General features: G+C 44.6%; 1 protein-coding gene across 1 annotated transcript; it reads left to right on the forward strand.

Moving 5' to 3' along the window:
• Positions 1-29345: 29345 nt before the first annotated feature.
• On the forward strand, positions 29346-30322 carry LOC123441957 (protein MIZU-KUSSEI 1-like). The gene has a single exon (XM_045118114.1). The coding sequence runs from the start codon at positions 29346-29348 to the stop codon at positions 30228-30230; it is 885 nt and encodes a 294-aa protein (XP_044974049.1). The 3' UTR covers positions 30231-30322.
• The last annotated feature ends 41767 nt before the right edge of the window (positions 30323-72089 follow it).

The following is a 72089-nucleotide window of genomic DNA, read 5'->3' on the forward strand; positions in this document are numbered from 1 at the left end:
ATTGACCCGTGCCTCTTCAAATTCATTGACGCGACTTCTGGCGACCGCCCGACGACCTCCCCTCTACCTCCTTGCCTCCCATGCCCCCTGAAAGACAACTTCTTCCTAAAATGGTTTTTGTAATTTATAACAACATATGTGTCATTGATTTTATGATTGTATCTAGTATATTTTAGGAAACGTTCAATGATGCATTAGCTAACGATTGTGAGGAGAACCTGTAGATGCAAGGAACATCTATTGGCAACAAGCTTGAAGACTCTATATTTTATATTTTGTAAGAAATCACAATTGAGTTCATAGAAAAGTCAATACTTTTAAAAGGGGATGAAGTGACTATGATGATCTCGTTCCCCAAGTGCTTAGAGATAGCCACTAAAAATACTTCTGAAATTATCCCGCAAATATTTTGTTCAAATCCTAAATGTCCAAAATTCGGTGCCACCAACTATCCATTCGGCTGACCTTCTCGATGATAGCTGGAAAGTCTCCATGCACATGCCTCTGAGGACCAACACCACGGAGCCACGGTTGTCATCACTGAACCCTTGAATAGATCTGAAGCATCAAGTCTTGTCATCGCACATCCACAAGGAGAAAGCCCTAACTTCACCGCTCCAAGGAGACGAAAGTAATTTGTGCTGGAGCTCGGTCTACTACATACACGCGGACAAACTTGAGCAGGATTAGATGATAGCAGAGTGCCTTATTTTGAAGTAAAAATATACACATGTTATGCTCTGCAAACTATATGAGTTATTTTCATGGAAGCACTTACATACCTTGTATTTTTTTGTTACCATAAATATTTCGATGTTGTTTATGGCAGGGATACTATGAGAGATGATTATGAGAAGGTGCAAGGACAAGGTGACTATGAAGAAAAAAAAAAGAATGTGGCCCTAAAATGAAGCTAGAGAATGCCAAGCTTAACACTCAAACTACATAGAAAATGATGAAGAAGCAAAACCGTATGGCGGACAACTCTAAGAACACCACCGAATTTTTTTTTCACCCGCAAATAAACCTTACCATCGAATAACATGAGGTAAGGATTGTTAAAGAAAAACATAAAAATGTAGTTCTGTTTTTGTGCATTACATTCCATACTATTCAGAATATTTCCATCTTTATTTGTTTCTAAAATTTCTTAGTCACAAGCAGTGGTGAGAGATCGATAGAAGAGTTTAGAAGGGGGGGAGGGTGAATAGACTACTTGCATAATTAAAATCCTAGCATTTTTCCAAGTTAATGGTTGGCAGATTTTAGCGATTCTAACAAGTCTAGTGCACCCTACACATACTAGTCAACAAGTATGGCAGCGGAAAGTAAAGACTTTGCACATGTAGTAAGGAGTAGAGTTTAGGAAGATCAAACGCGAATAAGTTGACACGACGATTTTTGGCATGGTTCAGATAGGTGGCGCTATCGCACGTCCATGTTAGTGGAGACTTCAACCCACGGAGGGTAACGGTCGCGAGAGTCCACGGAGGGCTCCATCCACAAAGGGTCCACGAAGAAGCGGCCTTGTCTATTCCACCACGGCTTCCGTCCACACAGGACTAGCCTCACTCACGGTAGATCTGCATTAGATGAGATGATCAAAGATTTTGGACTGGTGCAAGCATCTCGGAGTTGGAATATACACTTTGATGAGATGATCAAAGATTTTGGGTTTGCACAAGGTTTATGAGAAACTTGTATTTCCAAAGAAGTGAGTGGGAGCACTATAAAATTTCTGATAAGAATATGTGGTTGACATATTGTGGATCAGAAGTAATGTAGAATTTCTGTAAAGCATGCAAGGTTATTTGAAAGGAGTTTTTCAAAGGAATACCTGGATTGCGCTACTTGAACATTGAGCATCAAAGATCTATGGAGATAGATCGAAAGCGCTTAATGGAAGTTTCAACAAGATGCATGCCTTGACAAGTTTTTGAAGGAGTTCAAAATAGACCAGCAAAGAAGGAGTTCTTGGTTGCGTTGTAAGGTGTGAATTTGAGTAAGACTCAAAACCCGACCCCGACAGAATAAAGAGAATAGACGAAGGTCGTCTTCTATGCCTTGGCCGTAGAATCTGAAGTATGCCATGCTGGGTACCGCACCTGATGTGTACCTTAACTCAAAGTCTGTTGAGAGGTACAGAAAGTGATACATGATTGAATCACTAGCAGCGGTCAAAATTTATCCTTAGTAACTGATGGACTAAGGAATTTTTCTCGATTATGGAGGTGGTTAAAAAGTTCGTCGTAAAGGGTTACGTCGATGCAAGCTTTGACACTAATCCGAATAACTATGAGTAGTGAAACGGATTCATATAGTAGAGTAGATATTTGAAGTATTTCCGAATAGCACATAGTAGCAACATCTATAAGATGACATAAAGATTTGTAAAGAACACACGGATCTGAAAGTTTCAGAACCGTTGACTAAAACCTCTCTCACGAGCAGGACGTGATCAGACGCCATAACTATATGGGTGTTGGATTCGTTGGAATCAGATGGTGATGTGAACTAGATTATTGACTCTAGTGCAAGTGGGAGACTGTTGGAAATATGCCCTAGAGGCAATAATAAATTAGTTATTATTATATTTCTTTGTTCATGATAATCGTTTATTCTCATGCTATAATTGTATTGATTGGAAACACAGTGCATGTGTGGATACATAGACAAAACATTGTCCCTAGTAAGCCTCTAGTTGACTAGCTCGTTGATCAAAGATGGTCAAGGTTTCCTGACCATAGGCAAGTGTTGTCACTTGATAATGGGATCACATCATTAGGAGAATCATGTGATGGACTAGACCCAAACTAATAGACGTAGCATGTTGATCGTGTCATTTTGTTGCTACTGTTTTCTGCGTGTCAAGTATTTGTTCCTATGACCATGAGATCATATAACTCACTGACACCGGAGGAATGCTTTGTGTGTATCAAACGTCGCAACGTAACTGGGTGACCATAAAGATGCTCTACAGGTATCGCCGAAGGTGTTCGTTGAGTTAGTATGGATCGAGACTGGGATTTGTCACTCCGTGTGATGGAGAGGTATCTCGGGGCCCACTCGGTAATACAACATCACACACAAGCCTTGCAAGCAATGTGACTTAGTGTAAGTTGCGGAATCTTGTATTACGGAACGAGTAAAGAGACTTGCCGGTAAACGAGATTGAAATAGGTATGCGGATACTGACGACCGAATCTCGGGCAAGTAACATACCGAAGGACAAAGGGAATGACATACGGGATTATATGAATCCTTGGCACTGAGGTTCAAACGATAAGATCTTTGTAGAATATGTAGGATCCAATATGGGCATCCAGGTCCCGCTATTGGATATTGACCGAGGAGTCACTCGGGTCATGTCTACATAGTTCTCGAGCCCGCAGGGTCTGCACACTTAAGGTTCGACGTTGTTTTATGCGTATTTGAGTTAAATGGTTGGTTACCGAATGTTGTTCGGAGTCTCGGATGAGATCACGGACGTTAGGAGTGTTTCCGGAATGGTCTGGAAACGAAGATTGACATATAGGATGACCTCATTTGGTTACCGGAAGGTTTTCGTGCATTATCGGAAAGGTTTCGGGCTCATCGGTAGTGTACTGGGAGTGCCGGGAGGGGTGCCGGGGACCATCAGGAGGGGTGTCACGCCCCAAGTGGTCTCATGGGCTATGGGAAGAGATAAACCAGCCCCTAGTGGGCTGGAATAAGTTCCCACTAAGGCCCATAAGGTTTGAGAAGGAAAAAACACAAGGTGGAAAGAATTTCCAAGTGGGAAGGTGGAATCCTACTCCAAGTAGGATTGGAGTAGGACTCCTCCACCTCCAGTTTCGGCCAAACCTTTAGGTTTTGAGGCTGCCTCCTCCCCTCCCTCCCTCCTATATGTAGTGGGGTTTTAGGGCTGATTTGAGACAACTTTTGACACGGCAGCCCGACCACATACCTCCACGGTTTTTCCTCTAGATCGCGTTTCTGCGGAGCTCGGGCAGAGCCCTGCTGAGATTAGATCACCACCAACCTACGGAGCGCCGTCACGCTGCAGGAGAACTCATCTACCTCTCCGTCTCTTTTGCTGGATCAAGAAGGCCGAGATCATCGTCGAGCTGTACGTGTGCTGAACGCGGAGGTGCCGTCCGTTCGACACTAGATCGGAGCAGATCGTGGGACGGGTCGCGGGACGGTTCGCGGGGCGGATCGAGGGACGTGAGGACGTTCCACTACATCAACCACGTTTCTTAACGCTTCTGCTGTGCGATCTACAAGGGTACGTAGATCGGAAATCCCCTCTCGTAGATGGACATCACCATGATAGGACTTCGTGCGCGTAGGAAATTTTTTGTTTCCCATGCGACGTTCTCCAACAGTGGCATCATGAGCTAGGTTCATGCGTAGATGTCTTCTTGAGTAGAACACAAAAGTTTTTGTGGGCGGTGATGTGTGTTTTGTTGCCCTCCTTAGTCTTTTCTAGATTTCGCGGTATTGTTGGATCGAAGCGGCTCGGACCGACATTACTCGTACGCTTACGAGAGACAGGTTTCATCGCTACGAGTAACTCCGTTGCTCAAAGATGACCGGTGAGTGTCGGTTTCTCCAACTTTAGTTGAATCGGATTTGACCGAGGAGGTCCTTGGATGAGGTTAAATAGCAATTCATATATCTCCATTGTGGTGTTTGCGTAAGTAAGATGCGATCCTACTAGATACCCATGGTCACCACGTAAAACACGCAACAACAATTAGAGGACGTCTAACTTGTTTTTGCAGGGTATGCTTGTGATGTGATATGGCCAACGATGTGATGTGATATATTGGATGTATGAGATGATCATGTTGTAATAGTTAATATCGACTTGCACGTCGATGGTACGGCAACCGGCAGGAGCCATAGGGTTGTCTTTAAACTAACGTTTGTGCTTGCAGATGCGTTTACTATATTGCTAGGGCGTAGCTTTAGTAGTAATAGCAAGAGTAGCACGACAACCCCGATGGTGACACATTGATGGAGATCATGATGATGGAGATCATGGTGTGACTCCGGTGACAAGAAGATCGTGTCGGTGCTTTGGTGATGGAGATCAAGAAGCGCATGATGATGGCCATATCATGTCACTTATGAATTGCATGTGATGTTAATCCTTTATGCACCTTATCTTGCTTAGAACGACGGTAGCATTATGAGGTGATCTCTCACTAAAATTTCAAGGCGAAATTGTGTTCTCCCCGACTGTGCAACGTTGCGACAGTTCTTCGTTTCGAGACACCACGTGATGATCGGGTGTGATAGACTCAACGTTCACATACAACGGGTGCAAAACAGTTGCACACGCGGAACACTCGGGTTAAGCTTGACGAGCCTATCATGTGCAGACATGGCCTCGGAACACATGAGACCGAAAGGTCGAGCATGAATCGTATAGTTGATATGATTAGCATAGAGATTCTTACCACTAAAACTATTCTCGACTCACGTGATGATCGGACTTGAGATAGTGGATTTGGATCATGAACCACTCAAATGACTAGAGAGATGTACTTTTTGAGTGGGAGTTCTTAAGTAATATGATTAATTGAACTAATTGTCATGACCATAGTCTAATGGTCTTTGCGAATTACGATGTAGCTTGCGCTATAGCTCTACTGTTTAATATGTTCCTAGAGAAAATTTAGTTGAAAGTTGATAGTAGCAAACTTTGCAGGCTAAGTCTGTAAAATCGAGGATTGTCCTCGTTGCTGCGCAGAAGGCTTATGTCCTTAATGCACCACTCGGTGTGCTGCACCTCGAGCGTCGTCTGTAGATGATGTGAACATCCAACATACACGTTTCTGATGACTACACGATAGTTCAGTACAAAATACTTAATGGCTTAGAAGCAAGGCGCCGAAGACGTTTTGAAACATCACGGAACATAAGAGATGTTCTAAAGAGATGAAATTGTGATTTCATGCTTGTGCCCTTGTTAAGAGGTATGGGACCTCCGACAAGATTCTTTGTCCATGAAGTAAAGGAGAAAAGCTCAATCGTTGAGCGTGTGCTCAGATTATCTGAGTACGACAATCGCTTGAATCAAGTGGGAGTTGATCTTCCAGATAAGATAGTGATGGTTCTCCAAAGTCACTTCTGTTGGAATTATGCCCTAGAGGCAATAATAAATGTATAGTTATTATTATAATTCCTGTATCAAGATAATAGTTTATTATCCATGCTATAATTGTATTGAATGAAGACTCATTTACATGTGTGGATACATAGACAAAACACTGTCCCTAGCATGCCTCTAGTTGTCTAGCCAGATGATCGATGATAGTCAGTGTCTTCTGATTATGAACAAGGTGTTGTTGCTTGATAACTGGATCACGTCATTGGGAGAATCACGTGATGGACTAGACCCAAACTAATAGACGTAGCATGTTGATCGTGTCATTTTGTTGCTACTGTTTTCTGCGTGTCAAGTATTTATTCCTATGACCATGAGATCATATAACTCACTGACACCGGAGGAATGCTTTGTGTGTATCAAACGTCGCAACGTAACTGGGTGACTATAAAGATACTCTACAGGTATCTCCGAAGGTGTTAGTTGAGTTAGTATGGATCAAGACTGGGATTTGTCACTCCGTGTGACGGAGAGGTATCTCGGGGCCCACTCGGTAATACAACATTACACATAAGCCTTGCAAGCAATGTAACTTAGTGTAAGTTGCGGGATCTTGTATTACGGAACGAGTAAAGAGACTTGCCCGTAAACGAGATTGAAATAGGTATGCGGATACCGACGATCGAATCTCGGGCAAGTAACATACCGAAGGACAAAGGGAATGACATACGGGATTATACGAATCCTTGGCACTGAGGTTCAAACGATAAAATCTTCGTGGAATATGTAGGATCCAATATGGGCATCCAGGTCCCGCTATTGGATATTGACCGATGAGTCTCTCGGGTCATGTCTACATAGTTCTCGAGCCCGCAGGGTCTGCACACTTAAGGTTCGACGTTGTTTTATGCGTATTTGAGTTATATGGTTGGTTACCGAATGTTGTTCGGAGTCCCGGATGAGATCACGGACGTCACGAGGGTTTCCGGAATGGTCCGGAAACGAAGATTGATATATAGGATGACCTCATTTGATTACCGGAAGGTTTTCGGAGTTACCGGGAATGTACCGGGAATGACGAATGGGTTCCGGGAGTTCACCGGGGGGGGCAACCCACCCCGGGGAAGCCCATAGGCTTTGGGGAGACACACCAGCCCTTAGTGGGCTGGTGGGACAGCCCCAAGGGGGCCTATGCGCCAATAAAAAGAAATCAAAGGAAAGGAAAAAAAAAGAGGGAGGAAGTGGGAAGGGAGGGGGACTCCTCCCACCAAACCAAGTCCAACTCGGTTTGGGGGGGGGAGTCCTCCCCCCCTTGGCTCGGCCGACCCCTTGAGGGTCCCTTGGACCCCAAGGCAAGGTCCCCCTCCCTCCTCCTATATATATGGAGCTTTTAGGGCAGATTTGAGACGACTTTCTCACGGCTGCCCGACCACATACCTCCATAGTTTTTCCTCTAGATCGCGTTTCTGCGGAGCTCGGGCGGAGCCCTGCTGAGACAAGATCACCACCAACCTCCGGAGCGCCATCACGCTGCCGGAGAACTCTTCTACCTCTCCGTCTCTCTTGCTGGATCAAGAAGGCCGAGATCATCGTCGAGCTGTACGTGTGCTGAACGCGGAGGTGCCGTCCGTTCGGTACTAGATCGTGGGACTGATCGCGGGATTGTTCGCGGGGCGGATCGAGGGACGTGAGGACGTTCCACTACATCAACCGCGTTCTCTAACGCTTCTGCTGTACGATCTACAAGGGTACGTAGATCACTCATCCCCTCTCGTAGATGGACATCACCATGATAGGTCTTCGTGCGCGTAGGAAATTTTTTGTTTCCCATGCGACGTTCCCCAACAGTGGTATCAGAGCTAGGTTCATGCGTAGATGTCTTCTCGAGTAGAACACAAAAGTTTTTGTGGGCGGAGATGTGCGTTTTGCTGCCCTCCTTAGTCTTTTCTTGATTCCGCGGTATTGTTGGATTGAAGCGGCTTGGACCGACATTACTCGTACGCTTACGAGAGACTGGTTTCATCGTTACAAGTAACCCCCTTTGCTCAAAGATGACTGGCAAGTGACGGTTTCTCCAACTTTAGTTGAATCGGATTTGACCGAGGAGGTCCTTGGATGAGGTTAAATAGCAACTCATATATCTCCGTTGTGGTGTTTGCGTAAGTAAGATGCGATCCTACTAGATACCCTTGGTCACCACGTAAAACATGCAACAACAAAATTAGAGGACGTCTAACTTGTTTTTGCAGGGTATGATTGTGATGTGATATGGCCAACGATGTGATGTGATATATTGGATGTATGAGATGATCATGTTGTAATAGAAATATCGACTTGCACGTCGATGGTACGGCAACCGGCAGGAGCCATAGGGTTGTCTTTATACTAACATATGTGCTTGCGGATGCGTTTACTATTTTGCTAGGATGTAGCTTTGGTAGTAATAGCATAAGTAGCACGACAACCCCGATGGCAACACGTTGATGGATGATCATGGTGTGGCGCCGGTGACAAGAAGATCGTGCCGGTGCTTTGGTGATGGAGATCAAGAAGCACGTGATGATGGCCATATCATGTCACTTATGAATTGCATGTGATGTTAATCCTTTTATGCACCTTATTTTGCTTAGAACGACGGTAGCATTATGAGGTGATCTCTCACTAAAATTTCAAGACGAAATTGTGTTCTCCCCGACTGTGCACCGTTGCTACAGTTCGTCGTTTCGAGACACCACGTGATGATCGGGTGTGATAGACTCAACGTTCACATACAACGGGTGCAAAACAGTTGCGCACGCGGAACACTCGGGTTAAGCTTGACGAGCCTAGCATGTGCAGACATGGCCTCGGAACACATGAGACTGAAAGGTCGATCATGAATCATATAGTTGATATGATTAGCATAGGGATGCTTACCACTGAAACTATACTCAACTCACGTGATGATCGGACTTGGGATAGTGTAAGTGGATCATGAACCACTCAAATGACTACAGAGATGTACTTTTTGAGTGGGAGTTTAGCATATAATTTGATTAAGTTGAACTCTAATTATCTTGAACATAGTCTAAGTCCACTTTGAATATATTTGTGTTGTAGATCATGGCTCACGCAAGTGTCATCCTGAATTTTAATACGTTCCTAGAGAAAGCTAAGTTGAAAGATGATGGAAGCAACTTTGTAGACTAGGCTCGTAATCTTAAGCTAATCTTACAAGCTGGGAAGAAGGATTATGTCCTTAATGCTGCGCTAGGAGATGAACCACCCGCTACGGCTGATCGGGATGTTAAGAATGCTTGGTTAGCGCGTAAGGAGGACTACTCAATAGTTCAATGTGCAGTCTTGTATGGCTTAGAACCGGGACTTCAACGTCGCTCTGAGCGTCATGGAACATTTGAGATGTTCCAGGAGTTGAAGTTTATCTTTCAGAAGAATGCTCGGATCGAGAGGTATGAGACCTCCGATAAATTCTATGCTTGCAAGATGGAGGAAAACTCGTCTGTCAGTGAACATGTGCTCAAAATGTCTGGGTACTCAAACCGTCTAGCTGAACTGGGGATTGAACTCCCGCAAGAGGCTATCACTGACAGAATCCTTCAATCACTGCCGCCAAGCTATAAAGGCTTTGTGTTGAACTACAACATGCAAGGGATGAACAAGTCTCCTCGCGAGTTGTTTGCGATGCTGAAAGTCGCAGAGTCTGAACTCCGTAAAGAGCATCAAGTGTTGATGGTAAGCAAGACCACTAGTTTCAAGAGAAACGACAAAGGCAAGAAGGGCAATTCGAAGAAGAGCGGCAAGCCTGTTGCCAATCCGCCGAAGAAACCCAAGGCTGGACCTAAGCCTGAAACAGAGTGCTTCTATTGCAATGGGTATGGGTCACTAGAAGCGCAATTGCCCCAAGTATCTGGCAGATAAGAAGGCGGGCAAAGAAAAATCAGGTATATTTGATATACATGTTATTGATGTGTACTTAACCGGCTCTCGTAGTAGTGCCTGGGTATTCGATACCGGTTCTGTTGCTCACATTTGCAACTCGAAACAGGAACTGCGGAATAGGCGAAGGCTGGCGAAAGACGAAGTGACGATGCGCGTAGGAAATGGTTCCAAGGTTGATGCAATCGCCGTCGGCACAGTGTCACTTCAGCTACCATCGGGATTAGTGATGAACTTAAATCATTGTTACTTAGTGCCTACGTTGAGCATGAACATTATATCTGGATCTTGTTTATTGCGAGACGGTTACTCTTTTAAGTCTGAGAATAATGGTTGTTCTATTTCTATGAGTAAAATCTTTTATGGTCATGCACCGAATGTGAGAGGATTGTTCATATTGAATCTTGATAGCGATACGCATATACATAACATTGAGACCAAAAGAGTTAGAGTAAACAATGATAGCGCCATATTTTTGTGGCACTGCCGTTTAGGTCATATTGGTGTAAAGCGCATGAAGAAACTCCATGCTGATGGACTTTTGGAGTCACTTGACTTTGATTCACTTGACACGTGCGAACCATGCCTTATGGGCAAGATGACTAAGACTCCGTTCTCCAGAACAATGGAGCGTGCAAGTGACTTGTTGGAAATCATACATACAGATGTGTGTGGTCCAATGAGCGTGGAGGCACGCGGCGGATATCGTTATTTCCTCACCTTCACTAACAATTTAAGTAGATATGGTTATGTCTACTTGATGAAGCACAAGTCTGAGATATTTGAAAAGTTCAAACAATTTCAGAGTGAAGTGGAAAATCATCGTAACAATAAGATCAAGTTCCTACGGTCTGATCGTGGGGGTGAATATCTGATTTTCGAGTTTGGTACTCACTTAAGACAATGTGGAATTGTTTCAGAGTTAACACCGCGTGGAACACCACAACGTAATGGTGTGTCCGAACGTCGTAATCGTACTTTGTTAGAGATGGTGCGATCTATGATGTCTCTTACTGATTTGCCGTTATCATTTTGGGGTTATGCATTAGAAACAGCTGCATTCACTTTAAATAGGGCACCATCAAAATCCGTTGAGACGACACCATACGAACTGTGGTATGGCAAAAGGCCAAAGTTGTCGTTTCTTAAAGTTTGGGGATGTGATGCTTATGTCAAAAAGCTTCAGCCTGAAAAGCTGGAACCCAAAGCGGAAAAATGCGTCTTCATAGGTTACCCAAAAGAGACAGTTGGGTACACCTTCTATCTCAAATCCGAGGGCAAAGTGTTTGTTGCTAAGAATGGAACTTTTCTCGAGAAGGAGTTTCTCTCGAGAGAATTGAGTGGGAGGAAGATAGAACTTGACGAGGTTGTTGAACCTCTCATCCCTCTGGATGGTGGCGCATGGCAAGGGGAAACCTGTGTCATTGCGACGCCGGTTGAGGAGGAAGTTAATGATGATGATCATGAAACTCCAGTTCAAGTTTCTGTTGAACCATGCAGGTCGACGAGATCACGCGCTGCTCCAGAGTGGTACGGTAATCCCGTCTTATCAATCATGTTGTTAGACAACAATGAACCTGCAAATTATGAAGAAGCAATGGTGGGCCCAGATTCCAACAAATGGCTAGAGGCCATGAAATCTGAGATAGGATCCATGTATGAGAACAAAGTGTGGACTTTGGAGATACTACCTGAGGGCCGCAAGGCTATTCAGAACAAATGGATTTTTAAGAAGAAGACGGACGCTGACGGTAATGTGACCGTTTATAAAGCTCGACTTGTGGCAAAGGGTTTTTCACAAGTTCCAGGAATTGACTACGATGAGACTTTCTCTCCCGTAGAGATGCTTAAGTCCGTCAGAATCATGTTAGCGATAGCTGCATTTTTTGATTATGAAATCTGGCAGATGGATGTCAAAACGGCGTTCCTTAACGGTTTCCTTAAGGAAGAGTTGTATATGATGCAACCCGAAGGTTTTGTCGATCCTAAAAATGCTGACAAGGTGTGCAAACTCCAGCGATCCATTTATGGACTGGTGCAAGCATCTCGGAGTTGGAACAAACGCTTTGATGAGGTGATCAAGGCATTTGGGTTTATACAAGTGGTTGGAGAATCTTGTACTTACAAGAAAGTGAGTGGGAGCTCTGTGGCGTTTCTAATATTATATGTGGATGACATATTACTGATTGGAAACAACGTAGAGCTTTTGGAGAGCATAAAAGGTTACTTGAATAAAAGTTTCTCTATGAAGGACCTAGGAGAAGCTGCTTACATTCTAGGCATTAAGATCTATAGGGATAGATCAAAACGCCTGATAGGACTTTCACAAAGCACATACCTTGATAAAGGTTTGAAGAGGTTCAAAATGGAACAGTCCAAGAAAGGGTTCTTGCCAGTGTTACAAGGTACGAGATTGAGTAAGACTCAGTGCCCAGCAACTGATGAAGATAGAGAGCATATGCGCTCCGTCCCCTATGCTTCAGCCATAGGTTCTATCATGTATGCAATGCTGTGCACTAGACCGGATGTTAGCCTGGCCATAAGTATGGCAGGTAGGTTCCAGATTAATCCAGGAGTGGATCACTGGACAGCGGTCAAGAATATCCTGAAGTACCTGAAAAGGACTAAGGAGATGTTTCTCGTGTATGGAGGTGACGAAGAGCTCGCCGTAAAAGGTTACGTCGATGCAAGCTTTGACACAGATCCGGACGACTCTAAGTCGCAAACCGGATATGTATTTATTCTTAATGGGGGTGCAGTAAGCTGGTGCAGTTCCAAGCAAAGCGTCGTAGCAGATTCTACATGTGAAGCAGAGTACATGGCTGCCTCGGAGGCGGCTAAGGAGGGTGTCTGGATGAAGCAGTTCATGACGGATCTTGGAGTGGTGCCAAGTGCACTGAATCCAATAACCTTGTTCTGTGACAACACTGGTGCCATTGCCTTAGCAAAGGAACCACGGTTTCACAAGAAGACCAGACACATCAAACGACGCTTCAACCTCATCCGCGACTACGTCGAGGAAGAGGACGTAAATATATGCAAGGTGCACACGAATCTGAATGTAGCAGACCCGCTGACTAAACCTCTTCCACGGCCAAAACATGATCGACACCAGAACTGTATGGGTGTTAGATTTATTACAATGTAATTCACATGGTGATGTGAGGGCTAGATTATTGACTCTAGTGCAAGTGGGAGACTGTTGAAATTATGCCCTAGAGGCAATAATAAATATAGTTATTATTATAATTCCTATATCAAGATAATCGTTTATTATCCATGCTATAATTGTATTGAATGAAGACTCATTTACATGTGTGCATACATAGACAAAACACCGTCCCTAGCATGCCTCTAGTTGGCTAGCCAGTTGATCGATGATAGTCAGTGTCTTCTGATTATGAACAAGGTGTTGTTGCTTGATAACTGGATCACGTCATTGGGAAATCACGTGATGGACTAGACCCAAACTAATAGACGTAGCATGTTGATCGTGTCATTTTGTTGCTACTGTTTTCTGTGTGTCAAGTATTTATTCCTATGACCATGAGATCATATAACTCACTGACACCGGAGGAATGCTTTATGTGTATCAAACATCGCAACGTAACTGGGTGACTATAAAGATACTCTACAGGTATCTCCGAAGGTGTTAGTTGAGTTAGTATGGATCAAGACTGGGATTTGTCACTCCGTGTGACGGAGAGGTATCTCGGGGCCCACTCGGTAATACAACATCACACATAAGCCTTGCAAGCAATGTAACTTAGTGTAAGTTGCGGGATCTTGTATTACGGAACGAGTAAAGAGACTTGCCGGTAAACGAGATTGAAATAGGTATGCGGATACCGACGATCGAATCTCGGGCAAGTAACATACCGAAGGACAAAGGGAATGACATACGGGATTATACGAATCCTTGGCACTGAGGTTCAAACGATAAAATCTTCGTAGAATATGTAGGATCCAATATGGGCATCCAGGTCCCGCTATTGGATATTGACCGATGAGTCTCTTGGGTCATGTCTACATAGTTCTCGAACCCGCAGGGTCTGCACACTTAAGGTTTGACGTTGTTTTATGCGTATTTGAGTTATATGGTTGGTTACCGAATGTTGTTCGGAGTCCCGGATGAGATCACGGACATCACGAGGGTTTCCGGAATGGTCCGGAAACGAAGATTGATATATAGGATGACCTCATTTGATTACCGGAAGGTTTTAGAGTTACCGGGAATGTACCGGGAATGACGAATGGGTTCCGGGAGTTCACCGGGGGGGGGGGGGGGGCAACCCACCCCGGGGAAGCCCATAGGCTTTGGGGAGACACACCAGCCCTTAGTGGGCTGGTGGGACAGCCCCAAGGGGGCCTATGCGCCAAGAAAAAGAAATCAAAGGAAAGGAAAAAGAAGAGAGGGAGGAAGTGGGAAGGGAGGGGGACTCCTCCCACCAAACCAAGTCCAACTCGGTTTGGGGGGGGGGGGGAGTCCTCCCCCCCTTGGCTCGGACGACCCCTTGAGGGTCCCTTGGACCCCAAGGCAAGGTCCCCCTCCCTCCTCCTATATATATGGAGCTTTTAGGGCAGATTTGAGACGACTTTCTCACGGCTGCCCGACCACATACCTCCATAGTTTTTCCTCTAGATAGCGTTTCTGCGGAGCTCGGGCGGAGCCCTGCTGAGACAAGATCACCACCAACCTCCGGAGCGCCGTCACGCTGCCGGAGAACTCTTCTACCTCTCCATCTCTCTTGCTGGATCAAGAAGGCCGAGATCATCGTCGAGCTGTACGTGTGCTGAACGCGGAGGTGCCGTCCGTTCGGTACTAGATCGTGGGACTGATCGCGGGATTGTTCGCGGGGAGGATCGAGGGACGTGAGGACGTTCCACTACATCAACCGCGTTCTCTAACGCTTCTGCTGTACGATCTACAAGGGTACGTAGATCACTCATCCCCTCTCGTAGATGGACATCACCATGATAGGTCTTCGTGCGCGTAGGAAAATTTTTGTTTCCCATGCGACGTTCCCCAACAACTTCCACCAAGCTGTGAGAGCTTCGTGATGAACTATAACATATCAAGGATAGATACAATGATCCTTGAGCGATTCGTGATGTTTGACACTGCGAAAGTAGAAATCTAGAAGGAGCATCAATAGTTGATGGTTAGTAAAACCACTAAGTTTCGATAAAGGCAAGGGCTAGAAGGGATACTTCGTGAAACGACAAAGCAGTTGCTGCACTAATGAAGAGACCCCAGATTAAACCCAAGCCCGGGACTAAGTGCTTCTGTTAAGAGGGGAACGGTCACTGAGGCGGAGCAACTCTAGATACTTGGTAGATAAGAAGGCTGGCAAAAGTCAAAAGAAGTATATTTGATATACATGATGTTGATGTATACTTTACTCGTACTCCTAGTAGCGTGAGGGTATTGGATACCGGTTCGGTTGCTAAGTGATTAGTAACACGAAATGAAAGCTACGGCATAAACGGAGACTAGCTAAAGGCGAGGTGACGATACGTGTTGGAAGTGTTTCCAAGGTTGATATGATCAAACGTCGCACACTCCCTCTACCATCGGGATTTGTGTTAAACCTAAATAATTGTTATTTGGTGCTTGCATTAAGCATGAACATGATTGGATCGTGTTTATTGCAATATGATTATTCATTTAAAGAGAATAATGGTTACTCTATTTGCTTGAATAATCACCTTCAATGGTTTATTGAATCTCGATCGTAGTGTTACACATGTTCATGATATTGGTGCCAAAAGGTACGAGGTAATGATGATAGTACCACTTACTTGTGGCACTGCCTCTTGAGTCATGTTGGTATAAATTGCATGAAGAGGCTCCATGCTGATGGATCTTTATACTCACTTGATTTTGAATCACTAGTGACATGCAAATCATACCACATGAGTAAGGCCTTGTTTTCATTGAGATGAAACAAGATAGTAACTTGTTGGAAGTGATACATTTTGATGTATGCAGTCCAATGGGTGCTGAGGCACGCAGTGGATATCATTATGTTCTTACTTCAATAACGATTTGAGTAGATACAAGAGTATTTACTTAATGAATCACAAGTCTGAAATATTGAAAAGTTCAGTTCTGTTTCAGGAATGAAGTTCGTCGTAACAAGAGGATAAACTGTCTACGATATGATCATAGAAATGAATATCTGAGTTGCGAGTTTTGGTACGCAGTTAAGACAATGTGGAAATTGTTTCACAGTTCATGCCACCTGGAACATCATAGTGTGATGATGTGTTTGTACGTCATAGCCACGCACTATTTGGTATAGTACATGCTATGATGTCCCTTATCGAATTACCACTATCGTTTATGGGTTATGCATTAGAGACAACCGCATTCACTTTAAATAGGGCACCACGTATTTCCGTTGAGATGACACAGTATAGACTGAGGTTTAGAGAAATCTAAACTGTCGTTTCTTGAAAGTTTGGGGCTTCGACACTTATGTGAAAAAGTTTCAATCTGATAAGCTCAAACCCAAAGCGGATAAATGCATCTTCATAGGATATCCAATACAGTTGGGTACATCTCCTATCTCTGATTCGAAAGCAAAGTGTTTGTTTCTAGAAACGGATCCTTTCTCGAGGAAAGGTTTCTCTCGAAAGAATTGAGTGGGAGGGTGGTAGAACTTGATGAGGTTATTGAACCATCACTTCAACCAGTGTGTAGCAGGGCGCAGGAAGTTGTTCATGTGGCGCCTACACCAATTGAAGTGAAAGCTGATGATGGTGATCATCGAGCATTGGATCAAGTTACTACAAACCTCATAGGTTGACAAGGTCGCGTACTACAGAGTGGTACGGTAACCCTTTCTTGGAGGTCATGTTGTTGAGCAACAGTGAACCTACGAGTTATGGAGAAAGCAATGGTGGGCCCGGATTCCGACAAATGGCTGGAGGCCATAAAATCCGAGAGAGGATCCATGTATGAAAACAAAGTGTAGACTTTGGAAGAACTACTTGATGGTCATAGGACTATTGAGTAAAGATGGATCTTTAAAAGGAAGACAGACGATGATGGTGATAAGTCACTATTAAGAAAAGCTCGACTTATCGCAAAGATGTTTCCGACAAGATCAAACAGTTGACTATGATGAGACTTTCTCACTCGTAGCGATGCTGAAAGTTTGTTAGAATTATGTTAGTAGTTGCTACATTATTTATGAAATATTGCACATAGGATGTCAAAACATTGTTTCATCGACAGTTTCCTTGAGCAAACATTGTATGTGATTCAACCAGGAGGTTTTGTCGATCCTAAAGATACTAGCAAGTATGCAAGCTCCAGCGATCCTTCAATGGACTGGTGCAAGCATCTCGGAGTTGGAATATACACTTTGATGAGATGATCAAAGATTTTGGGTTTGTACAAGGTTTATGAGAAACTTGTATTTCCAAAGAAGTGAGTGGGAGCACTATAGAATTTCTGATAAGAATATGTGGTTGACATATTGTGGATCAGAAGTAATGTAGAATTTCTGTTAAGCATACAAGGTTGTTTGAAAGGAGTTTTTCAAAGGAATACCTGGATTGCGCTACTTGAACGTTGAGCATCAAAGATCCATGGAGATAGATCGAAAACGCTTAATGGAAGTTTCAACAAGATGCATGCCTTGACAAGTTTTTGAAGGAGTTCAAAATAGACTAGCAAAGAAGGAGTTCTTGGTTGCGTTGTAAGGTGTGAATTTGAGTAAGACTCAAAACCCGACCCCGACAGAATAAAGAGAATAGACGAAGGTCGTCTTCTATGCCTTGGCCGTAGAATCTGAAGTATGCCATGCTGGGTACCGCGCCTGATGTGTACCTTAACTCAAAGTCTGTTGAGAGGTACAGAGAGTGATCCATGATTGAATCACTAGCAGCGGTCAAAATTTATCCTTAGTAACTGATGGACTAAGGAATTTTTCTCGATTATGGAGGTGGTTAAAAAGTTCGTCGTAAAGGGTTACATCGATGCAAGCTTTGACACTAATCTGAATAACTATGAGTAGTGAAACGGATTCATATAGTAGAGTAGATATTTGGAGTATTTCCAAATAGCACATAGTAGCAACATCTATAAGATGACATAAAGATTTGTAAAGAACACACGGATCTGAAAGTTTCAGAACCATTGACTAAAACCTCTCTCACGAGCAGGACGTGATCAGACCCCATAACTATATGGGTGTTGGATTCGTTGGAATCACATGGTGATGTGAACTAGATTATTGACTCTAGTGCAAGTGGGAGACTGTTGGAAATATGCCCTAGAGGCAATAATAAATTAGTTATTATTATATTTCTTTGTTCATGATAATCGTTTATTATCCATGCTATAATTGTATTGATTGGAAACACAGTGCATGTGTGGATACATAGACAAAACACTATCCCTAGTAAGCCTCTAGTTGACTAGCTCGTTGATCAAAGATGGTCAAGGTTTCCTGACCATAGGCAAGTGTTGTCACTTGATAACGGGATCACATCATTAGGAGAATCATGTGATGGATAGACCCAAACTAATAGACGTAGCATGTTGATCGTGTCATTTTGTTGCTACTGTTTTCTGCGTGTCAAGTATTTGTTCCTATGACCATGAGATCATATAACTCACTGACACCGGAGGAATGCTTTGTGTGTATCAAACGTCGCAACGTAACTGGGTGACTATAAAGATGCTCTACAGGTATCTTCGAAGGTGTTCGTTGAGTTAGTATGGATCGAGACTGGGATTTGTCACTCCGTGTGACGGAGAGGTATCTCGGGGCCCACTCGGTAATACAACATCACACACAAGCCTTGCAAGGGATGTGACTTAGTGTAAGTTGCGGGATCTTGTATTACGGAACGAGTAAAGAGACTTGCCGATAAACGAGATTGAAATAGGTATGCGGATACTGACGATCGAATCTCGGACAAGTAACATACCGAAGGACAAAGGGAATGACATACAGGATTATATGAATCCTTGGCACTGAGGTTCAAACGTTAAGATCTTCGTAGAATATGTAGGATCCAATATGGGCATCCAGGTCCCGCTATTGGATATTGACCGAGGAGTCACTCGGGTCATGTCTACATAGTTCTCGAGCCCGCAGGGTCTGCACACTTAAGGTTCGACGTTGTTTTATGCGTATTTGAGTTATATGGTTGGTTACCGAATGTTGTTCGGAGTCCCGGATGAGATCACGGACGTCATGAGTGTTTCCGGAATGGTCCGGAAACGAAGATTGACATATAGAATGACCTCATTTGGTTACCGGAAGGTTTTCGTGCATTATCGGAATGGTTTCGGGCTCATCGGTAGTGTACTGGGAGTGCCGGGAGGGGTGCCGGGGACCATCAGGAGGGGTGTCACGCCCCAAGGGGTCTCATGGGCTATGGGAAGAGATAAACCAGCCCCTAATGGGCTGGAATAAGTTCCCACTAAGGCCCATAAGGTTTGAGAAGGAAAAAACACAAGGTGGAAAGAGTTTCCAAGTGGGAAGGTGGAATCCTACTCCAAGTAGGATTGGAGTAGGACTCCTCCACCTCCAATTTCGGCCAAACCTTTAGGTTTTGAGGCTGCCTCCTCCCCTCCCTCCCTCCTATATATAGTGGGGTTTTAGGGCTGATTTGAGACAACTTTTGACACGGCAGCCCGACCACATACCTCCACGGTTTTTCCTCTAGATCGCGTTTCTGCGGAGCTCGGGCGGAGCCCTGCTGAGATTAGATCACCACCAACCTACGGAGCGCCGTCACGCTGCCGGAGAACTCATCTACCTCTCTGTCTCTCTTGCTGGATCAAGAAGGCCGAAATCATCGTCGAGCTGTACGTGTGCTGAACGCGGAGGTGCCGTCCGTTCGGCACTAGATCGGAGCAGATCATGGGACAGGTCGCGGGACGGTTCGTGGGACGGTTCGCGGGGCGGATCGAGGGACGTGAGGACGTTCCACTACATCAACCACGTTTCTTAACGCTTCTGCTATGCGATCTACAAGGGTACGTAGATCGGAAATCCCCTCTCGTAGATGGACATCCCCTCTTTGTTTCCCATGCGACGTTCCCCAACATAAACAAAGATATACCTCTACGAAGTGGGACCATACTTAGAAGGCAAATGTACTTTGCGATTTCTCTTGTTCTGGAATTGCATCATAGTTTGATCATTCAGAATACTTTTGAATATCCTTTTCTCACAGTAGCATTCCATTAAATCATTGAGCCAATTATCTAATGTCTTACTCCACAAATATGTTTTGATGACCTTCATTGCTTAAAATATTCGCTCAAGCGATGAAGTTGCCACTTGAAGAATCAATGTCAACTCGATGAGGCGATATACCAGCTGGAAATTTCAATGTTTTGTTCTTTGAACCATCAACCGAGCAAGGGTAGAAACATCCGGACATCCATTAAATTCCACACTTCTCCTAACATTTGTAAGGAATGTTGGAAGCTCATATCTTAGCAACAATCGTTGAGCTTGTGTAAAATCCTCAACATAAATTTCAGCAAGCCGAATAAGTTTGTCAACATTGAATTTTGAGAAGTTGTTAGTTGGATTAAGACAAGACATGCAATCCACTAACTTGGTGTTAACTTCATTGAAACGGTGATTCATGTCAGTGAGAGTAGCATCAATAACAACATCTCCGGATGAAATTCTAGTATATATTGTCCTGATGGTGGTGGTGGTTGGTTTGTTCTCTCATTAGTTAAGGGGGGGGGGTAGTATTCCCATGTGAAGTGGTATTGGTGCTCTCATCAATTGAGAGTTTTTTGCTCTCATCAATTGAGAGATTTGTTCTCTCATTAGTTAGTTTGTATATTAATTAACCCGGACTAGGTAATCCAGTTCACATAAGTTTACAACCCTCTCAGTGCCCGACCGTAACCGTACCGCTGTCTTCATCTCACACCTACCCAACTGAGCTAAGTGGTGGCTAACAAGATTGCAACCTCTTCTAATAGCTTCAACAACTATATCCCTTCCTCCTCTCATATCGGCGGCGATCTCCTGAATGATGGAGGCATGTTGTGATCTGTTTCTTGATGGGTTGGATATCATCTCGGCCGCTTCGGTACTATCCGTCTCAAGGATAAACAGAAGAGTGCTCCAATCCAGGGCAAGCACAATTCCTTCTCTACATGCTTCAAGTTAGGCAACAAGAGCATTATCGCATGTGAATATGTGACGATGGGATGTGAAGATAATGCCGCCGAAGGTGTCTCGGGAAACCATGCACATGTCGTTGTTTGCCGCATGCATTTGAAACGCCCCGTCAATGTTGAGTTTTAGCCAACCCATTGGTGGCTTACTCCAACTTCCATCCCTAGTGAGACCAGGATCTGCATGTGGTGGTCTAGCATGTACACAAGACGTGCTAGCTAGCACACATGACGTACTGCATGCATGATCCACTCTAGAGTTCTTGTCGCTGCTGCTACCCAGTACATAGCGTGTGCTATTGAAGGGCGGACGCCAAATGCTAGTTTCCGATGCAACTTGAAGCACCAGGTCCGCGATTGCCATCTTCTCTTTGCATCAATCATCTGTTGGGAATTGTTGGATGCATAGCAGAGACGTTAAGTAGTGGTGTAAAAATTGACGGGATGCTTCTGTTGGTGGAGGAGTTTTGTCATGGGTGATCTCGTTGCCGACGTACCATGATCGCCACTAAGTCATCAGGAGGTCCATACGGGACGGTTCCGAGAGCGGCTCTAGCACATCAAAGAGCCAGTCCGGTTTAGTATGATGGACATACCGGATGTCTGGGAGACTCTAGTCCTTTGCCATCACTTTCCATAGCTCCACTACACGAGGACACCTACATATCGCGTAGAACCCATCCTCGCATTCCACACCGCATAAGGGGCATATGTTAGTGGTTTCTAAGTGATGGGAAAATTTATTCGCCCATGTAGCTAGGGAGTTTGTCACAAGCCGCCAAGCAAACACACGTACCTTGGGGGGGGGGGGCAGGGAGCGATGTGGTTTACCACTAGCTGCTGCCCGTGTTCCCATTTTTGGTCTCGATTGTTCGATATCCCTCGGTTCGTCCCCAAATGAAAGGAAGGAGTAAGGGAGTACATAATGTTTGCCACATTAGTCCGATAGCCCCTCTTTTAAACATGGACATCCCTCTCTCTCCCTCTCCCCCCCTCCCTCCCTCCCTCTCTCTCTCTCTCCCTCTCCCTCCCCCTCTCCCCCCTATCCCCTCTCCCTCCCTCCCTCTATCCCTCTCTCTCTCTCTCTCTCTCTCTCCCTCTCCCTCCCCCTCTCCCTCCCCCTCTCCCCCTCTCCCTCTCCCCCTCTCCCTCCCCTCTCCCTCCTCTCTCTCTCTCTCTCTCCCTCTCTCCCTCTCTCCCTCTCCCTCCCTCTCCCCCCTCTCCCTCTCCCTCCCTCTCTCTCCCTCCCTCCCTCCCTCTCCCTCTCTCTCCGTCCCTCCCTATCCCTCTCCCTCTCTCTTCCTCTCCATCTCCCCTCCACCCCTCTCTCTCTCTGTGTGTGTGTGTGTGTGTGTGTGTGTGCGTGTGTGTCTGTCTGTCTCTCTCTCTCTCTCTCTCGCTCTCTCCCTCTCCCTCCCTCCCACCCTCCCCCCTCTCCCCTCCGCTCCACTCCACTCCACTCCTCTCCCTCTCCCTCTCAATTTATACTTTTCATCGTTGATCGAGAAGGAGTCCAACGAGCAGCTCCATGGGGTGCTATGAGCCTTGTTGGTCAATGAGTTACACTCGCACGACTCTGACTCCTCCTCTTACATGACGTCCCTGCCGCCCACCCCATTGCCGCCTCAGCACTAGTGTCCACCCTCCCCACCGGTGTGCTAGCACCCACCCTCTCCCCTCGATGACCTGATGATGTTTGAGATCCAACTTCAATTAGTTTTGTAGATTTTATAGTAGTTTTAGTTATAGTTTTATGTATTTGAATTATGTTTGATGTTTTTAGTAACCAAACAAGGCCTAAAGAAAGTTTTGTAGAACCCATGAAGCGACACTTGAGATTTTCGAGGACCTGCAAGCAGTCAGAGGCGCCACAACGTCATATGACATCCATACTAATAGGTAGCCCAAAGCCTCCCTGCAAGTAGCCTCCAACATCGCTACATTGGAGTAACCGCGGAAGGTGACGGGCAAGCACCCAAGAAGATCCCCGTTTGGGACTTGCACTGTGCAAGAGTGGGTGCACCGGATACGTTCGTTTCCTATTGCAGAGCAGCAGTGCGCACTGCTGCTCTGCCATGGGAAATGAGCGCACTGCTGCTGTGCCATGGGAAATGAACGTATCCGGTGCACCCACTCTTACAATGCTTATCAATGCATCAGCCATTCAAAAGTTACTCTGAAAGTGCTTAATAAATCATAAAATAATTTAAAGTGTACATATAACGTATATCTTCCGCATCACATAAAAAACCAACCACAACTTGAGAAACAAAAATAAAAAATCAACACTAATCGCGTTATCAGCCAAATTTATTGAGAATCTGAAATGAGGACTATTCATAATATGATTTGATTTTTTTTTTAAGTTGTAGGTCTGTTTTGAATCATAACTTTTTTAACATACTGGATGTATGTTTTGTGTACATTCTAAATAATCTTTAGTTTTTTCAAATAGTTATAGAGTAGTACATTTTAGCTGACAGGTGAATCGTTGGCACCACAAGTGTGGATGTGCCGGACATTCTCCCAACTACCCCAACCATGCCCCCTTTTTTTTCATTGTGAGTTGTGACTATAAAATGGAGAAATACAGAAGTGGTAACATGAGGTCCAATTGCGCGTATCCTATTTGGCGCGCGGGTCACTGGGTAGTGACCGCACACGCACCCCTCATTTCCCACTGCAAAAATTTGGGCCAGCCCATCTCGCTTGTTTCCGTTTTAGGATTCAAGAACCTTTTCAAATCGGGTTTACTTTTTCTTGTTTGGTATTTCCTTTTTTCCGTTTTCTCTTTAAGTTTTGTTTTTTATTTCCTTTTTATTTTTCTGTTATATTTTTCGTTTTTTATTCAAATGATTTTCTGAAACCTAAGACATTTTCTTTCAGATCTGTGATCATCTTTTCAAATCGTGAACATTTTTAAATTCAAAATTTGTCCATTGAAACAAAAACAAATGTTCACTATACTTTAAAAGGTTCTTGAAATTCTAATTTTACTACATCCAATTAAATAAATCTCCAGCTCAATTTTTCAAAATTTATCTAAAAATTATATTCATCATATTAAAAAATGTTTATAATGCTTTCACAAATTGTTCATCATATTAAAAGATGTTCATCAATTTTAAAAAATATCAACGAATTTTAAATTTGTTCATCCTACTAAAAAAAGTTCACTGAAATTAAATTTTGTTCATCAAATAAAAAAATGTTCATCTAAATTCAAAACAATTCACCAAAAATTCAAATTTATTCATAAAGCTATAAATAATTTATTGAAATTCAAAAACTATCCAATCAAAATTGAAAAAAAATGTTCATTTTTTGAATTGTGCACATTTTTTGGAATTTGTGTACTTTTTTTAAATTCATGATCGGTTACCTCGGTTGTGTGGACCACGAGATCTCCGATCGATGCACGCTAGGACGCGGCGGTTGTCACTCCTCCAAAGGCGCCCAATCCGCGTGCCTTCCGCCTTTCGCTACTAATTCAGCGAGCCCTCTCCCCCAGCTCTGGCCCACTTCATCACGGAAGTCGGTCCTTCGGCGGGTGGGTGCTAGTGACGTGAACGTTCGACCGAGAGAAATCCAAGCTAGCCGTGCCGGCTTCGACGATAGTGATGCCCGCGGGCTCCACTCATCTTCCCGAAGGCGTCGTGAGGTATACTTCCCCTGCCCCCCTGGCCTCCCAGTGAAAAGCCTAACGATATTGGGCGACGGGGACCCCATGGCGTCTTATCCTTCGTAAAGGCACTACTCAGGGAACAAGGGTGTTTGTTAGACTTAGATCAAATGTGTGTAGTGTGTGTCGGCAACAACATCATACCTCCAGCGGTGGTGATGTCCACCCTGGTTCAGGCCCAAGATGTTTGGGTGCTCTTTGTTCGTTAGTAGTGTACCTTGTACGATATCCATGGTTCTTGGATGGGAGGGTCTAACGATGTAACTTCAAAGCGTTGGGAGACCCAAAGCTCCTTTCTTTGATCTTGGTCCCGACCGCTGCTCTTTAGTTCATCCGGGTGGCTCATTTTGTGTGTGATCGGGTCTCTGTTATTCGATGTTGTTCAACTCCACTTGAGAAGTCCACGACAAGAGAGGTGTGCCTCGCCCCGCTCTTATGATTACCATCAGTGTCGTCCATCTAGGTTCTAGGGTCACAATGTCCATTTGTCAATGGTGTGACGCCTTTCGAGCCAGGTCGGGAGGTAAGCCCCTCCTTCGACGATGGATCTAGAGGTAGTGTTTTCTGCCGGGGCCCCTCGTGTTTCGGTGGCGACATGCCTTTCGACGGTGTGTGTTCTTCCTCCATTGCGCCACATTCTCCTTCTCTTAGGCACCGTGTTAGCAAGTGGTCCTCGTCATCCCCAAGCTATGTGCCCATTGTCGATCTTATTTAGTTCGTTGTATGCAAGTCTTATGAGCTGCATCCCGATGCCTTTGTATCTTGCCGTTTTCTGTTTTTTTATTTGATGTGTTTCATGTTTGTCATGTTGAGATGTAATTCTGGCCACTTGATGACTTTGTTGATTCAAAGCCAAGCTCCTCGCGGGCCTTTACTCTAAAAAAAGGCTCGCGTACGCTCGCCGCCTCACCACCCCCTCTCAACCTCCCCCATCGCCGGTTATGGCTACCGCCCTGACCATCCCTCAACCCCCCTCGACTTGCACAACCCCGAGTACCCCCCGCACCCCGACCCCTCCTATTAAGTTTCTTACTTGCCTCCACCCGGAACGTCGTAGCTAGCTACTGCTTGTAGTGTTGTCCTCGACTCTAGCGAGGTCCTGGCTTGGCCTCGTCTTAGCCGGCGCTCGTCGCTAGCGCTCCTCACACAATCCAAGCCTTCTCCCTCGTGCAAAGCAGAAAGTGACTAACACAACAAAAAAATTCACGCCCTTGAGATATAGCAAAACCGAAAGGAAAATGTTTAAAAACAGCGGACTAATTACAGTGCGGCCCAAGCCTCCTCGGACGTGCGAGACGCGTCCCGGTGGAGCAGGCCATCGCTTCACCATCATCATTCTTATCCTCACGCGAGTGCTCACCCACACAAATAGACTAAATGGATCATTGACCCCCATCTCTTCCTGCACCTCCGACCCGTTCTCCCCTCGGTCGATGCTCTTCCCTTGCCCTTGCCCCATCTATTCTTCTCTGATGAAAAGCCATGCACTGCAGTGGTAGCTGGGAGGCGACACCCGTTGCAAGCCGTCGTGGACGCTGGTGCACGGGAATCGCCGGTGCTGCATTTGGGGGTCGTGTGGCAGTACTGCAATGGGTCAAGGTTCGCGCGGTGTTGCTGCAGCGGAGCGTCTGTCGGCGGCTCCCGGTGCTGCGATGCAGCGGTCGCCGACGCCCCAGAGCTGCGATCCAGCACACGGTGCTGCAATGAAGCTTCACCGGCAGCTGCACGTGCTGCGTTGGAGCGGGCGATGTTGCAATGGAGCTTCATCGTGGGCTTTCAGTGCTGCAATGCAACGTTCGACGACACGCCTGGAGCTGCGATGTAACGCTCGGTGATGTAGTGGAGCGCTTTGCCGTTGTCTGGTGTTGCGATGGAGTGCGCTTGCCGGAGTCGGGTGCTGCGGTGTGGTACCGCAGTGTAGCATCGTCGATGCCCGTTGGCGGAGCATTGATGCGTTGCCTGTGAGGGAGGGTGGCTCCTCCAGCGAAGCATGCGGCTACTTTCCACAAAGGGGACGCAGGTGGTTGCTTCGCTGCCGCTGAGATGAGAAGGAGAAGGAGCTGGCAACGCATTGACTCATCCAATAGCTCTCACACAATGGATCCAGCGGCTTGCGACCCAACTGATTTCGAAGAAATCACTTGGATGATGAGAGTGGAATTTTCCTAACTCATTGCCCGCACAACCTATATTTGGACCACTCATCATCTTAGACATCAAATCGATATGTAGCTGGTCCCATGCATGCAGGTCAAATCAATATGTCATATACTTTAATGCCAGGCTACTCCACCATACTAGTATTTGCTAGAAAAAGTTATATGTCGCCCTAACTTCTAAATAAAGTATGCAAATTTAAATTCGTTTATCTATTGGAATTTCTCACGGTTAGCTCTACGAAATAAAGTCCAATATCGATACATTTCTAACAAAGTTTCATACACTTTTCATCAAAGTTCACACAAGCTCTCTATAAAGTTCTTTGGTTTCAAATACATTCTCTATGAAAGTTTTTTAATATTTTTAATAAAGTGCAGACCCGTTATTGAGGAAGTTCTTTATCTCCCGATTCTGCTTATTTAGCAGTTTGCGATGAAAATAAAAAAGTTCTTCACTATGCCCGGCAAAGTTGCTTACAGAAAACACTGCTAATCTTCTAAAACTTCATATTTCAATTACAGTTAACAAAATTTGTTTAAAGGTTATGCATGACTGATCTTGTTCTAAAGATCTTAGCACAAGCAGTTCAAATGCATATAAAGTTTTAAAAACAAAATTTTAATTTTAAAGATGCCAAGCATCTAAACTGTCAAAAAACAACTAAAATTAATGGAGTTTGAGGAGAGAGGAAAGATGATATAGGCATGCATGTGTCAGCGTTAGCAGGAAAAGAGAGAAAGAGAGGTCATGCACATCCAAAAGGACCCGGATCCATATGTTGAAGCAATGGCTATGATAGACGCCGCACACGCAATGAGCTAGGAATAACTATATTATGAGCCGCCAAACCGAAAATGTATACACAATTTTCATGAAACAGAGAAAAAGTTCATAACGGAAGTCCTTCCCAAGAGATTAGCAAATTTTAAAACTACTCCCAGACGGCAGCGGGGCCGGTAGTCAGGCTCGGCCCTGAGGGGGGGCAGAGGGGGCGGCCGCCCCGGCCCCCCAATTCCAGGCCCCCCTCTCAGGTACATACGTACTAGCCCATACTTCGCCTGAAAATAAAAGGCTCATGTTTGTTATAGCAAGGATTCAGGCCTAGAACGTGTATACAAAAAATCTGATCTGACCCGAGTTGCTTGCTGGGCTATCTAAGATGGGATACACGCACGAACTCTGTTTTCTCGGAAAGAAATAGCATGTAGCAAGGCTGAAAAATCAGATCAGATCTATCCCTAACAAAAAAGATCGGATCAGATCTCTCGGAACAAAAAACGCATGCAACACGTAGATGGATGGATTTCATCTTGCGCCGAGTACCCACGCCATCGCCTGATCATCGTCTGAACTCGCCCCGCTTCACAATTATCACAATATCAACGGCATGCGCAAGGGCAGCCAGGAACAAGCGACAAGAGCAGACGAGTGGTGCATAGAGTCGATCAGAAAAACTATCAATTGATTTTAAAATACATGTTCCAGAGCTGAAAGGTAACCATTCCGGTAGTTTCTTGTTAGTTGAAGTTGATGCCGAGACTTGTTTTTGATAATCCAATCATTGGATCGGATTAGTGTTTTGAACACCGTATTATTTGTGCTTAAGAAGACACAAAAACTCAAACTTATAATGTTTATGGATTCCATTCCAATCGAACCCAATTTGCTTAGTTCAGATTAATTGTTGTTGACGTGTCACCAGGAGAGTGTTGCTGGACAAGTGCTTTCAAAGTTTAGTAGATTTTTTGGGAAATTCAGGAGATTTCTATTTCACAAGAACTAATCTATTCTTATGCATAACCATTTTTTGATTACAACATGAAACCTGTAGATAACTTCCTGTTAAACATCCTGATGTTTTGTTTTTTCGATTTTGTAAATTGGATCAATATTTATAGTCTAGAAATTTCTATATGAGTGCTTTGTAGTTCATATTAAAAGGAGAATCCAAGTTGTGCTTGCAAGTTTACCTAAATATACATATATTTTTTGTTGTTCAAGAGCCAAGGCCAAAACATCTTATTTATGTATATATCAAAGGGCCCCTGGTTCTAGTTTTGTCCCGGGCCCCGAAACGTGAGGACCGGCCCTGCCGGTAGTACTCTATATAAACTGAGCATCAAAATATACATGAATGGAGAAGAACCGGGAAAGAAACAGCCCCTGACCAGAAAAAACTGAAGTAAAACCCATCGTGCATGCCTCATCACATCTTGGCGTACGTGCATTCCACCAACCTAAGCCAACGAGACACCATCTCAAAAACCCCGGGCCCTCTCCTCAAAGCTCACACGACTATGCCAGAACATCGCGCTATCTCGGCACCGAACGCGCCCGTCATCAAGCCGGCGCCGGCCATGATACGCTACGCCACGCCGCAGCCCACCCCGCCGATGTCGCCGCTCCACGGTCCGGCGACGCCTCGCACTCCCGGCGCGTACGCCGAGCTTCCGCCGCCCTCGCCACGGCCCGCGATCACGCTCACCGCGCCCCCGTCCAAGAAGAAGCAGCGCCGCACGGCCGCGCGCTCGCTCCGCGCCATCCGCGCCGTGCGCGCGCTGTTCCGGTCCCTCCCGATCCTCGCCCCGGCGTGCCGCTTCCACGGCATCGTCCCACGGCACGGCGGGCCGTCGCGGATGCACGACGGCCACGTCAGCGGCGCGTCGCGCACGACGGGCACGCTGTTCGGGCACCGCAGGGCGCGGGTGACGCTGGCCGTGCAAGAGACGCCCGGGAGCGTGCCCATCCTGCTGCTGGAGCTGGCGATGCAGACAGGCAGGTTCATGCAGGAGATGGGCGCCGAGCACTTGCGCGTGGCGCTGGAGTGCGAGAAGAAGCCGCCGGGCGCCGGCGCCGGCATCGGCCGCACGCGCCTACTCGACGAGCCGCTGTGGACGGCTTACGTCAACGGGCGGAAGATCGGGTACGCCATGCGCCGGGAGCCGACCGAGGACGACCTCACGGTCATGCAGCTGCTGCGCACCGTGTCGGTCGGCGCCGGCGTGCTGCCGAACGACGTCATGGGTTGCGACACCGCCGAGGGGCAGGAGGCCGGCGACCTCGCGTACATGCGCGCGCGCTTCGACCGCGTGGTGGGGTCCCGGGACTCCGAGTCGCTGTACATGCTCAACCCTGATGGGAACAATGGCCCAGAGCTTAGTATCTTCTTCATTAGGATATGATCAAGCTTATGAATTGCATTACCGATATTTTGTAGTTCTGAGCCTGATTTTGTTGTCTGGTTGAAAATGGGAGGTGCCAGTATGCTTTTGTTTGTATAATAGTTGCCTTCGCCCCCAAAGACTCATTTTCTAAGCATGTGTAGAAGCAGCATTATTCAGGAATAAAATTTGTGTTTTTTTGGGTAAGGGAGGTTAAACCCGTGGCCTCTCCATCAATCGATGCATGCAGCCATCTTTATTAATTATTCCACAAAGGTCTAACTAGAGTATACATCAATTCATCCAAAGCGACCACTCACACCTACAAACTTGATAACGTGGAGTGCTCTCACTACACATATTTAAGACCGGTGTTGTTTTCAATCCATCCACATAACGTATCGGGAACAACAGCCGGTGCACCACACCTAAAACGCACACCTCACGCACACGTTTTACAAGCCGCCATCATCATCGAACCACTGACCCATCTTCAGGAAAGAGATCCGCATCATCTTTGCCAGTCCAATCATCCGTCGACGCCACCACGGCGCCCAACGGCGCCACCGCCTTGCGCTCATCCATCCAGATACGAAGACTCCGGGAGATCTGTCGTGCGTAGCACCTGCCAACCAGGCATGACTCAGCGTAGCACCTGTCGGCCAGGCATGACTTGACAGCTCCACCGAAATTCCGTGCAAGACGAAGCCGCCCCACCTCCTGCCTCAGTCTGCCAGCGTTGCTCCACAAACGATGCTCCCAAGACAGAAACGACACCGCAGTACCGCCATCGTCCGATCTGGAAGACCAGATCCTAGGGTTTCCCCCGAAGCAGTGCCCACCACCGGCAACCGTTCAGGACCCATACAGTACCCACCACCACTCAACCCTCAAGGCGACGCCTTCAGGAAGATCACGACGTCAAGGATGCCGCCGCCGCCCACCGGAGTTAGGGTTTTCACCCAAGAGGCAAGGGAGAGGAGCAGAGGAGCAGATGTATACCGACGTCTCCAAAAAGAATAACGACGCCCTTAAGCGTCGTCGGCGGCGCGGCCGACCTGGACCAACCAAGGGGTTTCCCCCAATCCGAATCTCCTCCGCCGGCTTCACCCGCAGGTAGGGCCCCGACAACCATGCCGACACCGCCAAGAATTCGCAGGAGAGAGGCCCACAGATCAGGACCTGCGGGGCGCAGGTGGCGGTGCGGGCAGCGGTCGACGAAGGGGAGCAGCACACCTCCACAACGACGCTTCCAAAAAAGATAGCGGCACCCGCGGGCGTCACCGTCGCGGCTCCGATGAAGACCGGAGCAAGGATTTATCCCGGAGCTGCGCTGGACATCCACCGCCACCGACCGTTGAGCATGGCCGCCACGTACCATCACGACCCCCACCCAGGGCCACTGCACCGCACGTCCTGGACATGCTCGTGCCCAGCCGACAGGCCCTGCCAGCACAGCCGCGCCCCCAACATGGCCGCGCCCCGCATCCGGCCATGGAGCCCTGGATCCGCCCTTCGGCGCCGCCGATTGGCGAGATCTCGCCGGATCTCGCAGCCGCCGACGCGGGGCGCCACCGCCAGATCCCAAGGGCCGACACGAGGGGCCCAGCCGCCGCCATCCCCAGGGAGCACGCGGCTTCGCCGGCGTCCCCTCCGAGAGCGGCGAAGCGGGAAGGGGGCGGAGGGGGGAGCCGGTGGCGGCGCGTGAGGTCGCCCCGAGTCGCCCGAGGAGATGACGCGGGGGGGGGGGCAGTAGTCTTCTCATAAAATTTGTGTTTGTGGAACTGATGCATCTACGATTCCACTGAAAATTTTGAAAACAACTGAAAAACAAGATCTGCTCAAGTGGAAGGTGCTGGAATTTTGTGTATTTATGGGCCAGCCCAATATGTAATTTCAGAAATTCCTAATAAATCCTAGAGGCCCACGCAGCCCATTTGTGCAAGGCAAGAGGTGGAAATATTTAGTCCCACATTGCTAGTTTAGTGGGAGTTGGACCTCCTTATAAGGGAGGATGATTCCACACATGTATGATCTTGAGAACAAGAGAGACATACACGCGCGCTCCTCCTCCTCCGCCGCCCGCCTTGTCACGACGCGTGTATGTCTCTCTTGTTCTCACGCGTGGAGAGGTTGCGGGAATGAGCCGAACTAAATTTCAGAACCGTTGAGGGAATGAGCCGAACTAAATTTCACCACCAACCTCCGGAGCGTCGTCACGCTGCCGGAAAACTCATCTATCTCTCCGTCTCTCTTGCTGGATCAAGAAGGCCGAGATCATCGTCGAGCTGTACGTGTGCTGAACGCGGAGGTGCCGTCCGTTCAGCACTAGATTGGAGCGGATCGTGGGACGGATCGCGGGATGGTTCGTGGGACGGTTCGCGGGGCGGATCGAGGGACGTGAGGACGTTCCACTACATCAACCGCGTTTCTTAACGCTTCTGTTGTGCGATCTACAAGGGTACGTAGATCGGAAATCCCCTCCCGTAGATGGACATCACCATGATAGGTCTTCGTGCACGTAGGAAAATTTTTGTTTCCCATGCGACGTTCCCCAACAGTGGCATCATGAGCTAGGTTCATGCGTAGATGTCTTCTCGAGTAGAACACAAAAGTTTTTTGTGGGCGGTGATGTGCGTTTTGCTGCCCTCCTTAGTCTTTTCTTGATTCCGCGGTATTGTTGGATCGAAGCGGCTCGGACCGACATTACTCGTACGCTTATGAGGGACTGGTTTCATCGCTACGAGTAACTCTGTTGCTCAAAGATGACCGGCAAGTGTCGGTTTCTCCAACTTTAGTTGAATCGGATTTGACCGAGGAGGTCCTTGGATGAGGTTAAATAGAAATTCATATATCTCCGTTGTGGTGTTTGCGTAAGTAAGATGCGATCCTACTAGATACCCATGGTCACCACGTAAAACATGCAACAACAATTAGAGGACGTCTAACTTGTTTTTGCAGGGTATGCTTGTGATGTGATATGGCCAACGATGTGATGTGATATATTGGATGTATGAGATGATCATGTTGTAATAGTTAATATCGACTTGCACGTCGATGGTACGGCAACCGGCAGGAGCCATAGGGTTGTATTTAAACTAACGTTTGTGCTTGCACATGCGTTTACTATATTGCTAGGACGTAGCTTTAGTAGTAATAGCATGAGTAGCACGACAACTCCGATGGTGACACGTTGATGTAGATCATGATGATGGAGATCATAGTGTGACGCCGATGACAAGAAGATCGTGTCGGTGCTTTGGTGATGGAGATCAAGAAGCACATGATGATGGCCATATCATGTCACTTATGAATTGCATGTGATGTTAATCCTTTATGCACCTTATCTTGCTTAGAACGACGGTAGCATTATGAGGTGATCTCTCACTAAAATTTCAAGACGAAATTGTGTTCTCCCCGACTGTGCACCGTTGCGACAGTTCTTCATTTCGAGACACCACGTGATGATCGGGTGTGATAGACTCAACGTTCACATACAACGGGTGCAAAACAGTTGCACACGCGGAACACTCGGGTTAAGCTTGACGAGCCTAGCATGTGCGGACATGGCCTCGGAACACATGAGACCTAAAGGTCGAGCATGAATCGTATAGTTGATATGATTAGCATAGAGATGCTTACCACTGAAACTATTCTCAACTCACGTGATGATCGGACTTGAGATAGTGGATTTGGATCATGTACCACTCAAATGACTAGAGAGATGTACTTTTTGAGTGGGAGTTCTTAAGTAATATGATTAATTGAACTAATTGTCATGAACATAGTCTAATGGTCTTTGCGAATTACGATGTAGCTTGCGCTATAGCTCTACTGTTTTTATATTTTCCTAGAGAAAATTTAGTTGAAAGTTGATAGTAGCAAACTTTGCAGACTGAGTCTGTAAAACCGAGGATTGTCCTCGTTGCTGCGCAGAAGGCTTATGTCCTTAATGCAGCACTCGGTGTGCTGCACCTCGAGTGTCGTCTGTAGATGTTGTGAACATCCGACATACACGTTTCTGATGACTACACGATAGTTCAATGCAAAATACTTAATGGCTTAGAAGCAAGGCGCCGAAGACGTTTTGAAACGTCACGAAACATAAGTGATGTTCTAAAGAGATGAAATTGTGATTTCATGCTTGTGCCCTTGTTAAGAGGTATGAGACCTCCGACAAGATTCTTTGTCCACAAAGTAAAGGAGAAAAGCTCAATCGTTGAGCGTGTGCTCAGATTGTCTGAGTACGACAATCGCTTAAATCAAGTGGGAGTAAATCTTCCAGATAAGATAGTGATGGTTCTCCAAAGTCACTGCCACCAAGCTGTGAGAGCTTCGTGATGAACGATTACATATCAAGGATAGATACAATGATCCTTGAGCGATTCGCGATGTTTGACACTGCGAAAGTAGAAATCAAGAAGGAGCATCAATAGTTGATGGTTAGTAAAACCACTAAGTTTCAAGAAAGGCAAGGGCTAGAAGGGATACTTCGTGAAACGGCAAAACAATTGCTGCACTAATGAAGAGACCTAAGATTAAACCCAAACCCGAGACTAAGTGCTTCTGTCATGAGGGGAACAGTCACTGAGGCGGAGCAACTCTAGATACTTGGTAGATAAGAAGGCTGGCAAAAGTCGAAAGAAGTATATTTGATATACATGATGTGTACTTTACTAGTACTCCTAGAAGCATGAGGGTATTGGATACCGGTTCGGTTGCTAAGTGATTAGTAACACGAAATGATAGCTATGGCATAGACGGAGACTAGCTAAAGGCGAGGTGACGATACGTGTTGGAAGTGTTTCCAAGATTGATATGATCAAAACGTCGCACGCTCCCTCTACCATCGGGATTGGTGTTAAACCTAAATAATTGTTATTTGGTGCTTGCGTTAAGCATGAACATGGTTGGATCGTGTTTATTGCGATACGATTATTCATTTAAAGAGAATAATGGTTACTCTATTTGCTTGAATAATCACCTTCAATGGTTTATTGAATCTCGATCGTAGTGTTACACATTGTTCATGATATTGGTGCCAAAAGATACAAGGAAATGATGATAGTACCACTTACTTGTGGCACTGCCGCTTGAGTCATGTTGGTATAAATTGCATGAAGAGGCTCCATGCTGATTGATATTTATACCCACTTGATTTTGAATCACTAGTGACATGCAAATCATACCACATGAGCAAGGCCTTGTTTTCATTGAGATGAAACAAGATAGTAACTTGTTGGAAGTGATACATTTTTATTTATGCAGTCCAATGGGTGTTGAGGCACGCAGTGGATATCATTATGTTCTTACTTCAATGACGATTTGAGTAGATACAAGAGTATTTACTTAATGAATCACAAGTCTGAAATATTGAAAAGTTCAATTCTGTTTCGGAGTGAAGTTCGTCGTAATAAGAAGATAAACTGTCTACGATATGATCATAGAAATGAATATCTGAGTTACGAGTTTTGGTACGCAGTTAAGACAATGTGGAAATTGTTTCGCAGTTCATGCCACCTGGAACATCATAGTGTGATGATGTGTCTGAACGTCATAGCCACGCACTATTTGGTATGGTGCATGCTATGATGTCTCTTATCGAATTACCACTATCGTTTATGGGTTATGCATTAGAGACAACCGCATTCACTTTAAATAGGGCACCGCGTATTTCCGTTGAGATGACACAGTATAGACTCAGGTTTAGAGAAATCTAAAGTGTCGTTTCTTGAAAGTTTGGGGCTTCGACACTTATGTGGAAAAGTTTCAGTCTGATAAGCTCGAACCCAAAGCGGATAAATGCATCTTCATAGGATATCCAAAACAGTTGGGTACATCTCCTATCTCATATCCGAAAGCAAAGTATTTGTTTCTAGAAACGGATCCTTTCTTGAGGAAAGGTTTCTCTCGAAAGAATTGAGTGGGAGGGTGGTAGAACTTGATGAGGTTATTGAACCATCACTTCAACCAGTGTGTAGCAGGGCGCAGGAAGTTGTTCCTGTGGCGCCTACACCAATTGAAGTGAAAGCTGATGATGGTGATCATCGCGCATCGGATCAAGTTACTACAAGCCTCGTAGGTTGACAAGGTCGCGTACTACTGCAGAGTGGTACGGTGACCCTGTCTTGGAGGTCATGTTGTTGAGCAACAATGAACCTACGAGTTATGGAGAAAGCAATGGTGGGCCCGGATTCCGACAAATGGCTGGAGGCCATGAAATCCGAGAGAGGATCCATGTATGAAAACAAAGTGTAGACTTTGGAAGAACTACTTGATGGTCATAGGACTATTGAGTAAAGATGGATCTTTAAAAGGAAGACACACGATGATGGTGACAAGTCACTATTAAGAAAAGCTCGAATTGTCGCAAAGATGTTTCCGACAAGATCAAACAGTTGACTATGATGAGACTTTCTCACTCGTAGCGATGCTAAAAGTCTGTTAGAATTATGTTAGTAGTTGCTACATTATTTATGAAATATTGCACGTAGGATGTCAAAACATTGTTTCCTCGACGGTTTCCTTGAGCAAACATCGTATGTGATACAACCAGAAGGTTTTGTCGATCCTAAAGATACTAACAAGTATGCAAGCTCCAGCGATCCTTCAATGGACTGGTGCAAGCATCTCGAAGTTGGAATATACACTTTGATGAGATGATCAAAGATTTTGGGTTTGTACAAGCTTTATGAGAAACTTGTATTTCCAAAGAAGTGAGTGGGAGCACTATAGAATTTCTGATAAGTATATGTGGTTGACATATTGTGGATCAGAAGTAATGTAGAATTTCTGTAAAGCATACAAGGTTGTTTGAGAGGAGTTTTCAAAGGAATACCTGGATTGCGCTACTTGAATGTTGAGCATCAAAGATCTATGGAGATAGATCAAAAGCGCTTAATGGAAGTTTCAACAAGATGCATGCCTTGACAAGTTTTTGAAGGAGTTCAAAATAGATCAGCAAAGAAGGAGTTCTTGGTTGCGTTGTAAGGTGTGAATTTGAGTAAGACTCAAAACCTGACCACGGCAGAATAAAGAGGATAGACGAAGGTCATCTTCTGTGCCTTAGTCGTAGACTCTAAAGTATGCCATGCTGAGTACCGCACCTGATGTGTGCCTTGCAGCAAGTCTGTTAAGAGGTACACAGAGTGATCCAGGATTGAATCACTGATCAGCGGTCAAAGTTATCCTTAGTAACTAAATAGACTAAGGAATCTTTCTCGATTATGGAGGTGGTTAAAGAGTTCGTCGTAAAGGGTTACGTCGATGCAAGCTTTGACACTAATCCGAATAACTATGAGTGGTGAAACGGATTCATATAGTAGAGTAGATAATTGGAGCATTTCCGAATAGCACGTAGTAGCAGCATCTATAAGATGACATAAAGATATGTAAAGAACGCACGGATCTGAAAGTTTCAGAACCGTTGACTAAAACCTCTCTCACGAGCAAGACGTGATCAGACCCCAGAACTATATGGGTGTTGGATTCGTTGAAATCACATGGTGATATGAACTAGATTATTGACTCTAGTGCAAGTGGGAGACTCTTGGAAATATGCCCTAGAGGCAATAATAAATTAGTTATTCTTATATTTCTTTGTTCAGGATAATCATTTATTATCCATGCTATAATTGTATTGATTGGAAACACAATACTTGTGTGGATACATAGACAAAACACTGTCCCTAGTAAGCCTCTAGTTGACTAGCTCGTTGATCAAAGATGGTCAAGGTTTCCTGGCCATAGGCAAGTGTTGTTACTTGATAACGGGATCACATCATTAGGAGAATCATGTGATGGACTAGACCCAAACTAATAGACGTAGCATGTTGATCGTGTCATTTTGTTGCTACTTTTTTTTGCGTGTCAAGTATTTGTTCCTATGACCATGAGATCATATAACTCACTGACACCGGAGGAATGCTTTGTGTGTATCAAACGTCGCAACGTAACTGGGTGACTATAAAGATGCTCTACAGGTATCTCCGAAGGTGTTCGTTGAGTTAGTATGGATCAAGACTGGGATTTGTCACTCCGTGTGATGGAGAGGTATCTCGGGGCCCACTCGGTAATACAACATCACACACAAGCCTTGCAAGCAATGTGACTTAGTGTAAGTTGCGGGATCTTGTATTACGGAACGAGTAAAGAGACTTGCCGGTAAACGAGATTGAAATAGGTATGCGGATACTAACGATCGAATCTCGGGCAAGTAACATACCGAAGGACAAAGGGAATGACATACGGGATTATATGAATCCTTGGCACCGAGGTTCAAACGATAAGATCTTCGTAGAATATGTGGTATCCAATATGGGCATCCAGGTCCCGCTATTGGATATTGACCGAGGAGTCACTCGGGTCATGTCTGCATAGTTCTCGAACCCGCAGGGTCTGCACACTTAAGGTTCGACGTTGTTTTATGCGTATTTGAGTTATATGGTTGGTTACCGAATGTTGTTCGGAGTCCCGGATAAGATCATGGACGTCATGAGGGTTTCCGGAATGGTCCTGAAACGAAGATTGATATATAGGATGACCTCATATGATTACCAGAAGTTTTTCGGAGTTACCGGGAATGTACCGGGAATGACGAATGGGTTCCGGGTGTTCACCGGGGGGGGCAACCCACCCCGGGGAAGCCCATAGGCCTTGGGGGTGGCGCACCAGCCCTTGGTGGGCTGGTGGGACAGCCCAAGCAGGCCCTATGCGCCAAAGGATAAGAAATCAAAGAGAAAAAAGGGGGAGGTGGGAAAGGAGAGAAGGACTCCACCTTCAAATCCAAGTTGGATTCGGTTTGGAAGGGGAGGACTTCCCCCCTTGGCTCGGCGGACCCCCTTGGGGCTCCTTGAGCCTCAAGGGAAGGCCCCTCCCCTCCCACCTATATATATAAAGGTATTAGGGCTGATTTGAGACAACTTTTTCAAGGCAGCCCGACCACATACCTCCACGGTTTTACCTCTAGATCGCGTTTCTGCGGAGCTCGGGCGGAGCCCTGCTGAGATTAGATCACCACCAACCTCCGGAGCGCCGTCACGCTGCCGAAGAAGTCATCTACCTCTCTGTCTCTCTTGCTCGATCAAGAAGGCCGAGATCATCGTCGAGTTGTACGTGTGCTGAACGCGGAGGTGCCGTCCGTTCGGCACTAGATCGGAGCGGATCGTGGGACGGATCGCGGGGCGGATCAAGGGACGTGAGGACGTTCCACTACATCAACAGCGTTTCTTAACGCTTCTGTTGTGCGATCTACAAGGGTACATAGATTGGAAATCCCCTCTCGTAGATGGGCATCACCATGATAGGTCTTCGTGCACGTAGGAAAATTTTTGTTTCCCATGCGACGTTCCCAACACCTTCTCCCGTACAGGACTCGAAGTGACGGAGTTTCGGAGGCCTACTGTCTCGATGAACAGTGCACGCCGCAGGACGGGGTGAGGAAGAACGTAGCAGCAGCACAGAGAGAAGAACCGGTGGCGAGTGGGAACTTCTGATGCGTAATCTCTGGAGAGGAGCGACCTTTCTTTTATAGGCGAACAGACGCAACGACGAAACTGCGGCGTTTGCTTTCAATATCCACTACAGCAGAAAACGTTCAACTTCTCCGAGTGGCCTTTCATATACCACTCGTGCGTGGCAAAAATTTAGTTCGGCTCATTCCCGCAACCCGCGTGTATGTCTCTCTAAATTTTTGCCACGCACGAGTGGTATATGAAAGGCCACTCGGAGAAGTTGAACGTTTTCTGCTGTAGTGGATATTGAAAGCAAACGCCGCAGTTTCGTCGTTGCGTCTGTTCGCCTATAAAAGAAAGGTCGCTCCTCTCCAGAGATTACGCATCAGAAGTTCCCACTCGCCACCGGTTCTTCTCTCTGTGCTGCTGCTACGTTCTTCCTCACCCCGTCCTGCGGCGTGCACTGTTCATCGAGACAGTAGGCCTCCGAAACTCCGTCACTTCGAGTCCTGTACGGGAGAAGGTGTTGGGAACGTCGCATGGGAAACAAAAATTTTCCTACGTGCACGAAGACCTATCATGGTGATGCCCATCTACGAGAGGGGATTTCCAATCTATGTACCCTTGTAGATCGCACAACAGAAGCGTTAAGAAACGCTGTTGATGTAGTGGAACGTCCTCACGTCCCTTGATCCGCCCCGCGATCCGTCCCACGATCCGCTCCGATCTAGTGCCGAACGGACGGCACCTCCGCGTTCAGCACACGTACAACTCGACGATGATCTCGGCCTTCTTGATCGAGCAAGAGAGACAGAGAGGTAGATGACTTCTTCGGCAGCGTGACGGCGCTCCGGAGGTTGGTGGTGATCTAATCTCAGCAGGGCTCCGCCCGAGCTCCGCAGAAACGCGATCTAGAGGTAAAACCGTGGAGGTATGTGGTCGGGCTGCCTTGAAAAAGTTGTCTCAAATCAGCCCTAATACCTTTATATATATAGGTGGGAGGGGAGGGGCCTTCCCTTGAGGCTCAAGGAGCCCCAAGGGGGTCCGCCGAGCCAAGGGGGGAAGTCCTCCCCTTCCAAACCGAATCCAACTTGGATTTGAAGGTGGAGTCCTTCTCTCCTTTCCCACCTCCCCCTTTTTTCTCTTTGATTTCTTATCCTTTGGCGCATAGGGCCTGCTTGGGCTGTCCCACCAGCCCACCAAGGGCTGGTGCGCCACCCCCAAGGCCTATGGGCTTCCCCGGGGTGGGTTGCCCCCCCCGGTGAACACCCGGAACCCATTCGTCATTCCCGGTACATTCCCGGTAACTCCGAAAAACTTCTGGTAATCATATGAGGTCATCCTATATATCAATCTTCGTTTCAGGACCATTCCGGAAACCCTCATGACGTCCATGATCTTATCCGGGACTCCGAACAACATTCGGTAACCAACCATATAACTCAAATACGCATAAAACAACGTCGAACCTTAAGTGTGCAGACCCTGCGGGTTCGAGAACTATGCAGACATGACCCGAGTGACTCCTCGGTCAATATCCAATAGCGGGACCTGGATGCCCATATTGGATACCACATATTCTACGAAGATCTTATCGTTTGAACCTCGGTGCCAAGGATTCATATAATCCCGTATGTCATTCCCTTTGTCCTTCGGTATGTTACTTGCCCGAGATTCGATCGTTAGTATCCGCATACCTATTTCAATCTCGTTTACCGGCAAGTCTCTTTACTCGTTCCGTAATACAAGATCCCGCAACTTACACTAAGTCACATTGCTTGCAAGGCTTGTGTGTGATGTTGTATTACCGAGTGGGCCCCGAGATACCTCTCCATCACACGGAGTGACAAATCCCAGTCTTGATCCATACTAACTCAACGAACACCTTCGGAGATACCTGTAGAGCATCTTTATAGTCACCCAGTTACGTTGCGACGTTTGATACACACAAAGCATTCCTCCGGTGTCAGTGAGTTATATGATCTCATGGTCATAGGAACAAATACTTGACACGCAAAAAAAAGTAGCAACAAAATGACACGATCAACATGCTACGTCTATTAGTTTGGGTCTAGTCCATCACATGATTCTCCTAATGATGTGATCCCGTTATCAAGTAACAACACTTGCCTATGGCCAGGAAACCTTGACCATCTTTGATCAACGAGCTAGTCAACTAGAGGCTTACTAGGGACAGTGTTTTGTCTATGTATCCACACAAGTATTGTGTTTCCAATCAATACAATTATAGCATGGATAATAAATGATTATCCTGAACAAAGAAATATAAGAATAACTAATTTATTATTGCCTCTAGGGCATATTTCCAAGAGTCTCCCACTTGCACTAGAGTCAATAATCTAGTTCATATCACCATGTGATTTCAACGAATCCAACACCCATATAGTTCTGGGGTCTGATCACGTCTTGCTCGTGAGAGAGGTTTTAGTCAACGGTTCTGAAACTTTCAGATCCGTGCGTTCTTTACATATCTTTATGTCATCTTATAGATGCTGCTACTACGTGCTATTCGGAAATGCTCCAATTATCTACTCTACTATATGAATCCGTTTCACCACTCATAGTTATTCGGATTAGTGTCAAAGCTTGCATCGACGTAACCCTTTACGACGAACTCTTTAACCACCTCCATAATCGAGAAAGATTCCTTAGTCTATTTAGTTACTAAGGATAACTTTGACCGCTGATCAGTGATTCAATCCTGGATCACTCTGTGTACCTCTTAACAGACTTGCTGCAAGGCACACATCAGGTGCGGTACTCAGCATGGCATACTTTAGAGTCTACGACTAAGGCACAGAAGATGACCTTCGTCTATCCTCTTTATTCTGCCGTGGTCAGGTTTTGAGTCTTACTCAAATTCACACCTTACAACGCAACCAAGAACTCCTTCTTTGCTGATCTATTTTGAACTCCTTCAAAAACTTGTCAAGGCATGCATCTTGTTGAAACTTCCATTAAGCGCTTTTGATCTATCTCCATAGATCTTTGATGCTCAACATTCAAGTAGCGCAATCCAGGTATTCCTTTGAAAACTCCTCTCAAACAACCTTGTATGCTTTACAGAAATTCTACATTACTTCTGATCCACAATATGTCAACCACATATACTTATCAGAAATTCTATAGTGCTCCCACTCACTTCTTTGGAAATACAAGTTTCTCATAAAGCTTGTACAAACCCAAAATCTTTGATCATCTCATCAAAGTGTATATTCCAACTTCGAGATGCTTGCACCAGTCCATTGAAGGATCGCTGGAGCTTGCATACTTGTTAGTATCTTTAGGATCGACAAAACCTTCTGGTTGTATCACATACGATGTTTGCTCAAGGAAACCGTCGAGGAAACAATGTTTTGACATCCTACGTGCAATATTTCATAAATAATGTAGCAACTACTAACATAATTCTAACAGACTTTTAGCATCGCTACGAGTGAGAAAGTCTCATCATAGTCAACTGTTTGATCTTGTCGGAAACATCTTTGCGACAATTCGAGCTTTTCTTAATAGTGACTTGTCACCATCATCGTGTGTCTTCCTTTTAAAGATCCATCTTTACTCAATAGTCCTATGACCATCAAGTAGTTCTTCCAAAGTCTACACTTTGTTTTCATACATGGATCCTCTCTCGGATTTCATGGCCTCCAGCCATTTGTCGGAATCCGGGCCCACCATTGCTTTCTCCATAACTCGTAGGTTCATTGTTGCTCAACAACATGACCTCCAAGACAGGGTCACCGTACCACTCTGCAGTAGTACGCGACCTTGTCAACCTACGAGGCTTGTAGTAACTTGATCCGATGCGCGATGATCACCATCATCAGCTTTCACTTCAATTGGTGTAGGCGCCACAGGAACAACTTCCTGCGCCCTGCTACACACTGGTTGAAGTGATGGTTCAATAACCTCATCAAGTTCTACCACCCTCCCACTCAATTCTTTCGAGAGAAACCTTTCCTCAAGAAAGGATCCGTTTCTAGAAACAAATACTTTGCTTTCGGATATGAGATAGGAGATGTACCCAACTGTTTTGGATATCCTATGAAGATGCATTTATCCGCTTTGGGTTCGAGCTTATCAGACTGAAACTTTTCCACATAAGTGTCGAAGCCCCAAACTTTCAAGAAACGACACTTTAGATTTCTCTAAACCTGAGTCTATACTGTGTCATCTCAACGGAAATACGCGGTGCCCTATTTAAAGTGAATGCGGTTGTCTCTAATGCATAACCCATAAACGATAGTGGTAATTCGATAAGAGACATCATAGCATGCACCATACCAAATAGTGCGTGGCTATGACGTTCAGACACATCATCACACTATGATGTTCCAGGTGGCATGAACTGCGAAACAATTTCCACATTGTCTTAACTGCGTACCAAAACTCGTAACTCAGATATTCATTTCTATGATCATATCGTAGACAGTTTATCTTCTTATTACGACGAACTTCACTCCGAAACAGAATTGAACTTTTCAATATTTCAGACTTGTGATTCATTAAGTAAATACTCTTGTATCTACTCAAATCGTCATTGAAGTAAGAACATAATGATATCCACTGCGTGCCTCAACACCCATTGGACTGCATAAATAAAAATGTATCACTTCCAACAAGTTACTATCTTGTTTCATCTCAATGAAAACAAGGCCTTGCTCATGTGGTATGATTTGCATGTCACTAGTGATTCAAAATCAAGTGGGTATAAATATCAATCAGCATGGAGCCTCTTCATGCAATTTATACCAACATGACTCAAGCGGCAGTGCCACAAGTAAGTGGTACTATCATCATTTCCTTGTATCTTTTGGCACCAATATCATGAACAATGTGTAACACTACGATCGAGATTCAATAAACCATTGAAGGTGATTATTCAAGCAAATAGAGTAACCATTATTCTCTTTAAATGAATAATCGTATCGCAATAAACACGATCCAACCATGTTCATGCTTAACGCAAGCACCAAATAACAATTATTTAGGTTTAACACCAATCCCGATGGTAGAGGGAGCGTGCGACGTTTTGATCATATCAATCTTGGAAACACTTCCAACACGTATCGTCACCTCGCCTTTAGCTAGTCTCCGTCTATGCCATAGCTATCATTTCGTGTTACTAATCACTTAGCAACCGAACCGGTATCCAATACCCTCATGCTTCTAGGAGTACTAGTAAAGTACACATCATGTATATCAAATATACTTCTTTCGACTTTTGCCAGCCTTCTTATCTACCAAGTATCTAGAGTTGCTCCGCCTCAGTGACTGTTCCCCTCATGACAGAAGCACTTAGTCTCGGGTTTGGGTTTAATCTTAGGTCTCTTCATTAGTGCAGCAATTGTTTTGCCGTTTCACGAAGTATCCCTTCTAGCCCTTGCCTTTCTTGAAACTTAGTGGTTTTACTAACCATCAACTATTGATGCTCCTTCTTGATTTCTACTTTCGCAGTGTCAAACATCGCGAATCGCTCAAGGATCATTGTATCTATCCTTGATATGTAATCGTTCATCACGAAGCTCTCACAGCTTGGTGGCAGTGACTTTGGAGAACCATCACTATCTTATCTGGAAGATTTACTCCCACTTGATTTAAGCGATTGTCGTACTCAGACAATCTGAGCACACGCTCAACGATTGAGCTTTTCTCCTTTACTTTGTGGACAAAGAATCTTGTCGGAGGTCTCATACCTCTTAACAAGGGCACAAGCATGAAATCACAATTTCATCTCTTTAGAACATCACTTATGTTTCGTGACGTTTCAAAACGTCTTCGGCGCCTTGCTTCTAAGCCATTAAGTATTTTGCATTGAACTATCGTGTAGTCATCAGAAACGTGTATGTCGGATGTTCACAACATCTACAGACGACACTCGAGGTGCAGCACACCGAGTGCTGCATTAAGGACATAAGCCTTCTGCGCAGCAACGAGGACAATCCTCGGTTTTACAGACTCAGTCTGCAAAGTTTGCTACTATCAACTTTCAACTAAATTTTCTCTAGGAAAATATAAAAACAGTAGAGCTATAGCGCAAGCTACATCGTAATTCGCAAAGACCATTAGACTATGTTCATGACAATTAGTTCAATTAATCATATTACTTAAGAACTCCCACTCAAAAAGTACATCTCTCTAGTCATTTGAGTGGTACATGATCCAAATCCACTATCTCAAGTCCGATCATCACGTGAGTTGAGAATAGTTTCAGTGGTAAGCATCTCTATGCTAATCATATCAACTATACGATTCATGCTCGACCTTTAGGTCTCATGTGTTCCGAGGCCATGTCCGCACATGCTAGGCTCGTCAAGCTTAACCCGAGTGTTCCGCGTGTGCAACTGTTTTGCACCCGTTGTATGTGAACGTTGAGTCTATCACACCCGATCATCACGTGGTGTCTCGAAATGAAGAACTGTCGCAACGGTGCACAGTCGGGGAGAACACAATTTCGTCTTGAAATTTTAGTGAGAGATCACCTCATAATGCTACCGTCGTTCTAAGCAAGATAAGGTGCATAAAGGATTAACATCACATGCAATTCATAAGTGACATGATATGGCCATCATCATGTGCTTCTTGATCTCCATCACCAAAGCACCGACACGATCTTCTTGTCATCGGCGTCACACTATGATCTCCATCATCATGATCTACATCAACGTGTCACCATCGGAGTTGTCGTGCTACTCATGCTATTACTACTAAAGCTACGTCCTAGCAATATAGTAAACGCATGTGCAAGCACAAACGTTAGTTTAAATACAACCCTATGGCTCCTGCCGGTTGCCGTACCATCGACGTGCAAGTCGATATTAACTATTACAACATGATCATCTCATACATCCAATATATCACATCACATCGTTGGCCATATCACATCACAAGCATACCCTGCAAAAACAAGTTAGACGTCCTCTAATTGTTGTTGCATGTTTTACGTGGTGACCATGGGTATCTAGTAGGATCGCATCTTACTTACGCAAACACCACAACGGAGATATATGAATTTCTATTTAACCTCATCCAAGGACCTCCTCGGTCAAATCCGATTCAACTAAAGTTGGAGAAACCGACACTTGCCGGTCATCTTTGAGCAACAGAGTTACTCGTAGCGATGAAACCAGTCCCTCATAAGCGTACGAGTAATGTCGGTCCGAGCCGCTTCGATCCAACAATACCGCGGAATCAAGAAAAGACTAAGGAGGGCAGCAAAACGCACATCACCGCCCACAAAAAACTTTTGTGTTCTACTCGAGAAGACATCTACGCATGAACCTAGCTCATGATGCCACTGTTGGGGAACGTCGCATGGGAAACAAAAATTTTCCTACGTGCACGAAGACCTATCATGGTGATGTCCATCTACGGGAGGGGATTTCCGATCTACGTACCCTTGTAGATCGCACAACAGAAGCGTTAAGAAACGCGGTTGATGTAGTGGAACGTCCTCACGTCCCTCGATCCGCCCCGCGAACCGTCCCACGAACCATCCCGCGATCCGTCCCACGATCCGCTCCAATCTAGTGCTGAACGGACGGCACCTCCGCGTTCAGCACACGTACAGCTCGACGATGATCTCGGCCTTCTTGATCCAGCAAGAGAGACGGAGAGATAGATGAGTTTTCCGGCAGCGTGACGACGCTCCGGAGGTTGGTGGTGATCTAATCTCAGCAGGGCTCCGCCCGAGCTCCGCAGAAACGCGATCTAGAGGTAAAACCGTGGAGGTATGTGGTCGGGCTGCCATGAAAAAGTTGTCTCAAATCAGCCCTAATACCTTTGTATATATAGGTGGAAGGGGAGGGGCCTCGCCTTGAGGCTCAAGGAGCCCCAAGGTGGTCAGTCGAGCCAAGGGGGGAAGTTCTCCCCTTCCAAACTGAACCCAACTTGGATTGGAAGGTGGAGTCCTTCTCTCCTTTCCCACCTCCCCCTTTTTTTTTCTTTCTCTTTGATTTCTTATCCTTTGGCGCATAGGGCCTTCTTCGGCTGTCCCACCAGCCCACCAAGGGCTGGTGCGCCACCCCCAAGGCCTATGGGCTTCCCCGGGGTGGGTTGCCCCCCCCCCCCCGGTGAACACCCGGAACCCATTCGTCATTCGTGGTACATTCCCGGTAACTCCGCAAAACTTCCGGTAATCAAATGAGGTCATCCTATATGTCAATCTTCGTTTCCGGACCATTCCGGAAACCCTCATGACGTCCGTGATCTCATCCGGGACTCCGAACAATATTTGGTAACCAACCATATAACTCAAATACGCATAAAACAACGTCGAACCTTAAGTGTGCAGACCCTGCGGGTTCGAGAACTATGCAGACATGGCCCGAGTGACTCCTCGGTCAATATCCAATAGCGGGACCTGGATGCCCATATTGGATCCCACATATTCTACTAAGATCTTATCGTTTGAACCTCAGTGCCAAGGATTCATATAATCCCGTATGTCATTCCCTTTGTCCTTCGGTATGTTACTTGCCCGAGATTCGATCGTCAGTATCCGCATACCTATTTCAATCTCGTTTACCGGCAAGTCTCTTTACTCGTTCCGTAATACAAGATCCCGCAACTTACACTAAGTCACATTGCTTGCAAGGCTTTTGTGTGATGCTGTATTACCGAGTGGGCCCCGAGATACCTCTCCGTCACACGGAGTGACAAATCCCAGTCTTGATCCATACTAACTCAACGAACACCTTCGGAGATACCTGTAGAGCATCTTTATAGTCACCCAATTACGTTGCGACGTTTGATACACACAAAGCATTCCTCCGGTGTCAGTGAGTTATATGATCTCATGGTCATAGGAACAAATACTTGACACGCAGAAAACAGTAACAACAAAATGACACGATCAACATGCTACGTCTATTAGTTTGGGTCTAGTCCATCACATGATTCTCCTAATGATGTGATCCCGTTATCAAGTAACAACACTTGCCTATGGCCAGGAAACCTTGACCATCTTTGATCAACGAGCTAGTCAACTAGAGGCTTACTAGGGACAGTGTTTTGTCTATGTATCCACACAAGTATTGTGTTTTCAATCAATACAATTATAGCATGGATAATAAATGATTATCATGAACAAAGAAATATAATAATACTAATTTATTATTGCCTCTAGGGCATATTTCCAACAGAAGGGTGATAAGGTTTTTGGGGAGCGCTCAGCGCGGCTACTGGCTTCCATCACGGACACCGACGATCTCTTCCCGGACGACGACTACTTCCCCGACGTCGACTACCTCTTCGGTACCATGGCCAACGACAATGCCAACACCAATCCTCCTGCTGCTGCAACTCAGTACGTACTCATGTGCATCTTCTTTGAATTCCTATCACACCTTTTTGCTATAGTTTCTCTGCTAGATATGTTCCGTTTCTACTCATTACTCCATATGATACCATGTCTTTGTAGAACGGTTATACATATGCTCTTTTCTGGATCCTACGTGCACATGTCTTTTGTCTTCTCATCTCTATATAGCTTGCCTTCTTTCGTTGTTGTTATGTTGGTTATGTTTTTCCTAGTTTTTCCTGTAATAAAATCCTATGGTAAATTGCTCATATTTCCAACTATCTAAAAACCTTATTATAGGCAATTTACCCCGAGTGGTTTTGCTGCTTCCATGAGACCTCCTATGTTTGAGGGTGTTCACTATAAGAGGTGGCGCGTGAGAGCTGTCCTATGGTTTCAAACCATGAGCTGCTATGACGCCACTCTTGGCAAACCTGAAGGAGATCATGATGCTCAACAGGAGCTAGCCTTTCAGAAAATGGATACCTTGTTTAAGGCTGCTCTTTTGAGCGTTCTTGGTGAGAACATAGTTGATGCTTATGCGTCAATTGATAATGGAAAAGATATGTGGGATGCACTCGAGGCCAAGTTTGGGGTCTCGGATGCTGGCACTGAGCTGTACATCATGGAACAATTCTATGACTACAGGATGACTGAAGAGCGCTCCGTGGTTGAGCAAGCTCACGAAATAGAGTCATTTGCAAGAGAACTTGAGCACTTTAATTGCATCCTACCGGACAAGTTCGTTGCCGGAGGCATCATCACTAAACTTCCTCCTTCGTGGAGGAACTTTGCTACCTTACTGAAGCATATGAGACAGGAGTTTTCCGTTCCGGATCTCATAGGTACTCTTGATGTGGAAGAAAAGGCGAGAGAAAAATACACATGTGCTCGAGCTATTGAGGGAGGTTCTAGTGCCAATCTGGTATAGAAGAAAAACTTCCAGCCCCACAATTTCAAGAACAAGGGCAAGTTCGATGGTAAAGCAAAGTTCGATGGGAAGAACAAGGCTGTACAACACACCAACTTCAAGAAGAAGAATGAAAAGAAGAAAGGTGTTTTTCATGTGTGCGGAGATCCTGATCATTGGGCACCTAACTGCCCTAATCGTTATGACAAGCGTCAACATGGGAAAGGCGACAAGTCTGCTAATGTCATCATTGCTGACACTGACGTGGAGGATGTTGGTCCACAGGGAGTTCCACCGTCCTAATGGGCAACGGTTCACCTGCTTCTGTTCGTGGTGTTGGCACGGCCGATCTGAAGTTTACTTCGGGAAAAGTCGTGCGGCTGAAGAACGTGCATTATGTCCCCTCCGTCAATAAAAATCTTGTTAGCGGATCTCTTTTGTGTAGAGATGGTTACAAGCTTGTCTTTGAGTCTAATAAATTTCTAATATCCAAGTATGGAACTTTTGTTGGTAAGTGCTACGAGTCAGGAGGCATGTTCCGTTTATCCTTGGCAGACGTTTGCAATAAAGTTGTTAATCATGTTTACAACAATAGTGAATCAAATGTGTGGCATTCACGTCTTTGTCATGTTAACTTTGGTTGCATGTCGCTACTAGTCAAATTGAACTTAATCCCTAGCTTTAACACCGTCAAGGGATCTAAGTGTCAAGTTTGTGTGCAAGCCAAACAACCTCGTAAGTCTCACACGACTGCCGAAACGAGGAATCTTGCACCACTAGAACTCATACATTCAGATCTATGTGAAATGAATGGTATTTTGACAAAAGGTGGAAAGAAATGTTTCATGACACTAATTGATGACTCCACTGGATACTGCCGAGTGTATCTTTTGAAATCTAAGGATGAATTTTTGAACTTTTTCAAGATCTATAAAGCTGAAGCAAAAAACCAACTTGATCAAAAGATCAAGAGGCTTAGGTCCGATCGTGGTGGAGAGTATTTCTCAAATGAATTTGATTCCTTTTGTGCGGAACATGGTATAGTCCATGAGAGGACGCCTCCCTATTCACCTCAATCAAATGGGATAGCCGAAAGAAAGAACCGTACTCTAACTGATTTGGTTAACGCCATGTTAGACACATCGGGTCTCTCCAAGGCATGGTGGGGGGAGGCGATATTGACTGCATGTCATGTCCTAAATCGAGTTCCCACAAAGAACAAAGAGATAACTCCATTTGAGGAATGGGAAAAGAAAATGTTAAAACTCTCTTATCTACGAACCTGGGGTTCTTTGGCAAAAGTCAATGTGCCAATCCCAAAGAAGCGCAAGCTAGGACCAAAAACTGTGGATTGTGTTTTTCTAGGATATGCTTTTCAGAGCATTGGATATAGATTCTTGGTTGTAAAATCTGAGGTATCTGACATGCATGTCGGTACAATCATGGAGTCGAATGATGCGACTTTCTTCGAAGATATCTTTCCCATGAAGGATACAGCTACCTCATCTAATCAGGAGATGCCTAATTCATCAAACCATGAATTAGTCACATTTACTAAACCTATCATTTTGATGGAACACTTTGAAAATATTGTGGAGGAGAACAATGAAGTTCCTACCAGGAGCAAGAGACAGAGGACTGCAAAGTCCTTTGGTGATGATTTTCTTGTGTATCTCATAGATGACACTCCCGGTTCTATTTCAGAGGCCTATGCGTCTGAAGATGCTGACTACTGGAAGGAGGCAGTCCGTAGTGAGATGGATTCCATCTTGGCAAATGAAACTTGGGAGATCACTGATCGTCCTTATGGGTGCAAACCTATAGGATGCAAATGGGTATTCAAGAAGAAGCTTAGGCCTGATGGTACTATCGAAAAGTACAAGGCACGGCTCGTGGATAAGGGTTATACCCAAAAGGAAGGTGAAGACTTCTTTGATACTTACTCACCCGTGGCTCGACTGGCCACTATTCGAGTACTACTTTCACTAGCCGCCTCACATGGTCTTCTCGTTCATCAAATGGATGTTAAGACTGCTTTCCTAAATGGAGAGTTGGATAAGGAAATTTACATGGAACAACCAGATGGGTTTGTAGTACATGGTCAGGAAGGGAAAGTATGCAAGTTGCTGAAATCTCTATATGGACTTAAGCAAGCACCAAAGCAGTGGCATGAGAAGTTTGAAAGAACTCTAACTACTACAGGCTTTGTAGTAAACGAAGCTGATAAATGTGTGTACTATCGCCATGGTGGGGGCGAGGGAGTTATCCTTTGCTTGTATGTTGATGACATACTGATTTTCGGAACAAATCTGAATGTTATTAAAGAGGTCAAGGATTTCCTATCTCAATGCTTTGAGATGAAGGATTTAGGAGTGGCTGATGTCATTCTGAACATCAAGTTGTTGAGAGACGAAGATGGTGGGATTACGTTGTGTCAATCTAATTATGTGGAAAAGATCTTGAGTCGCTTTGGTTATAGTGACTGCAAGTCCTCTCCCACCCCATATGATGCGAGTGTGTTGCTTCGGAAGAATCGAAGAATTGCTAGAGATCAATTGAAATATTCTCAGATTATTGGCTCGCTTATGTACTTAGCCAGTGCTACAAGACCTGACATCTCTTTTGCTGTTAGCAAACTGAGTCGGTTTGTCTCAAAACCAGGAGATGTGCATTGGAAAGCTCTAGAGAGAGTTTTGCGTTATTTGAAAGGCACTGCAAATTATGGAATTCACTATACTGGAAACCCAAAGGTGCTTGAAGGGTATAGTGATTCAAAGTGGATCTCTGATGCTGATGAGATAAAGGACACTAGCGGATATGTATTCACTCTTGGAGGTGGCGCTGTTTCTTGGAAGTCTTGCAAGCAAACGATCTTAACAAGGTCAACAATGGAAGCAGAACTCACATCACTAGATACAGCTACGGTCGAAGCAGATTGGCTTCGTCGGCTCTTGAGTGACTTGTCGGTTGTTGAGAAACCAGTACCTGGTATCCTTATGAACTGCGACAATCAAACTGTGATCACAAAAGTGAGCAGCTCAAAGGATAACATGAAGTCATCAAGACACATTGAGAGAAGGTTAAAATCTGTCAGGAAAATGAGAAACTCCGGAGTTATTGCATTGGATTATATCCAAACATCTAAAAATCTGGCAGATCCTTTTACTAAGGGTCTATCACGTAATGTGATAGATAATGCATCGAGGGAGATGGGTATGAGACCCACAATTTGAGTTGTTCACAGTGGTAACCTATTCTTTGTGATCGGAGATCCCGTGAATTAGATGTGGAAGACAAGTTGTTGGTCAACTGAGAGGAAAGTATCCTTATCATTAATGATACCACTCCATGAAGATGCAATACTTTCCTAAACTGCATGGCAGGTTGATATACATCTTAATATGTTCTAAGTTGCTTACTGAAGCAGAGATGTTGTCCTGCAGAACATCTTTTGAAGAACATACCTATATGAGTCAGATTGTTAAACGTCGCAATCTATGAGAGTAGGGTGCTCTCTAGTATACTCACGAAAGGTCTCGGAGTATGACGCATAAGCTCCATCCGCGGGGAAGTCCCACGACAGCCTAGTATCGGTGAAGGATCTGTGTGAAGCTAGATTTGCAGAAAACTTGCAGTTAAAGGACTATTCCACTGTTCAAGTTGCTTACTAGTGTAGCATAGAGTTCTAGGTGGAAGTTCAACTTAACAGTCTCCACTGCAGTATCGGTATATAAAACAGTGTTTTGGAACCAAAGGAAAATTTTGTGTGCCCCTGGGATCTGGTGGGGGATTGCTGGAATTTTGTGTATTTATGGGCCAGCCCAATATGTAATTTCAGAAATTCCTAATAAGTCCTAGAGGCCCACGCATCCCATTTGTGCAAGGCAAGAGGTGGAAATGTTTAGTCCCACATTGCTAGTTTAGTGGGAGTTGGACCTCCTTATAAGGGAGGATGTTTCCACACATGTATGAGCTTGAGAATAAGAGAGACATACACGCGCGATCCTCCTCCTCGGCCGCCCGCCTCGCCTCGTCACGCCGCGCCGCGCCACGGGAATGAGCCGAGCCGAACTAAATTTTTGCCACGCACGACTGGTATATGAAAGGCCACTTGGAGAAGCTGAACGTTTTCTGCTATAGTGGATATTGAAAGTACACGCCGCAGTTTCGTCGCTGCGTCTGTTCGCCTATAAAAGAGAGGTCGCTCCTCTCCAGAGATTACACATCAGAAGTTCCCACTCACCACCAGTTCTTCTCTTTGTGCTACTGCTACGTTCTTCCTCATCCCGTCCTGCGGCGTGCACCGTTCGTCGGGACAGTAGGCCTCCGAAACTCCGTCTCTTCGAGTTCTGTACGGGAGAAGGGAGATAAGGTTTTTGGGGAGCGCTCAACGCGACTACTGGCTTCCATCACAGACACCGACGATCTCTTCCCGGACGATGACTACTTCCCCGACGTCGACCACCTCTTCGGTACCATGGCCAACGACAACGCCAACACCAATCCTCCTGCTGCTGCAACTCAGTACATACTCATGTGCTTCTTCTTTGAATTCCTATCACACCTTTTTTGCTATAGTTTCTCTGCTAGATATGTTCCGTTTCTACTCATTACTCCATATGATACCTTGTGTTTGTACAATGGTTATACATATGCTCTTTTCTGGATCCGACGTGCACATGTCTTTTGTCTTCTCATCTCCATATAGCTTGCCTTCTTTCGTTGTTGTTATGTTGGTTATGTTTTTCCTAGTTTTTCCTGTAATAAGATCCTATGGTAAATTGCTCATATTTCCAACAGAAGGAAAGCTCGAAAGCTGTTTCCATCCTAGGAGAATCATGATCGACCTTCTTTTCCAAAGACTACCTATTATGTTTCTCTGGCATGCTTGTGCTGAAAGTTCCCTCGGTGCCACTTTCGTCTATACTCGCATTATCTCGTTTCCTCAACTGCGACTTGAACGCTACTAGCTTATGTTGCGCTTCCAACTCATTCTTGTCCATTGGACAAGATTCTAGATTCAAGGAGGGTACAATCTTTGGGTGACCTTCAAAGGAAAAACACAGGACGGTTTCCAGTTTCTCCTTCACATTATTGTTACCGGACATCTCAATCAATAGTGGTGTTTCATCTGCAATGCATCTTCACATATACAGACAAACTCATGAAGTTCCGTATAAATTTTGTCACACAGAAACGAAGCAAAAATGCTAGACATACAAAGAGTTACATAAGATTACACGCTGACTAAGATTTTTTTGCTAACTAACCACTCCTCCTCCCTCATTTTTAAGGGGGGGGGGGGGTGGGGCCCTCTTCCCCCTTAATCTCCAATCAAAATCCATCTGTTTGTAAAAGCCATGTAAAGTTATGTATGTGTAGCATTCTTGAAAACGAGGGACCGTACTCCGGTGTGAAGAGAGCCCTGTTAGATTGATCTCTTCCCCAATTGGCCCAACGACACATTGGAGCATTGACTCACGCCCTGATCAGGGGCGTCCAGCCCAAGCAAGGCTGGTGGGCCCTTGTCGCGCAGTGCTATATAGAGGAGGTGGGGACCATGGCACATGACACGAGGTTCGCCGCCGCCACTGTTTCCCCACTCCTAATCCGATCTAGAGGGAAGCGCTGAAGCTATGGGAAGCCCACACATGCAAGCAACAACTTCGCCGTCGATCTCTCTGCTGTCACCGGCCACCGTCACCATGGCCGGCTCCTGTACTTCCTCGACTCAAAGTGAAGCCATCTCCCATCTCCTTCACCCACTACCGGATCTCTCTAGCTCAGTCGATCTAGTGGACATAATAATGGTATCAGATGTCATTGGGTCCTAGTTGGATTTTCGGTAGCAAAAGAAAAAAAATCCCCTCCCCACTAAGAACCCTAGAAGAGGGCAAAGAACAAGATCAAAAGCAAAAGCAAATGAACCTCACCGGAGAAGGCCTCGGGCCTCTGGCAAAGAACGCCGCCTCGGCCGCGCCCGTTCTGCTCGATCCCCACACGCACCGGCAAGCCGAGGTGTGGGGAAGAAGGACACACCCGTCCGGGGGCAAAGTGCAGATCAGATTGATACGAAAAAGAAAACAAAGAAAAAATGCAAAGAAAACAAAAGAAAGCCGCCCCTCTGGGGGCAAAGTACATGCACCGCAACCACCTCGTTCGATGGTGGCGTGCTTTCGCTAAGGGAAATGCGCCACCGGCGAAGGGGAGGTAACGGCGTAAAGGCAATGGTGAAACGGCGCAAGGGAGACCCCGCTGCGCCACTTGACGGCGACACGCTCACCATGAGGTGTTCGCGCACACCGGCAAGAGGGAGAGGGAGGACTCCGTGCCTCGAGCTCGCCGGCGGGGCGTTTGGCCGCTGCGCGCTGCGGACAGAACCACAAAAGAAAGAGGCGCGAGGGGCCTTTGGCCTCCACGCGAGAGAGAGCCGAGGGGCTGCTGCGCTCAAGGGGACAGAGACCAGAAAGCGGCGCGGGGGGCTCCGCCCGACGCCGGCGGTCGACAGCTACTGCCTCGTACTCGAGAGAGATGCAGGAGAGCCACGAGCGGCGCGGCGCGGGGGGCTCTGCCCTAAGCCGACGGCAGGCACCTGCTGCCTCGCGAGCCAGAAAGGGCTGCGGGAGCGAGCGACGCGCACGACAGGAAGAAGAGCGGCACGTGTGTGGGGGGGGGAATGGATCGAGGGTTTTCCCCATGTCTGCTGCTACTCGTTTTGATCTAGCGAAATCGAAGGGCCACGGTCGGATCGCATCCGACGGCCTCGAACACCCCTATGAGAAACCCTAGCGCGAAACGGTCTTCCAGGCCGAAAGCAACTGGCCACAGGCCAGAAAGAGAGAGGGTCAGCCCATGCCGAGGCAGGGCAGGCCGAAACGGTGCCCCAGGCCAGGAGCTGCGCGGGAGCACTCCTCGGGCGAGGCCGGTTTCGGCCTAGGGCGTTTTCTGTACAACTTTTCGTTTTTTCTTTTCCTATGCATATTTTCCAACGAAAATATTGCTAAGAAAATAGAAAAACAAAAAGTCAAAGTTTCTGTAAAAATAGACAGAAAAGTAATATTATTTTTTCTGCAAAGAAAAATAAATGTTTCTGAATATAAAAGGAGATTTTTCAGAAAAAAAAGTTCATGGAATTTATAAAAGGAAAATAAAGTTCATGAATTTTTATTTTAACAGAATATTTCTTTTGTAAAGTTAGAAAAAGTTCATGAATTTTATATTCATGTTTTTCCGCTGCAAAGTAAAAGTTTAATCCTCCAATTAAATTGAAACCAACGGGAAAATTTAACTGGAAGAACTATTCTTAGCAATTTTTTCTCGTGTGGGTGAAATAAGATTCAAATAGTTTCCGCAATGACAAAAGAAAGATGTTTGCTTTAAAGTTAAAATATGGTATTGTTGTTCTCTGACCAACGTTGATGATAACAATACAATAATTCTACGAGTTATCTTATGTTCAAAGCTTAAATCTCTGATAAATTTTGTATCAAAGTGATCAATTTTCACAGAACAGATAGATAAATGTATATTTCTTTTTCCTGCTGCAATATGGTTAACGATGATGATTATTTCTTAGCAAAGTTGTTCAATAGAAATACTATCATCACATTGTTTATGAGTTATATGCATTCTTTCCATTTCTGCCCAACGGTGATATGGAATTAAAGTAGAAGGATGATGTTTTATTCTAATTCTGCCACAACGGTGATTTAGAATATAAAAGAAAGTTTTAAAAGGTTTAATGTGCATATCTTTTAACCAGACCAACGTAGGGCTATTTTTTTGTTCATTATTGTTGTTTATTGGCTAAGTTTTCTCAGACAAAAAGTTTTTCATGCTTTCATTCGTGAAAACAAATGGTTGGGTACTTGTGACCCGAAAGATGAACAAGAAAGGTCACAACGTGAGGGAGTATGTTCTCTCTAAAGAATGGCTTCAAAAGAAAAGAACTCTTGGATATTAGATCAAGAAAACAAAAAAGACACATCATTGAGAGTCTTGGTTGACGAATGTCTTTCATGTACTCTCTATGAAGAAGTTTTTTTTTCCAGTCAACGTGATTTGAGATGAAACAAGCAACACGCGTGTTTAATTTGACCAACTTGGATCAAGCATGTGTGTCAAAGAACATTCAGATTTATTTCTGAACTTGATGATTGAATATGCAGTCAAAAGAGCCAATTCTGGCATTTATGTCCCTTACAGGGAATTACCCGCATAGCGGGAAAAGATGATTATGATAGCACCCGCATGGCGGGAAAAGTCTGGAAAAATACCTGCGTAATTAGGTAAAGTTGACATAGTATTATGTAAAAAATCCTGCATGGCGGGAGAAATTTTGGCAAATGACTTATCCTGTATGATAGGAGAAAGATATGATGACTCATTTGCAGTTAATGTGTCCCACTGTGGGAGAAAAGTATGGAGTAGCTATTATGCTTTTCTAGTATCGATCGTACACCTTATGTGTAACGGTCATTAAGCACTCAATAAATTCAAAGAGGATAAAAGTTACAGATGAATCTAAAGACAAGAATGATATGCAAGTGTGACTTGCAAAAGTACCAATTATAAAGAACTCTGTTGAGTTTCTGAAATGAAATGAGGAAAAAGTACTCCCATACTAGTTAACATATAACTTCATTTTGCATGAAGTAATAAGATGAATGAACTAGATAATCGAAGTTTCCTCAATTCACAAGAGTTATGAATGATTTTCAAAATTGTGGCAGAAAAGTTCTTGCCACATTTCGAGGGGGAGAAAGAAATATGAAATACATTGTATTCATGACTCCCCTGTACTTTAGATAATGTGATGCACATTATGCATCTAAAGTGATCCATTAATGAAGAATGTGATTGTCAAGGGGAGTACGACAGTCATTATAATACCCCTAAAGAAAAGAAATAGTTGTATTTATGGATCTTTTATAGTTTCGAAAGCAGACTAAGGAATACAAAAATGGTGCTTAAAGTGCCATAAAGAAGAAAGTTTTAACAGAATAAACCCAAATGATAAAGTTTAAAGATACGCCATTTTTAGTGAAGATGGAGTAATCTGGGGAGCATGTTGTATGACCTATACAACACCTGTTATTAGCTCTATAAAGGATGAATGAGTAAACATGGATCTTGTGATACAGGTCCCTGTAAAACCTATTGCCTCTTGGAAATGGGTGACTATAGAATTAATTTGCCTCTTGGCAATGACAAAGCAACGACAACCCCATATGAAAGAAGTGCCAGTACCTGAGACACTGGTAATGAGAAAATCAAATACTTCTGATTACTATAAAGTCTATGTTAGTGAAATTCAAATGGAGGTTGATTCCACCTCATTTAAAGCGCTTAATCGAGCTTTGAGAAGTGTTTGTTTGTCTAAACGATAAGAGACTATGTGAGATGAAATAAAATTGTTGAATCCCGACGATGTTTGGGACTCATAAGTAATTTCCAATGGAGCCAAAACAATAGGATTTAAAGGGTCTACAAGGCAAATGTGGCTCCAAAGGAAATATGTAAAGGTGTAAAGCATGACTTAAATCGAAAGATTTTGTGCAAAGAGAATGAACAGATTACAATGAGTGTTAGTGGCACATCATGATCGACATCATGATATGAGTAACATAAGATGAAAGTAAAGATCACAAGGAATACTGCTTCAAGAAGTCTTTTATGGACTAGATCAAGTCTCTAGACAGTAGCATTTGAAGTTAAAAGAATCAAATGTTATTTTGGGTTAAAGAAAATGAGAGGACAATTGTATTCATACAAAGTTATAGAATGGTAAATTCATTTCCTAATTCCTGTGCATGTGGATGACGTCCTACTTGCTAGTGGTGATGTCAATCTACCGCACGAGGAGAAAAGAAGTTCTTGTCCTCAAAATTCAAAAGAATATTCTCGGTAGAGTGTCCCTCGTTATAAGTATCGAGATTCACCAAGAAAAGAATAAAAGGGGGTATTAGGAATGTCGCATGGACATGCTAAGAAAGATCTCTAAAGTATGCGAGAAAACCTACGCATGTTCTTATAGTCAAGGGTAATGGAACTGGAAACTATGGTGTTCCAAAAGTTGATGAGAAACGATTGAAAACGGATATGGTACCATATGTTTCAGCTGTTGGAACCTCAATATATTACCCTGACATAGTTCACGTATATATCCGGATTGTTTTGGCAATGTTCAATCCATATATAGATCAATGGAATGGAGTCAAAGATATCGGCCTCATGCTGAAAGAAATAAGTGCTCTCAAAAGATTGTGAGTACAAAGACAGGACTTGTGAAATGTATAGCGAAATCCACAATTGCCGCTAACTTTCATACTTGGGGTTTTGTGTGGAAAATCTCCAAATGAATGAAACAATTATCATCAATGTGATGCAAAGATATGTTATAGCTTGATATGAGGCTAAGGGACACGCAAAATGGTTAAGGAGACCTGTACCCGGAGTTGATAATGGTTGACAACAACGATAACCATTTTAAGTTTTTCGCTCCTACGACAACGAGTCAAGTGTTGATGCCAAACACACTGACACAGAGTTATGTGTTGTAAAGGAGAAAGTCCAGAATTATGTAAAAAATGCTTGAAGCATAAAAAGCAACACACAAGTGTTTGCAGATCTGCTTATTAAAGGCTTACCGCCCAGTGTGTTCGGAGAACACACAGTCGACATGAGTTTTATGGTATAGCCTAAGATTTCCGGACAATGAAGGGCCCAAGGTTAAAGAATTTGTTTCAAAAACACAGAGGTACGTTGTGGTTGTCTGACTCTATCGGCAACTGAGCTGTGATGATGAAACATGCCCTATGTATTGATCTGTTATGAAATGAGTAAATTTAAAAGTATATGATGAGATCAAGGGGGAGAATGTTAGATTGATGTCTTCCCCAATGGGCCCAACGGCCCATTGGAGCCTTGACTCACGCCCTGATTGGGGGCGTCCAGCCCAAGCAAGGCTGGTGGGCTCCTATCGCGCAATGCTATATAGAGGAGGTGGGGACCATGGCACATGACACGAGGTTCGCCGTCGCCACTGTTTCCCCACTCCTAACCCTAATCCGATCTAGAGGGAAGCGATGAAGCGATGGGAAGCCCAGCGACGCCACCAGCAACTTCGTCGTCGATCTCTCTGCTTTCACCGGCCACCGTCACCATGGCCGGCTCCGGTACTTCCTCGACTCAAGGTGAAGGTATCTCCCATCTCGTTCACCCCACTACCGGATCTCTCTAGCCCAGTCGATCTAGTGGACATAACAAGCCCTTCTATCTTGTGGAGAAGTCCAATACGGCAGAAAGCTTATAACTCTTTGTGCTTGTGACAATCCATAGAACAAGGGTGCACAAGTTTTTCATTGCTGACGACTCAGCTAGCCGGCATGCATATGAACAACCTATACACATAACGAAACAACCAATATATGTATACAAACAAAACTCTACAAGAGCCCTAGAATGTAGCATCAACTAAGTAATGAAATATATTTTTTACCATTTGTCCGTTTACAGAACAATGTTAATTTACTAATGAGAGGAGAATATCTAGCCAGTATTGCAACAAAAAATTCATGCTTGAGTTTGCGGAGAGTACCTCTTCCCCGGTCACCTTTGTAATTCCACAACCCATCAACTACCCCTCACAAGAGAGCTTAATTCAACCATATCAGAAATATCATGTTCGGATGGTTGAGGAGCACAATTAGCTTCCTAATATTTCCCTTTATTGATTGTTACTCGTTTGACTGTACAAGTTTGCAACCTGGTGGATGACTAGTTCTGGTTCATGCACCACGAAACATGAATTTCCTGTCCACGTCTCTAGTGGTGTGATAGTCGAAAACCGGCCAAGGAGAGATGATTAATGTGTGTAACTATTGTTGGAAACATGTGAAATGGGAAAAATAAAATAAATTCAAACCTAAAACTAATTGAGTGTGTAATGGTGCAGGATATTGTCAACCTACACATCGCAAGCATATCACTATCTCACTAATCCAATCTATATCAAAAATTGCTCGCAAAATAAAGGCACTTGAAGCTTGTCACGTATTGTGTAATGTTACACATGAGAGAACACTCGGTTTGAGTCGACTAGGACGGACGATATCAAAATTTTAGTACTGAAATATACGTAATTGTCCCAAGTTATATATTAGTCCACTTCCATGGCATATACATTGGCATGCAATTGCATTTATCCTATGAAAGGAACTTGTGTATGTGATTAGGAAAATTCTGATGAAAACTAGCAAAATGCGAAGCTACTCATGTGTCTTTTGTACTCTTGAATAACGATATATACATGGTATGGTGTAATATGTGTTGTGCTCCCTAATTGGTATTATGATATTTGGCAGTGAAGATAGAGTTATTCGGTACGTCCAAACACTATGGATACATACTATGCATTTACATGGCAAAACCTTTTCAGCCAAAAAGGAGAGGAAACAAAGCTTGTCTTGTTTTGAACGAATCTGCAGAGAGGAGGATTTAATTGATTACGCTGGAGTAGCAAGATGAGGAATCCATAATGTTGGAACTTCATTTTTTTAGAAAAGGAGGTTCACCACCAGCCTCTGCATCATGATGATGCATGCAGCCATTTTATTGCGCAATCAAAAAAATCCAACAAAGGTCTTAGATCCACAAAGGCTCTCATTAAGCAGCTAAATAATAACGAACAAGTGAAATTAAAGCCGCAACCGGCTCACATAGGATGCGAAGACTAGGCTATCCTATTAGTGACTCGCCATCCAAACCGGTTATATATATCCCAAGCTACCATCTCCCATCAGGCAGACTCGGTAACCAAAGGCTCCCTGACTTTCGCAGGAGTGAGTAATGACCACGTACGGATTAATGATGTGGCCCTGAAGATGACCTGCAAAAAGTTATACGAGTGTGTCTGTTAATTGTTAAATAATAAATATCATGTCATTTCGGCAGTTTCATATAGCCCATAACAATGCACATACTCATATCCAAATATGTTTAGCAATAAAATCATCAAACCTGTTTAGCCACGTCCCAAAATAATGTGTTTATGCTATCCGGAGGGTTAATGTTAAAGACTATATTAATCGATCGCCATAGTATCCTAGCCATTGGGCAAAAAGGGGGTTGGAACTTCATGGATGGCTTAATGTACATATGAATGAGATGCATATGAATTTTGAACATGAAGTGAAGCTCAATAATACACATGTTTTTCATTGTGTATACGCATGTTTTTCATTATGTGTGCACACGAAAACAGGAACATGTTAGCTTCATAGCTACGGCGATGGAGGTTTGCAAGTAACAGTGAGTTATTCCCCCATGTTTTGTTTGGAATGAATGATAAGCGGACATGGAGAGCTTTTTGGATATCTCATGTCAGTGCAATCATGGAGAATTGAAGTTAGATATGGCAAACGCGATGAACCCGGGATAACTACAGGCTTTAAAAGATGACCATTTTATCTAATGTATAGGCATACAAAAGATTTGTATGGAAGTGACCTTCGTGTGGTATTTCATGTCATCCCCCACCCCAACAAAGAGATGGTTTTCCATCTACAGTATGAAGCTTACTTCCTATTTTTCATGGGCACCTAATTTTGTAAATGTATTTAAGAGTGCCACGCTTTATCGTCAATTACAAAGTTTTGTACATGACTTTGTCATGTTGACACGGTGAATTACGATCAATGACGGTGCAATCAACACATCATGTGGATATACCCAAATACAATGAAATTATTAGACAGAGCTCACTTCCATAGTCGGCAACATTAAACTATGCCGTTGAACAAAAGTCATGGACAAAGAAGGACGAGTGTGATTAAAACAATGAAAAATCTCAGCACGTGTCCTCTCACCTAGCCTTCAGCGACGCATGTATGATAAGATGTACTAATGTACTCCCAAACATTGAATTAGTAGTTCTCTAAAAAAACCATTGAATTATTGGTGGGTGAGCCACGAGACGATGAGTTACTCAACATTATGACCCTATGGATATAAACTGACTTCGAATCGTATGACATGACCATCGAGTGGAGTAGTAAGAAGAAGCATGGGACAAAGGGGATAATCGAGAGAGGAGGAGCGTGTGCAGTGGAGCATGGTTTTTGAGTGGCTTGTTAGCTTTCCGAGAATATGATGCGTCGGGAATTCGAGCAGAGGCAGCAGGCATCTTTCTAGCAGTGCGTTTGGGGTGAGATGCACAAGTACGGCATGCTTCACGCGGGGCCAATCAAAGAATCCATACGAGCAACAAGGACACGGCACCGGGAGCCAAACGGTTAGCACGTCTAGTGGGCATCACATAGCCTGAAACTGATGGACTAGACAAATACTCGTAAGGAGGAGGCTAAACTGAACACAAAGACATAACAGCGCTCCTGCGTGTTTGGGATCAGGAATGATGCTAGCTATTTGGCAAGGTTTGCCAGCTGCAATACATAATATTTTCTGTAAATACACATTAGTACTATACGTACTAGTACATGTATAACTTTGAAATGGCAGGACTCAAGCGTGTTAGGCCTGATTGTTGACCTAGTACTGGACCTGATGCACTGTCATGTGCTTGCGATTTGAGGCTTGGGACGAAATAAAACACAGATATACGATCCAACCGACCAACTGACAATTCCAAGTTCAAAAATCCTAGAAAGTCAAAACGCTCGTGAATTCATAATTTGGCATGAAGGTGAAAACAATTAGCGCATAGCGTCGGTTTGAAGGAAAGTTCGCTCAGTTGGGCGAGACACTGAGGACGGGTATCAATGGATGTACGTAAAAGGGGTCGAAGAAGAAAATATGAAGTATAATTTAGAATTAAATTAACATCAATTCTGAAGAAAAATTTGTTGACGGCAAATAAAATAAGATCCACTATTCCAATGATGTCGTGACAGTGAAGCTAATCTATTAGTTTTAGGTTGTATTTGTTGAACACAAAATAATATATGTCAGTATTTAGTAAGGTATTGCGTAGTTATATACATGTATTATATTACAATTTCCGTCTTCGTAAAACCTGCCACATCTCAAAATTATTCATGCCTTCGCCACTGTTTGGGACCATGGTCTTCTTCTTCGTGACTTCAACGGGTTGTGAATAAGACGTGTAGGAGCATTGCCCCGTGCAAGAGTTCGTGCCGGATGAGCGACCAATGTTTGATCTCTCCATAGTAGATACATAGTTGTTCCTGAATGTGTTGTGCTCTAACTAGTTTTATTGAACGTGCTACGTGTTCGTCGGCTGATTTTTATAAAAGATCAGATGGACCATGAGCCATCGAATTTATCGGATCCAACGAGCCGAACACGCCTTCAACACTACAACACAGTTCTCGTTGCAGAATTATTTCTGCAACATAGATCTCGTTGTAGACTTTTTCTACAACAGTTATTTTGTTGTAAAAAAATTGCAACTATGGTTTTGCCGCAACATTTTTTGCAACGGAGGTTTTGTTGCAGAATTTTTTTGCAACAAAAATTTTGTTGCAAAACATAGAGTCGTTATATACCATTACAACACCGTATATGTTTTAGAAAAATAGTATGTGCGTTGCAGAAACTTGTTCAACTAAGGACGACATATGGACGGGTATGATGGATGGTATATGTTTTAGAAATATAGTATGTGCGTTGCAGAAACTTGTTCAACTAAGGACGACATATGGACGGGTGTGATGGATGGTATATGTTTTAGAAATATAGTATGCGCGTTACAGAAACTTGTTCAACTAAGGACGGCATATGGACGGGTGTGATGGATGGAAGGTGGCGGACGCCGTCGCTATGAACCACCCGTTAATGGTAAGCTTTTCCCTAGTTTTATGGGAAACTCTTACCTTTTATCGGCGGATCCGAACAAACTGTCCACCGCTTTCTCGTTCGTCGGATCTTACTCCATCTAACCGACCGTGTCCGTGTCAAACGATTTCTGAAACTGGGGAGTTGTATCTGAAAACTGCCCAGTCCATGCCTCCGCCTCGGCCTCGGCCCTAACGACCTCGCGCCGCCGGCCTGCTGCGGCTCCTCGCCCCTCTGCCGCCTTCCTGCCCACGGCCCCGCCGGCCTGCCTGCCGCCTTCTGCTGACGGGGCTGCTCCGCAGCTGAGCCTGCAACATTTCTGCAATGGGATCGTTGTTTCTGCAACTCAGCTATTGTTTCAGGAGTTGCATAAATTAATTTCTTCAACACGACCGTTGTTTTAGTATTTTTTTTGCAACGCGGCTATTGTTTCTACAACTTGACCTCTGTTTTAGAAACTATTGAATGCGGGGACGTAGATCGGACGGCTGCACCGATACATCCAACGGCCGTTGAAGTAAAGGATGTTTACTAAACATCCGTCGGTGGACGGGTAGCAACCCCTAGTTTTATCTGCCGAAGATGGACTTTTACCATTAGTCTCCATTCTGACAGAAGTTGATTTAAGTTACACCGAAAACATTTTCCATGTGATAAAAAAAAGAGGGTCAAAATTGGTCCACCGGAGGTTGAGGCGAGGCATGCCCGACGGCCCGACCGTGAATGGCTGCGCTCGCCGGTGGCTTCGTTACTGACAGGAAGACCGATGGAGGAGGGCATTAAGGCATGTACAATGGTTGATAAGATAGTCTTATCTTAAATTTTACATGTAATTTAAATATGATAAAAAAAGGGTCTACAATGGTCATCTCCTAGCCTTATCTTTTATAATTAGTTATTCCTAAAAATATGGTGAGACATATTGTGCTAAGGGATCACCTCTTGTCTTCTCTTAAATAAGAGAAGGCAAAGCCTTTTCTTCGAGTTCTCTCTCCTCCACCTCATCATTTATCCTATATGACACTTTTAAGATATCATCATTGCACATGCCCTTAGAATGTCCCGTGTGTACGCGTGGTGCGCTAGGTGTGGTAGGTGTTAGAAATAATTAATATGTATTAATTATGTAATTAATCAATACTATGTCGGTTGTTCTTTTGACAACCGCCCCTTTTGTAAACCGCCATGTACTGGGTATAAATATCCCCGGTTTCCATCAATGAGAGATTACTGTTCATTCCAATCATTCGCTTTCCCTCTCTCTCATTTATTCTTAACACGTTATCAGCACTTGCTGTTCTCCAAGATGAGCGATTTGGCCATGCAGAAAGAAGAACACAACCCCGACCAAGATCAAGAAGTACTGATGGAAGAACACAGCGTGAGCCTCCATCGATTCAGCAATTGAAAGCCTCGAACACACTCTGCCAAAGGACAGAAATTAATCAATTGAGCGGATTGACATACTCCAAACATGAACACAAGAACTTGAAAATTGGGCATAATTTACAATTACACAAGGAAGACGCACAGAAAAGGGTTGGCATACAGGATCACTCGATAGAAAATCCATACCTGTAACAGTAAGCATCCATCTAATTTCTTAAATGTGTGATGTTCTTACCTCTTCAATGAGATCGGCCGTGGATCAGCGTACCTGATTCCGGACGGATCTAAGCGACGGCGGCGGCTTGACCCATCTCCACCTCCTTTTTTCCCTGGTTATGGATGGTTGAGGGCGCACCCGCGACCTCCATCGGCACGGCCGTCTACGGCGGCGGCGGCCACATCCCGGCACCAACCTCGGTGCAGGTGTGCTAGCCTTAGGTCAACAAAAGAAGAAGACGGGCAGCCCCGCAGCGCTCGCGCATTGCGCGATTCCCGTTAGCGGGCTGCACCGGCGCTTCGAGGTGGAGCAGCAACCCCCACCGTGGATGGCGACATCAGCCGTGGTGGCGCCCTCCTCTGCGCCTCAAGCGGCGTCCAGCGGACGTGAACCCTTCCATGGATGGCGACACCAGCAGCAAACCCCAACGGTGTCCAGCGGACGCGATCTCCAGTGTGTGGCTAATATCTTTTTTCATAGCATTGGAATCGACTGCCTTGCGGACTACCTCGACCGGCCTCAACTTCAAAGTGTTGTTGATTAGCAATGGCCATGACGCACACACAGGAAAGGGAATTGGGGAAAGCCTTATCCCTTTGCTAGTTTGCAATTTAGCACTTCTACTTTCCAATATTCTCATATTGGCCCTATACCTACAAGTATAGCCATCAGACTTTACTCTATATACCTTACATTTGTGTTCCCTGCCAATTGTGAATTTAAATTTCACAAAACAAGTATGATAGTCATCAGACCTTATGTAATGCAGGTAAGCCTTCAGACTTACTATAAATTGTAGATTGTGTAAATTTATACATGAGATGGTCGTATTCCTTTATATTTCGTTTATATTATGAGACTAGTTATTCCAAACATATTTTTATGGAATATGTTACATGTACAACGTACATGCTTTAGTAAATCCTTGTGGCATGTTTCTAGTGCAACAACTTCAGTTTTGCAATTGATACTATCTTGCAAAACTATATATAAATAAATAAATTATAAAGTCTCATAATTAATGAGATCATTTAAAATATTATTTGGAAATCACAAGGTATTGGTGGCATCTACTACATATTTTGCAGATTATCCATCATTACTATAAGATCTACGTTTTTGTTGGAATTATGCCCTAGAGGCAATAATAAATATAGTTATTATTATAATTCCTGTATCAAGATAATCGTTTATTATCCATGCTATAATTGTATTGTATGAAGACTCATTTACATGTGTGGATACATAGACGAAACACCGTCCCTAGCAAGCCTCTAGTTGGCTAGCCAGTTGATCAAAGATAGTTAGTGTCTTCTGATTATGAACAAGGTGTTGTTGATTGATAACTGGATCACGTCATTAGGAGAATCACGTGATGGACTAGACCCAAACTAATAGACGTAGCATGTTGATCGTGTCATTTTGTTGCTACTGTTTTCTGCATGTCAAGTATTTATTCCTATGACCATGAGATCATATAACTCACTGACACCGGAGGAATGCTTTGTGTGTATCAAACGTCGCAACGTAACTGGGTGACTATAAAGATGCTCTACAGGTATCTCCGAAGGTGTTAGTTGAGTTAGTATGGATCAAGACTGGGATTTGTCACTCCGTGTGAACGGAGAGGTATCTCGGGGCCCACTCGGTAATACAACATCACACACAAGCCTTGCAAGCAATGTAACTTAGTGTAAGTTGCGGGATCTTGTATTACGGAACGAGTAAAGAGACTTGCCAGTAAACGAGATTGAAATAGGTATACGGATACTGACGATCGAATCTCGGGCAAGTAACATACCGAAGGACAAAGGGAATGACATACGGGATTATATGAATCCTTGGCACTGAGGTTCAAACGATAAGATCTTCGTATAATATGTAGGATCCAATATGGGCATCCAGGTCCCGCTATTGGATATTGACCGAGGAGTCTCTCGGGTCATGTCTACATAGTTCTCGAACCCGCAGGGTCTGCACACTTAAGGTTCACCGTTGTTTTATGCGTATTAGAGTTATATGGTTGGTTACCGAATGTTGTTCGGAGTCCCGGATGAGATCACGGACGTCACGAGGGTTTTCGGAATGGTCCGGAAACGAAGATTGATATATAGGATGACCTCATTTGATTACCGGAAGGTTTCGGAGTTACCGGGAATGTACCGGGAATGACGAATGGGTTCCGGGAGTTCACCGGGGGGGGGGGGGGCAACCCACCCCGAGGAAGCCCATAGGCCTTGAGGGTGTCACACCAGCCCTTAGTGGGCTGGTGGGACAGCCCAAAAGGCTCTATGCGCCAAGGAGAAGAAAATCAAGAGAGAAAGAAAAAAAAGGAGGAGGTGGGAAGGAAGGGGGACTCCCTCCCACCAAACCTAGTCCAACTCGGTTTGGGGGGGGGGGGAGAGTCCTCCCCCTTGGACTCGGCCGACCCCCTTGGGGCTCCTTGAGCCCCAAGGCAAGGTCCCCTCCCTCCCACCTATATATACGGAGGTTTTAGGGCTGATTTGAGACGACTTTTCCATGGCAGCCCGACCACATACCTCCACAGTTTTTCCTCTAGATCACGTTTCTGCGGAGCTCGGGCGGAGCCCTGCTGAGACAAGGTCATCACCAACCTCCGGAGCGCCGTCATGCTGCCGGAGAACTCTTCTACCTCTCCGTCTCTCTTGCTGGATCAAGAAGGCCGAGATCATCGTCGAGCTGTACGTGTGCTGAACGCGGAGGTGCCGTCCGTTCGGTACTAGATCGTGGGACTGATCGCGGGATTGTTCGCGGGGCGGATCGAGGGACGTGAGGACGTTCCACTACATCAACCGCGTTCTCTAACGCTTCTGCTGTACGGTCTACAAGGGTACGTAGATCACTCATCCCCTCTCGTAGATGGACATCACCATGATAGGTCTTCGTGCGCGTAGGAAAATTTTTGTTTCCCATGCGACGTTCCCCAACAGTTTTGTCATTTTGGCAAGACGACTATCTTCAACGTGCTCTTCCAAATATTACTGTGTATATAGCCTAAACTTTTATTTGTGAATCATAAGGTATTGATGACATCTATTGCACAATTCGTAGATTATCCATCACTACTCTGAGGTCTACATCTTGTCTGTTTTACAAGATGATTACCTCCAAAGTGTTTTTTCTAAATATTAGTATTAGATGTGACTACCTCAAGATATCATAAGGTAATATTGGCATCTACTGTAAAATCTAGCAGATTATCCAATACTACTGTGAGGTCTACATCATGTCGTCCCGACATATGACTACCTTCAAAGTGATTTCTTTAAATATAGCATAACATAATGTAATAGAGATATGAACATCTACTGACGACAGTCAGATTATGTTTTCTATTACTACGAGATCTACACCATATTGGTGATTATCTTCAAAGTGTTATCCTATATAAATTGAGGTCTACACATAAGGCTATAAGGCATCAGCCGTACTAGAATTTGCTCCTCCGAAGCATTCATTGTTGTTGTTCTAAAATAATTTACTCTCATAGTAAATATTGTTCTTGCACACTTTGCTTGAATATGTAATAGGAAACCACGGAGATATTTGCATATACATATGATTACCTTCTATTACATTGCTAAAATACATGGCAATGGACCCTACGTCACTATTTCTAATTATAGTGTCGTCCATCCATGAAGATGGATCCTATAATTTATAGCAACTTATTGAGTGTCTCAACACTTTTGCAAGGTCCACATCACATCGTGATTGTACTTTCATATTGACTAACCAATGGTAAGCATGCAAGTCTATACGTTTTGGCAGTGACTCTAAAGTCACACACTTCCTTAAGAATGAAGTCCAAAACATTAGCAATAATTTCATCGCATGTGTTATATTGAAGTATACACCTAGGGTCACCAAGGATCACCTTGGCCATGATTGTTCTCAAACAAATCATTTATTCATAAATGCCACTTACTCCTAGAAGTAAATTAAATAAATGCATTAGCATTTTTAAGTAATGCATGACTGACATTTCCAAATACAATAAATGCATGATTTGGTGGGAGTATTTATTGTAAGATGATTCATGACATCAGTCATTATATCCACATGCGGCATTTGTGGCCACTATAACTCCACCTTTTGAATATGTGTCATGGCTATTCTTTTAAATAGCTAAGTATGCTCATATGTATTTCATGTGCCACCAACTTCATCAGTCACAACTTTTCAAATTATAATTTTTCCTAAATCATCAGATTTTATGTGCACTCATGTGTCGTAGGGGAAATAAGTTTTAAGGCCCTCTCACCTTAAAATTCTAAGTGAGCCACTCATTCTTTCTTGAACACATTCAAAAGATATATGTGGATTACTTAACCATTATGTGGGATTATTTAGATGCTTCATGGTACACATATAAAAATTTATAAAATGATCTCAAGTGTGTCTCTTGTCACACACAATCATGAATGATCTTACTAAATCAATTGCTCAACTTCTCAAAGTAAGAGAAAATTATCCTAAATAAAGGATAAATCCATTCGAATGGACAACTTCGTTGAACTCATTTCACGAGCATTTTCTGATTGCATCGAGTACTACTTGTACATACCCATAATGGTTCATCTAAATTTCTTATCAAAGATAATCACATGGATTACATGACCATTTTTAAAGAATTATAAATTTACCAGCCTCTTGCTGGACACATACGTCCTTACACACCGTAAGTATGATCTAAATCATGGCAACTGCATGTCATACTACATTCCCCTTGTAGTAATTACGTGGAAATCAA

The sequence above is a fragment of the Hordeum vulgare genome, chromosome 3H (assembly GCF_904849725.1).
Source record: "Hordeum vulgare subsp. vulgare chromosome 3H, MorexV3_pseudomolecules_assembly, whole genome shotgun sequence".
In the NCBI taxonomy this organism is placed as follows: domain Eukaryota; kingdom Viridiplantae; phylum Streptophyta; class Magnoliopsida; order Poales; family Poaceae; genus Hordeum; species Hordeum vulgare.

Bases quoted from the DNA above. Each gene is read 5' to 3' on its own strand.
- LOC123441957 (XM_045118114.1), top strand. From the start codon at position 29,346: ATGCCAGAACATCGCGCTATCTCGGCACCGAACGCGCCCGTCATCAAG.